Source organism: Aedes albopictus, chromosome 1 (genome assembly GCF_035046485.1).
Source record: "Aedes albopictus strain Foshan chromosome 1, AalbF5, whole genome shotgun sequence".
In the NCBI taxonomy this organism is placed as follows: domain Eukaryota; kingdom Metazoa; phylum Arthropoda; class Insecta; order Diptera; family Culicidae; genus Aedes; species Aedes albopictus.
The window spans coordinates 77,541,173-77,613,261 of NC_085136.1; the positions used below are offsets into that span (position 1 = coordinate 77,541,173).

At 41.2% G+C, this 72,089-nt stretch overlaps 1 protein-coding gene across 1 annotated transcript; it reads right to left on the bottom strand.

Moving 5' to 3' along the window:
- Positions 1–19,233: 19,233 nt before the first annotated feature.
- On the bottom strand, positions 19,234–57,015 carry LOC109422023 (uncharacterized). The gene is made up of 6 exons (XM_062844885.1): positions 56,823–57,015; positions 47,641–47,813; positions 47,463–47,550; positions 37,428–37,580; positions 37,065–37,355; positions 19,234–20,910 (listed from the first exon to the last, which is right to left on the bottom strand). Exons 1-6 carry the CDS (start codon positions 56,940–56,942, stop codon positions 19,432–19,434), a joined length of 2,304 nt encoding a protein of 767 aa, XP_062700869.1. The 5' UTR covers positions 56,943–57,015; the 3' UTR covers positions 19,234–19,431.
- Positions 57,016–72,089: the final 15,074 nt, after the last annotated feature.

The following is a 72,089-nucleotide window of genomic DNA, read 5'->3' on the forward strand; positions in this document are numbered from 1 at the left end:
TTGCATTGATTTAACACTGATTTTGCCTTCAACAGTTCTCTGCTACTTCAGTATAATGATATCGTCCATACATATTGGTTATGTTGATGCATATGCTGCAATATATTGATACTAAAAAGCGCCCATTCGCCAATGCCACTTTATTCGTTATAAACTTCATCCAAATTGTATGTAAATATAGTTGGGTAATATTAAACGATTGCTCAAATCAGATTACTTATGAGGTAAAAAACGATATACAAATGAGATCTCAAAAAGTCACAACAACTGTTGAATTGCGTGTGTTGATTATGCTTGACTTGCTTGCAAGAATTAACCTAAACTTTCCTATTTACAAGACTAAAATAAATACCAATTGCTTTACCCGATTGTTAACTATTGCGGTATATATTTGTTCAACGTTGTTTTCTTTGGATTACAGATAAATAAAACTACCCGGTTTTAAGAAGACTCAACTGAAATCTTTGAGATATTCGCTTTTGTCCAAGCAGGCGGTGACTTTGCTAGCCCTCCACAAGATGGCGGCTTTGGTTTGACAGATTTACACAACAAAAACACTGTGGAGGACCCATTTGTGGGTTTCGTAACAATATAGACTAATAACGGCACATTTGACTAGAACGGAATTTGGTTTTGATTATTCGAGGTTTATCGGAAAATTAAACTCTATACTTAAGCTCATTTTGGGACACGATTGGGATCTCACTCTGCATGTCTCGCCCTTTTTGAGGTGAGAGTCCACTGATGATTACCTACATACATAGGGATTAACTTGATGATGAAATCTATACAACTCGGAGGGTAATCTATTTGCAGCTTTATCTTTGGGTCGAATAGAACGCGCTTTCACTTAATTTCTGGTTGATTTCAGATTACACTGATACTAATACTTTTTAGTAGAAGTAGAATACCTAAGATTACAAATATCGATTGGCTTTTTATAGTCTACGAACCACCAACTGTCCTATCAACAACGTGTTTCACAAATTTTAAGGTTAAGTCACATTTAAGTGTAGTTCTTGTTTAACGGGATGCCGCGAACGATGACATCCCTAAGTGTGGAGCAGAGTTCTGAATGAAGCGACAGATCTCGGGAACACCTGAATCATCGGTTGGGATTCATTCTGAATCCCCGGTCGGGATTCATTCTGAATCCCCGGTCGGGATTCATTCTGTATCCCCTATCGGGATTCATCTGAATCCTTTGACTCAGATGAATATCTGCCTTTTCATTCAATACTCTGCTCGTAGAATAGTATATTACATATGTTACCTTTAGTTTAGTATATTTTTTATAACTTTGGCTCTCATATCTCTTAGATGTAGAAATGCACTTCCTATGCAAAAAATATATGAAAATTGACTTCTTTATCGTATAAAAAACGTCTAAAACAAACATTTCACGTGTTTAAATAGCTCCTAAAACAAATGAGATTCATTTTCTAATAACATACATCAGAGAAACGTGTAAAATGAAAAGGTCAATGAATATAACTCATTCCATCAGAACGACCCAACAACCCAAAACGATAGAGCTAGAAACTCAACATCACTAAGACTAGACTCCTTGAAGAACACCTTCCTAAACGGTCGTCTCCCGGAAGATCATCGAGCTGCACGACGCCCCGCCCACCGTCGCCCCGGTCGCCGCCACCGACCCCGCTTGACTTTGCTGGTAGAAAACGGTGTCCACGTCGTCCACCTCTACGCCGGGGTCATCGCCACCGATCGTAGTACCGTCATAGTCACCTCCACCGTCCATCCTCCGGATCTCATCCAACGTGCTTCCACTACCCGACAGGGAATCCTGCGATTGCCTTGGGGTGATTTGAACGTAGTGCGTTTGCAGTATCAGTTCGCCGCCACCACGGGCAGGTTCGTCGCTTATGCGTGCGTTCAGGTCGTCGTATTCCTGCAGCCGGGCTCGCAGCTCGTCGGCGGTGATTTCCCGGTGGGTGCCTGCGCGATGGTGGAGAGAAAAACAAAAGTATGGAACTGCGGTTTGAGATATTGAGGCTTTGTCCGGAAATCTGGGAAGAACTGGATGATTTCTATAGGATTAGAATAACTGGATGTGCTGAGGAGCAGAATACTTACGAAAAGCAATATCAAATTCTAGAAGCAGGACTGGAACGCATTGAATTCAAACACACGTGCACAGCTATATTTGAACGAAAACATATTTAAACACACATGGAAGCTTTGGGCAGCTAAAATTACGAACGTGTTGCATCATTATGGACAAAAAGACACATAAAAACCAAAAAAATGGGTTCATAAAATGATCCACTCGATAAAAATGAACTCCTAATAGGTAACTATAGGGGCATTATGGCCTCGAACGTCATGATTCTGCCCCGGAAGTTCTGTGGACAAATTAACCTTCACGTACCCAACCCCCGACAACTCATTTTCAAAATGCTGGCATTTCGTCAATTTTCATCCGATTTTTTTGAAGTCGCCCTCTATCGATCATAAATTAGAGCAAGTTTATGATAACGAAGTGGCCATGCAATATCCGGAACCATTCCGGAGATATTCCGCATTGTACTGGGGTCAGGGAGGGTGCCGAAATGACTAAACATGATTATTTCGTGTGTTATTGCGTTTGCTTAGAGGGGGCACTGCAATTATGGTGTAATATATGAACATGGTGCAAAATAGAATCATGGTATTACACGCAATATGAATTCCCAAGAAGGGGTTTCAACATGCAGTGGTGCTTACATCGCCAAGTACTGGAAAAGACTTCGGATGGTGATGAATTCAAGGCAATACGAAACTCTAATATGAACTCATTATCTCGACTCCTATAAAATTTTATAAACGTATCACATACAATGGAAAAAATCGAGAAAATTATCAGTTATACAAAAAAATATCGTTGTGAAAGAATTTCAATCTTGGACAATTAGTGATGTTAGAATCAGAGAAAACTGCATAGATTGAGTCAGAATTCCTAGATAGAAAATTTCGATCGGATTCCTTGTTGCAATCTACAGAGACTCCTCCACGGATTTTTGCATAAATTTCTCCAGGAATTCCACCAAAAACTTTTAAAGAAATTCTTCCAAGATGCCGCCAGGGATTTTTTCCAGGAATTCCTCACGGATTCCTTCATAAAATGCTAAAGGAATATCTTCCTGAACTCTCCCAGGAATTCCGCGAGGAATTTTTCCAGGGAATCCTTTAGGAATTTCTTCAGAACTTTTTTCAGGAAGCCTCATATATTTCTCCAGAAATTCCTCAAATAATTCATCCAGAAATTCCTCCAGCAAATACACCAGGAATTCTTCCTGAGATTTCTTCTAGGAAACATCCTCTAGGAATATCTGCCAGAATTCCCTCAATATTTCCTCCAGGGATTCCTACAGCAATTGCTCCACGGATTCCTCCAGAAAATCCTAAAGGAATTTCTCATCGATGTCGTCTAGGAAATCCTTGAGAAATTCCTCCCAGAATTCTTTCATGGCTTTCTCCAGAAAATTATCCAAAAAATTCTCTAGGAATTTCTTCAGGAATTCCTCCGAAGATTCATCCATGATTTTTTTCAGAAAATCGTTCTAAAATTCCTCTAGCGATTCTTCCAGGAATTTCTCCAGAAAATCATCTAGGAATTTTTGCCAGAATTCCTCCAAAAAATCCTAAAGGAGTGTCTCCCAGAACTCTTCCAAGAATTCATCCAGGAATTCCTCGAGGAATTCTACAAGGAATTTCTACAGGAAATCCTCCACGGATTCCTCTTAGAATTTCTCCAACATATTATCCAAGATTTTTTAAAGAATTCCTGTAGGGATTCATAACTGAATTTCTTCAGATGTTCCTCAAAAAAAATCCTCCGGGGATTAATTAAATAATTTCTTCAGAAACTCATCAGACAATTCCTCCAGGTATTCCTTAAAAAAATCCTCGAGAAGTTCCTTCAGACATTCCTCCAGAATGTCCCTAAAGATGCCTCAACGAATTCCTCCAGAAAGTCCTGAATGAGTTTCTCTCGGAACACTTCCAGGAATCCCTGGAGGAAATTCTCCATGGAATCCTGCACGGATTCCACCAGGAAATTCTCCAGGAATTTCTTCAGGAATTTCTCAAGGGATTTATTAATGAGTTTTTTCAGAAGTTCATCAACAAATTCCTCCAGAAATTCCTTCAGAAATTCTTCAAGATGTTCCTTCAGAAATTTCTCGATGTGTTCCTTCAGACATTACTCCAGAAATTTCTCAAGGAAGCCTCACATATTGCCACATAAATTCCTAAAAAAAAATTCCTCCCGTAAATACTCCAAGAATTCCTCCTGAAATTTTGTCTAGGAAAAATATTTTAAGAATGTCTGCTAGAATTTCTTCAATATTTTTTCACAGATTCCTCCAGAAAATCCTAAAGGAATTTCTCACGGAACTCTTCCAGGAATTCCTCGAGAAATTCCTCCAAGGATTCCTCCAGGAAATTCTCAAGGAATTTCGTCAGGAATTCCTCCAGGGATTCATTCACAAATTTTAACATAATTTCCTTAAAAATTCCTCCAGGATTTTTTTCAGAAATTTCTCGATGAAGAAGTAATAAAATCCTGCAGGAATTCCTCCAGAAATTAATCCACGAATTCCTCCAAGGATTCCTCCAGAAAATCATCTAGGATTTTTTGCCAGAATTTCTCCTGAGAATCCTAAAGGAATGTCTATTGGAACTCTTCCAAGAATTCCTCCAGGAATTACTCGAGGAATTACTCCAGGGAATGCTCCACGGATTCCTCCAAAAGTTTCTCCAGGAATTCTTCCAGAGATTCAATAATGAATTTCTTCAGAAATTCCTCAAGAAATTCCTTCAGGATTTTTTTAGGGAATTTCTTCAGGAATTCCTCCAGGAATTCGTTAATGAACTTCTTCAGAAATTCCATAATTTTTTTTTACAGAAATTCTTGCGGGAATTCCTTCGGAAATTCTTCGAGGAGTTCCTTCAGAATCCTCCTGAAATTTCTCCAGGATGCCTCATATGTTTCTCCAATATTTCCTCAAATAATTCCTCCAATAAATACTTCAGAAATTCTTCAGAAATTACGCAAAAATACTTCCACAAATTCCTCTACGGATTTCTCTAGAAAATTGTCTAGGAGTTTCTGCCAGAATTCCTCCAGAGAATCCTAAAGGAATGTCTTTTTGCACGCTGTTCGAGCCCTATGAAGTTGATCATCAATATTAACTTCTTTTCTCGATCAGCCTAGATAGCTGTGTAGTGTCGGTAGCGATTGTCTGAATTGGGTTGTTTAGTGAATAAAAAAAATGCTATTTTCTATAGCCAAATCGAAAGAGCTCATTTTTCTGAGTATAACGTGATTTTATTGGATTCCAATACCTTTGTTTTGATGGGTAAATTAACAAAACAGTTTTCCAAAATTATGAAATTTTGGATTTCGACAAATTGTTGGGCGGAGAATCCGATTATGAAATAACCCGGATACCCCTAAAGAACCCAATTGGCTAAGAATAACACTACGGACCGCCTGTTCCGGTGGTAAGAATCCACTAACAGGTGACCCCTAATTCATGGTGTGATGCGGCTATATGCTTACCGTGCCTAGGAATGAATGGCTAGGAGGGGTCTAATAAAAACCTAACCGCAAACGGAGCCTGTGGAGTACCAGGTCGCCCTCCACAGTATTTTGCCCTTACTGCGCTAACCGGAGAAATAGCGCGGTGGACCTTGTGTTTCTCCGAGACAATCAGCTGCCCTTCTTCAATCTCATACTTGAGGCTGAATAAGGGCGGGATTATGAAGATGTTATTAATTAGTTTAAATTTTCACCTATATGGTTTCGCATTATGCGTTTTACACAGTGTATTCTGTGCATCCTCGCCTTTGGCACATTCAAATCGATACCGATCTGACTTTATTGTTGCTGTTCTCCTTGTGCTGTAATTGTTAAGAGTTTAATCTTGCCTAGTTTGGGTAGTGGCTACGGTTAGGATAGCTTAGATCAATCTTCAGCACAAAAGAACAGCAACGATCAATCTTTGCAACTTATGCAAAATGGTACAGCTCAAGTGGCGTTAGTCCAAGAACCTTACTTTCATAAGGGGAATTTCTATCTAGGAAACCTTGTGAATCCGGTGTTTGCTACTTTCAGTAACAAGGAAATGGCAAACTAGCGTGTCATGCCTCGACCATGTGTGCTTGTCAACAACGCAATCGTTGCTACACTCATCTCTGAACTAACCACTAGAGATGTATGTGCTATCACAATCGATGTATCTGTTGGAAACCTCAACAGGAAATACGTTTATTGTTCGGTTTATTTACCGCATGACGAACCATACCCTACGGATGCTTTCAAGCAAGTCGTCGCATACTGCACTTCAAAAGGCCTTCCGCCAATTGTTGGCAGTGATGCTAATGCTCACCATATCATCTGGGGCAGCTCAGACATTAATTTGAGAGTCTCTAGTTTGATGGAGTACTTAAGTAGTACAGATCTTGCATTACTTAACATAGGCAACCGCCCAACCTTCATGGTATCTGCTAGAGAGGAAGTGTTAGATATAACGCTCTGCTCTAGCAGAATTAGTCACGAGCTGACCAATTGGCATGTGTCAGATGAAGAATCTTTATCTGACCATCGCTATATCTTTTTTGAACATTTAAATGTTACTTCGCAAACATTGCGTTTCAGAAATCCTCGGTCAACAAACTGGGATCATTTTACTGATTTGGTTGCGGCCAAATTTCATGGATACTCACCATACATTGACACTCCAAGTGATTTAGATGATGCCGTTGATACTACAACGACCTTCATCATGGAAGCTTTTGAAGAAGCATGCCCTCTACGGTCTGTGAAGATCACAAGAGGAACCCCTTGGTGGAACTCTGATCTGGCGAAACTCAGGAAACAATGTAGAAAGAGTTGGAACAGACGACGTTCTGCTGGATCGGAGGCTTTCAGGTCGGCTCGCAAGGCCTATCAGAAAGCTCTTCGGTCAGCTGAACGATCCGGACCTTTGTACAAATGTCTCCAGTTTGAGTGAAGCCAGTCGTTTGAACAAAACCCTTGCAAAATCTAAGGATTTTCAAGTGAACGAACTTCGTTTGCCAAATGGTGATTTCACTTCCTCTGATGAGAAAGATGTGTGGATATTACATCTTCGGATGAACCTGATGTCTTTTCTTGTAGTTATGATTCTTTAGCTTCGGCTCGGAGTATCATAACTTTAGAATCGATTGAATGGGCACCAAATAGCTTTGCGCCTTTCAAATCTCCTGGAGCAGATGGAATATATCCTGTTTTGCATCAGAAGAGATTTGATTATTTCAAACATGTCTTGAAAAAAACTACTTGTTTGCAGTTTTGCTACAGTGTATATTCACAAATCCTGGTGGGATATTACTGTAAAGTTTATTCCGAAACTGGGTCGTGCGTCGTATGAAGAAGCAAAGAGTTTCAGACCTATCAAGAGATCAATTTCTTCTAAAATGCTTAGAACGCATTGTCGATCATCACATGCGTGATGTTCATCTGGCCAATGTGCCTCTTTATGTGAACCAACATGCTTACCAATCTGGAAAGTCCACTGTGACTCTTTTACACAAAGTTGTTTACGATATAGAGAAGGCATTCGCTCAAAAGCAATCCTTCTTGGGTGTTTTTTTAGATATCGAGGGTGCCTTTGACAACGTGTCTTTCGATGCCATATTGGAAGCCGCATGGAGTCATGGTATATCCACGTTTTAGGGTGAGGTTTGAGATTTGTTTTAGTGAGAAAAAAGCCCTTTCAGAGGCATTTCAAGAGGCTTCAGGGACGTTATGAGGGGGATTCAGGGTGCGCCAGGGCCGTACCTGAAACCTACTGAAACACCCTTAAATGCCTCTGGGACCCCCTAAAACGTCCCTAAGATTCCCTGGAGCCCACGTGGAACACCCTGAGACTCACTGAATCATTACTGAGACCTTTGGGACCCCCTCGAAAAGCCTCGAAGACCCTGAAATGTTCTTTAATTCTTCCGAGACCCCCAAAGCGAGACCTCTTGAAATGCCACTGAGGCCCCTTAATTTTCGCGCGACACCATGAAACGCCTCTGAGACTTCCTGGAACACCCCAAGACCTCCTGAAACGCCTGTGATGAATACGGAGCCCCTAAGCCCCTTCGAAACACCCCTGGAACTCCCTGGTACCCCTCTAAAGGCCCCTGAGACATCCTAGAATTCCATTGATACATACTGAGGTTCCTGGAAACGTCCCTAAAACCCTCTGATACCTCCCGCAACGTCCCTGAGCAGACACGAGAAGAACAATAGGAGGTGACATATATTTTTAGGGGATATTATGTGCCCACAGACAAACAGACGTAACACTTCGAACATTTTATCACAGACAAACAGACGTAACACTTAGAACACTTTTCGATTAGAAAAATAGTCACGGTTACATATTCGCCCAATACTAAAAAGACTGAGTTTGGCCAACCATGAACTAGGTGGCGGTAGTGCGCAAACGTCAAACTCGAACAAAACCGATGGAAGCGCCACGGGTGGCCCGTCGGCCAACTATCACATTTAAAAATTGGTCGTTAAATCAGTGTACGATGAGAATGATTAGAGTGTTACGTCTGTTTGTCTGTGATTTTATGAATCAAATCATAGTCACGGAAACATGTTCGCCCAATGCTGAAAGGACTGAGTTTGGCCGACCATCAACTAGGTGGCGGTAGTGGGCAAAGGTCAAACTCGAGCAAAAACGATGCGAACGCCACGGGTGGTTAGTTGGCCAATTATCGAATTTTTAAAAAGACCGTTTAATCAGTACGACGCGAATTAAATATCAGAGTGTTACGTCTGTTTGTCGGTGATGTGCCATTCAAATTGCTACGGAGCTTAGTTTTTTTTTAATCTACTGTCGCTGCTTTCACTATAAAATGTATCATTCTACAACCAAATAGGATGCTGGAACTTCTCAAAATCTCAAGAAGCATTCTAAGATTCGTTTCGTTTGTATTCCTTCAGGAATTCCTCCTAGGGTTCCGTCAGGAATATATCAAATGATTCTTTCAGGATATCCTGCACGAATTCCTTCGAAAATTACTTTGAAGACTCATTTCGGAATCCCTTCCAGTTTTTTTTTCGAAATACCTACAAAAATTCTTTCAGGTATTTAGGTATTCATCCAATGAATAATTCAGCAATTTCTTCAAAGGTTTCTTCATGAATACTCCTCCAAGTGTACTTCCGAGAATTCCTGCTTCAAAAATTTATTCAGAAATATCTTGAAGGATTTTTACAGATTCGTCAAATGCGAAAGGATTCCTCCAAGAATTTTTCCAAAGTTCCCTTTTAGAAATCCTTATTTCAAGGATTGTTTTTTTTTCAGAAATTCTTCCAAGAAGGGTTCTATTGGCAATTTCACGAAGGTGTCAGGTATCAGGTATCAGTAGGTCGGCTCAAGAGGCACGGGGAAATTTGTGCCATCGCCATGAATACGAGCCTATTCATCATTTACCTGAGGGAGAGCGAAGGGAGGAATAAGGGATGGGATAGGGAAAGGGAAGGTAAGGGAATCACGGTGTGTCTGGTAGAACAAATTTATTACAAAAAAATGGGCATCGCTAATTTTTACGCTACGTGAAAGTTGACGCTACCAGCTTTCATTCAAGCCCAACATCGAAATATTTCATCGGGGGAACTTTTTCATACAAAAATTGGGTATGTTTGTTAAGTAGAAATAGGGATTAATTTGGAACCGTGCATTTTGTATGGGGAAAAACAGTATTCTGAAAAAGTTGTTCGGGATCCCTCGGTGGATTTTTTTGAGGGACCCTGCAAATGAAAGCTGAAAGCCTCTATTTTTGAATAGCGAAAAATTTGACGATGCCTATTTGTTTTTTATAAACTTTTCCCATACACACGCCGTGGAATAGGATCGACATAATCGCATAAGCGTACCACAACGGGTTCAAACAGCGCCCTGAAAAGGGCACTGTAAAAAGCGCATAAAGCGTAAAATAAGCTACTTGCCACAACGGGTTCAGAACAACAGAACATCCTGAAGATTCAGGCTTCTTAGGTCAGTTTCACTTAATCAAGTGTTTACCGAGTACTCGGAAACGCAGTTGCGTAAAAACTGGGTAGTTACATATCAAATGATTCAAAGTTTCACAGTCGGATTCTCAGCTAAGAGATACAAATGAAGCAGCCTGTTAAAGCTTGTGATGGACAAAATCATAAGTAGGAAAACCACATTGAGTTATCTCAATTGCGTTTCTGCTACGAGATTCCTCAAAAGTCATGGCAAGACTCCCGTATGGGGGCATCCACAAACAGTCAATTTGCTAATCGCTGCTTGACGTAATGCCGTAAGAGATGTTGGTTTTTGAGCATTTGGTAAATCCAATTGGAAATCATTGGAAGATAAATAGGACAATCCATGCGGCTTCCAATATGGAATCGAAAGGTACGTGTTCAAAACTATCCTGGAAATCCGAGAAAACACCCAAACAAAATTGTTTTTGAATGAATGCTTTTCCGATATCGTAAACAACATTGTGTAGACAAATCACTGTGGACTTTCCATTTTGGTAAGCATGTTGGTTCCCATGGAGAGGCAGGTTTGCTAGAAAAACATCACGGGTGTGATGCTCGACAAAGCGTTCTAATCATTTCAGAAGAAAGAGGTCAAATTGATAGGTCTGATCTTCATACGATGCATTATACAATTACGGAAAAAACTTGACAGTATAATCCCACCAAAATTTGGGAATAACAAGGCTGCAAACAAGCAGTTTTATCAAAACATTTTGGGGCTCGAGGCATGACACGCAAGATTGTCATTTCAATTTTACTGAAAGTAGCAAACATCGGGTCAAACGCAAAATGCGGAACCATATAGGTGTTAATTAAAACATTACATCTACATAGAAATTCTCCCTACGAAAGTAAGGTTCTGGACCAAAGCTGTTCTTTTATGCTGAAGATTGATCTGAGCTGTCATAACCATAGCCACTACCCAAACTAGGCACAATCAAACTCTTACAATCACAACACAAGATAAAAGAGCAGCGATAAAAACCAATTCGGCATCGATTGAAGAACGCCAGAGACGAACATACACAGAGGACACTGTGAAGAACGCATAATGCGAAGAGCCATATAGGTTATAATTAAAGCTAATAAACAACATACTAATAATCCCACCCTTATTGAGCCTCGCAGTTGAGGCTTAAGAAGGATAGCAGATTATCTCGGAGAAACACAAGGTCAACTGCGCCATTGCTCCGGTTAGTGCAGTAAAGGCAGAATACTGTGGAGGGCGCCCTAGTTCTCCACAGGCTCCGTTTGTAGTTAGGTTTTTATTAGACCCCCCTAACCATTTATTCCTTGGCACGGTAAGCAAAAGCCGCATAACACCATGAATTAGGGGTCACCTGTTTAGTGGACTCTTACCACTGGATCAGGCGATCCGTAGTGTTATTCTTAGCCAATTGAGACAACCGCTACCGACACTACACAGCTATTTAGGCTGATCGGGAAAAGAAGTTAATATTGATGGTCAACTTCCAAACGAGCCCGAAAAACCCTAAGCCCCTTCGAAACACCCCTGGAACTCCCTGGTACCCCTCTAAAGGCCCCTGAGACATCCTAGAATTCCATTGATACATACTGAGGTTCCTGGAAACGTCCCTAAAACCCCCTGATACCTCCCGAAACGTCCCTGAGCAGACACGAGAAGAACAATAGGAGGTGACATATATTTTTAGGGGATATTATGTGCCCACAGACAAACAGACGTAACACTTCGAACATTTTATGAATCAAATCATAGTCACGGAAACATGTTCGCCCAATGCTGAAAGGACTGAGTTTGGCCGACCATCAACTAGGTGGCGGTAGTGGGCAAAGGTCAAACTCGAGCAAAAACGATGCGAACGCCACGGGTGGTTAGTTGGCCAATCATCGAATTTTTAAAAAGACCGTTTAATCAGTACGACGCGAATTAAATATCAGAGTGTTACGTCTGTTTGTCGGTGATGTGCCATTCAAATTGCTACGGAGCTTAGTTTTTTTTAATCTACTGTCGCTGCTTTCACTATTATTTTTTTTTCCTTCTAAACCATAGGGGGATAATCTGCTCAACAGACACCCTAACAGAAGGTTAGGGTAGTGTAGGTCTGACAGGCCGTCTTCTACAACAAAAGTAAAATCCAGGACTACTCTCTCCTCGTACCCACTAAACCATTCCTATGGTCGCCAAACCCTACGTCTCTCCGGAACCACCAAGAAGGTATTGCTTCAGAGAGGGGCTAGTGCACATCGCACCCACAAGGTTAGCTGCGTAGCCTGCAGCAACGAACATCGATGACTCGCTTTGGAGAGTCCATCACGGTAGCATGCTGGCGCTTAGCCAGTTTCCCGAGTGGTCCTCGCCACTCCCTTTGTCCTCGGAAGGCGGGCAGAGTCAACCCCGCCCGCGCCCTACTGCTGAGCGGACATCAAGAACTGATGCCCACATGCAACCCGATCTGACCTGCCCGCAAAGGAAGGGTATCACTACCCTTCAGGCCTTATTAGATGCATCCGTAGGTTGCTGACGGCAGGGTCTCCACCTGCCCCGACCCTTGCCGGGAACCCCTTTCCAACCGCGGGCTTGGATCCAACCCAGTAGACCGACGCCACGACAGCATCGCTACCGGGACTTCCTCTCCGCGGCCACTTAATCGTTGTAAGGGTCGATCTCGACCGCAGGGCACCGGTATGACCTACGAAGCCGACTCCGAACCCCTGGACCACCTCTTGTACTGCATCTGGACTAGCCATTCTCCGAGTCCACGCGCCACCTCCTCTGTAGCTTCCAGACGATGTGGGTAATAGCCGTTGAAACGGCGTTCCAGCCAAACTCATCCCTACACGGTGTTCAATAAGTTCGGATACACAGTAAAATTGAATTTATTTCCCATCTGTAATTCAGTTTTGCAAAGTGAATGTATTAATTGAAAGCTCACATAATACTGATCAAATACAGTATATGTTTTGAAATAAACTGTCCTTTATCCTTTCGTAATAATTGCAAATGTGTCTCAAGTTCCTTTTGGGCGGCACGCACGTCTGTCATTGGTATTTCGTCTAGCTTTTATTGAGTAATGGTGTTAAGTTGAATCAAATTAGGTTGTTGTCCTCAGCATTAGTGGTAGCAACTATGGCCATACGAAATAATCTATAAGATTCAGATTGGGTGAAATACGGACTCATTTTATTTTGATCTTTAAAATTGCTAAAATTGCCGCTGTACCTGGTTTAATGATTTTTGTTTTGTCAAAAAGCAAGGCTGCGTTATATCTCAGTTTAATCCATAGTTATCTTTTCCAAAACTTGATTATATCCCTATTGTGGCAAATTTGAACCAAAATTGGCTTTATATAATGTTTTTATGCCTTTTTCATAGATTTAGACACATTTTGACTAAACTTGCAAATTCATCACCATATCATCACTGAAATAGCAGTGTAAAGGTTTTGTCTATTAATTTAGTTATTTTAATATAGTATAGTGAGATGTTAACTCAAAAGTCAACGTTTTAGACTTCTGTAGCTTGAGCAACTTATCGAAAATTATTCCAGCGTGCCGGAGCTAACAAACTTTAGATACATCTAAGGCTTATAAAAAAAAGTAAAAAAAAACTTTATTCAAAACCATATGCTATATTTGATCAGTGTTATATGACCTTTCAATAAATACATTTACTTTGAAAATCTGAATTACAGTTATGAAATTCATTAAAGTTATATGGTGTATCCGAACTTATTGAACACCCTGTACACATCCTCTGGACCAAGTTGTCCGGAGTTGTGTCCTCCCCGCATGTGGCAAGCATGCGGTCACGCATTGTGCGAAAACGCGGGCACACGAACAAAACGTGTTCCGCCGTTTCCTCTGAACCATTGCACACTGGGCATTCGGGAGAATCCGCATGCCCGAAACGGTGTAGATACTGTCGGAAGCAACCATGACCTGTAAGGACCTGTGTCAGGTGGAATGTGACTTCCCCATGGCGCCTATTAATCCAACTATCTACCCTCGGTATCAACCTATAGGTCCACCTTCCTGTGGTGGAACTGTCCCACGCGTGCTGCCATTTGACCATAGAGGCCATCCTGACAGTCCTGCGTATGCCTCTTGTGCCGCGCATTTCGAAGCACTCCATGTCCTCACTGATAAGAATGCTGATAGGCACCATACCAGTAATGACGCAGAGAGCGTCGTGTGACACGGTACGGTACGCGCTCGCAACCCTCAGGCACATAAGCCTGTAAGTACTTTCCAGCTTCCGTCGGTAGCATTTAGTACTTAGCGCGGTGCCCCACGCCGGGCCGCCATACCTAAGTATGGATGTAGCAACACTAGCCAGAAGCTTGCGCTTACTGGCGTACACCGCAGAGCTATTGGACATCATCCGGGACAGTGCCGCAATAGCTGTGGAGGCTCTTTTACAGGCATAATCGACGTGGCTACCGAAGGTAAGCTTATCGTCGATCATCACGCCCAAGTGTTTGACGGAGCGCTTTGACAGGATAGTACAGTCTCCTACACTGATCTCCGTCTGCTGCTCCGACTTCAGGTTGTTAACAACCGTCACCTCTGTCTTGTGGTGAGCCAGCTCCAGTTTCCTGGACCGCATCCACGCCTCCACAACCTTAATCGAGTGGTTGGTAGTCAACTTTACCTCCTCGATCGTTTCACCGTAGACTTCGAGCGTAATATCGTCGGCAAATCCGACAATCACCACTCCCACTGGATACTCTAACCTCAACACCTCGTCGTACATGACATTCCATAACACCGGACCCAGGATGGAACCTTGCGGGACTCCTGAGGTTATGTGAAAGCACTTCCGACCCACCTCCGTGTCGTAGACTAGTACACGATTCTGAAAGTAACTTCCGAGAATCTTGTACAGGTACTCCGGTATCCCCAGACGCAAGAGCGCATCGGCAATAGCAGACCAGCTGGCGCTATTAAACGCATTCCTTACATCCAGAGTCACTACCGCGCAAAAGCGAATTCCCCTCCTCTTAGGCTCGAGTGCTTTCTCGGCGGTTTTTGTAACCGACAAGATAGCGTCTACGGTGGACCTCCCCTTCCGGAAGCCGTACTGGTTACTCGAAAGACCATTTTCGCCCTCGGTGAACCGCAACATTCTATTGAGGATGATCTTTTCGAGCACCTTCCCCGCCGTGTCAATCAAGCATATTGGTCTATATGCCGACGGGTCTCCGGGTGGTTTCCCCGCCTTTGGCAATAGTACCAGGCTCTGCCTCTTCCAAGCTTCTGGGAAAACTCCCTCGTCCAGGCATCCAGGCATAGCAGACCTGAACATCTCGGGAGCCTCTGCAATAGCTACTTTTAAGGCCAAGTTCGGAACTCCGTCCGGACCTGGGGCCTTACCTACGCTAAGGGACTTAGCTATCCCCGCAAGTTCCACATCGGTGACCCTCTCCTCATCGCCAGCCCCAGTCCCCTGCTGTCCTACGAAAGGAGGCCAAGGACTAGGATCATGACGCGGAAAAAGTCCTCCAATGATCCCCTCCAACATCTCTGGAGATTGCTCTGTAGGAGCCATCACACCTCTCGTCTTGGCCATAACGATCCTGTAGGCGTCACCCCACGGGTTCGTATTGGCACTCTGACAGAGACCCTCAAAGCAGGCCTTTTTGCTTGCTCTTATCTCGGTCTTAAGCGCGGCTTTTGCAGCGGCGAACACCACCCGCCGTTCGTTTCGCTCTTCCTCTGATCGTGCTCGCTGCATCCGCCGCCTAGCCCGTAGGCAGGCGCGGCGCAGGTCCGCAATCGCGTCGGTCCACCAGTAAGCCGGTGGCCTCCCATTTCTAGGGTGGACTCGCCTAGGCATGGTCGCATCACACGCACGTGAGCTGCTTTCACTATAAAATGTATCATTCTACAACCAAATAGGATGCTGGAACTTCTCAAAATCTCAAGAAGCATTCTAAGATTCGTTTCGTTTGTATTCCTTCAGGAATTCCTCCTAGGGTTCCGTCAGGAATATATCAAATGATTCTTTCAGGATATCCTGCACGAATTCCTTCGAAAATTACTTTGAAGACTCATTTTGGAATCCCTTCCAGTTTTTTTTTCGAAATACCTACAAAAATTCTTTCAGGTATTTAGGTATTCATCCAATGAATAATTCAGCAATTTCTTCAAAGGTTTCTTCATGAATACTCCTCCAAGTGTACTTCCGAGAATTCCTGCTTCAAAAATTTATTCAGAAATATCTTGAAGGATTTTTACAGATTCGTCAAATGCGAAAGGATTCCTCCAAGAATTTTTCCAAAGTTCCCTTTTAGAAATCCTTATTTCAAGGATTGTTTTTTTTCAGAAATTCTTCCAAGAAGGGTTCTATTGGCAATTTCACGAAGGTATGCTTCAGAAATTCCTCTAAGAATCGTTTTAGTAATTCTTCTGAAAGATTCTTCGAAAATTCCTTCAATTGCTTTAGGTTCCTCCAAAGGTCTTTTTCTCAATCATCAAGGACTGTTCCAGTAATTCCTTCAAGTATTCCTTTAGGAACTCCTCCGAGAATTCCTTCCAAGGTTTTTTTTTTCAAATGTTTATCCAAGGATTCCTTCAAGTATTTCTCAGAGGATTCCTTCTGAAATTGCTCCTTATATTCTCAAGAAATTTTTTAAGGATTTCTGCATACTTTCTCCAAAAACTTCTTCGAGAATTCTTCCAAATATTCATTCCGGAAGTTTTAAGGGATTTTTACAGAAACACATATTATATCAGAAATTTCTCCAAAGATTTCTTCAGGAATTTATCCAATAATTCTATCAAGAACTTCTCCAAAAATTCCCTCAAGAACTAAAATATATATATTTCGGTGATCACGATATTTCAAAAACTAGTTGACCGATTTTCAAACTTTTTTATGTCGTTCGTATTTCAAATTTCTAGGTACTAACGGTTCACTTTTCATAAATAAATGCATAGTTGACTTAAAAAAATCTTTGTTCAAACTTTTTACACCAAAAATACCAGCTTTTCCGATCAACATGGATTTTCAACGTAAAAAAAGGGTTTTTTCGTTAAAGTGAATCGTTCAGTACCACGCGATTTGAAATACGAACAACATAAAAAAAGTTTGAAAATCGGTCCACCAGTTTTTAAGATATCGTGATCACCGTAACAGCAAATAACAAATAACAAACACTATTCCGAGATAATCGCGTTTAAAGTTTCGCGCTTTGCCTTATTAAAGGGTGCGCGCTATAATGCGCTGTAACTTTGGTTTTGGTGCTCCAAACTTTATGAAATTTTGAATGTGTATTGTCTAGCTAGTATACTTCCAGATTGTGCATTAAAACAAGTTCGAAATTTTGATCATCGCAAGGTATGTAACTCTTTAAGATTCTTTGGGACTTATTTCAGGAGCAATTGCTCTCGGGAATCTGTAGTGAGCCCTCTCAAAACTCTGTAGTAGGAGAATCCTTATGACTCTACACATATTCTAGAAGAATCCCTCTAAGAACTATCACATCCTGAGTTCTGAGAGCACTCTGGGGTAATACCTCTCAGAATTTGCAGGATTTCAAGTTTCAGGGACAGTCCCTTTCAAGATTTTGAGGAATCCATTTCAGGAGGAATTGCTCTCAGGAATCCAAGGAACCCTTCATAGGTTTCTCGAGCAGTCCCTGTCGCGATTCTGGGGTGATCTTGCTCAGCATTATTGGAGAGTCCCTCACAAGATTCTGGGAGAATCCATCTTATGATTTAGAAAAAAAAATCCCTTTGAAAACTCTAGAGGAACCACTTCAAGTGTTCTACGAGAATCCCATTCCGGATTCTGAGGGAATCCGTCCCAGAATTCTATGAGAATCATTCTCAGAATTCTAGGAGAATTCCTGTCATGAATTTGTAGGAAACCTTTTTAGGATTCTGGGGAAACCTCCCTACAAGTTTGGGACAATCTTTCAGGGTGATAGAAAAATTCCTCTCAGAATGACACTTTTCATTAATCTGGGAGCATGCCAATCAGGATTCAGAATTCTGCGAGAATCTCTCTCAAGATTCTGGTAGAATTCCTCTCACGACTCTGTTATAATTCCTCTTAAGATCCTAAGAATTTCCTTCAGAATTCTAGTAAATCCCTGTCAATATTTTGGGAGAATTCTATAAGATTCTCTTAGAATTCTATGAGAAAAGGGTCATAACTTTTCTCCGGGTCATAACTTTACTTCCTACGCTTCTGAGGGAAATCCCTCTCAGGATTCTGGAAGAATTCTATGGGCTTCTCTCAGAATTCTATAAGATTTTCTCTCAACATTCTAGGGAGTTCCTCTCAAGATTCTAGGAGAATTCTTCTCCTGGTTGTAGGTATGCGGCTTCTGATAGAATTCTCAAGGTTCTGGAAAAATTTGTCTGAAGATTTTATGGGAAGAGCGCTTTTTTATGGGAATCTCTTTCAGGAATTTGGGGAAATCCTTCTCCCGTTTCAGAGAGAATCGCTCCCAAGATGTTATTATTATTATTCACTCATTACAGGAGTAACTTATACGCAGGGATCGTAAATGCTTTTGTCTTTTCACGCATCTCAAGATTCCGAAGCAGACGGAACAGTGATTCCGAGTAGGTCTACATCAAAAAGGTGCTGATCTAGTGTGACTCAAATCGTTTAAATTCTCGGTCGCTGCGTGGAAGATACTCGTAAAATGTGTACTTTTATTTAAGGATGTAGATGCGAAAGCCAGGGCACACAATAAGAATATTTGTGTTCCATCTCAGATAGCTAATACGCTAATACCATCCGTTATGCATATTCGTTGTATTGCTAGCAATAATACTGGCAAAAACATGAAAAATTATCGTTTTCAGTATTTTTTTAAAGCTACAGTAATAGCTTCGGGCAACGGACAGCATAAAAACGAGGTAAAAATAACTAAGAATTAATAAACCTTCAAACAGTTATAATTGATCTAAATAGGAATGCAACATGTCAAACAAGAAAAAGACAGGTATCTAAGGCGTGTGATATCAAGCGTTATTAAACTCTGATTAAGGGTGCACTGTGCTTTCGGAAGGACGATACTCAAAGCGTACAATAACTGAAACTATTTGGTTTGTTAAATCAAGCTTCAAGACAAAACAGTAGACTCGTTTTCAGAGTTTATACTCTACAAACGCTAATTGAACGAACTAAATTCCGGAACAACTAAGCATACAAATAAAACAAACAACAGTAAATAAAAATAAACCAATTTTAATTTCTTGCATTTGTTTGGTTTTACTTGCAGAAAAACGTTGAAACCACAAACAATAATTCTTAATCGTATAAGTACAATCAGAGCAACTTAAACATTCACACATAACATACATAAATAACGAATCTACAAACAAGCTCCTCGTCATCGCGATCGAGAGGATTGCGCACACACTAACTACGAAATTGCACAGCAATCCCACCGCCGACAGCAGTCCACCAGTTTCCGCTCGCTGCTGCGCCTCTCGGCATCCTCCAGCAGATGCCGCCGGATGGGCTGACCTGCGTCCCCTCCGACAAAGATCACCTCGTCCACCTCCTTGCCCTGAAGCTGACTAGATTTACCCGCCAACCCGCCGTCGTCTAGGGGTTGCAATTCTTCCCCCAAGGTGGTGCTGCTGTTGGCCGCTGCCGCCAGTGCCTTCGTCTCCTGGTAGGTTTTCCGCCGGTCCGAGATCCGTTTGAGCTTTTCCAGGCGCGATTTAAGCTGTCGGGGCGAAACGCCTCCACTTATGGAGGTGTTCTTTTTGGAGGAGGAGTTCGTTATGGAAAGGTTCGGTTGCGCAAGGGGTTCTTTCAGGGGTTTCTGCAGGCTGTCTACAGCGTCGGCGGTGTAGTCTTCCAGGTCACCCCCTTCGGTGAGCTGTGATTCGTCGTCAAAGTCCGGCTTATTGTCGGCGCTTTCCGGAGCAGGCGAGTGAGATTCTACACTTTCGGGAGTGTACGGTTCGAACTGGCGGTTGGCGCCAGCGGCCGTCGAGGTGATTCCTCCGGCTGTGGTGGTATAGGTGTTCAGGTAGTGAGTATCGATCCGATTGACGATGATGTCGTTGGCCAGCATGAGGCGTCGCGAGATCAGCGTCTTCCGATGTTCCATCGGCTGGTGTTTGATGATGTTCCGGCAGTTGGGGCAGATCTGTGGATTATTCACGCCACCACCGCCGCCCCCGGTATCCACCTGGGACTGATCGGGGCAGCTTATCGAGCCGGAACGGCTACGCCTACATTCGCCACCTACCAGGCTAAAGCTACTGCTGTACAATGAACACATGCAAACGTTGGCATTGGTGTCCGTGTCGAACACGCTGATCCGCACCGGGGGAGGTGCTTTGGCCGGATGACCCGTATCCTGAGGATTCTTTTTGGCTGGGGTGTTTTCGACAGATGGCGCACCACCGGCACAGGTACCAAGCGGAAGTTCCAACTCCGAAAGAATCTCATCGAACGTGGACTGAATGCGATCGAAGCAGACGGAACAGTGATGCTGGTTAAGAGTGGCTAGTGGCGAACTAGTAAGGGTGCTCAGAGCAGTGCTTGTTAGGGCTGTGGCAGTGGAAGGAGGACGGTTATTGTCGGGATGTGTCGCCGCCGTCAAGCCGGAAGGGAAACTGAGGAGACTGTTGCTGTTGTTGAGGTGGTGGAGGTTGTTGTGGTTGCTGATTATGCTAGTGGCGTCGTTCACATTGCTATTATTGCTAATAAGTTTGCTAACTAAAATACTACTGCAGCTATTGTTGTTATTGATATGATTAACATTAACGGTACTATTGCTACTACTATTGGAATTGTGTTCAACACGTCTATGCGCATGCGTATCACAGGAACAGTAATTTAAAATACCTTGACTCGTCTTGATTCGCACGTTCAGGAACACCGGCTGAAAAGATAGAAAGAAAAGTTAATATTTTTGCACCGTTATTTTCCACTGCAGACATTGATTTTATCAGTTTTACTCGAAAACCATTCATCTAAATTTTAATCTGAAAGCGATATTTACTTCAATAATCGTATCCAGGAGAAAATAATATTTAAATGATTTTAAGTTTTATCGAATAGCCAGCTATTGTACGTTCCATTTATTTTAAAAGCTATTGCTGTAACCAACCAAAACAATATTCACAATTCAACATGATAGCTATCATGACTGGACTGGATATAATTGCATTTGGGACAGGTGATTGAAATATGGAAGCATCACTACGACGAACACCAGAATATCTGAGAAACTGAGAAACATTCAGTCACTTAGCGGACACTCAGTTCATTTTCAAATATAAAAAGCGAACTCACCAAGTAATCTTATTCGGCTGGTTTTCTGTGTTTGCCTTCGGTGTCAGTATCCGATAGGTTTAGAATGCCATCCAAAGCATATTGAATGTTCACTCGTTCACTTCACTCGCTGAGTCTTCAGTCGTCCAACGAAGGATAAACCGAAAAACCCGACGAACCGAAAAAACAATCTCGCGGATGCAGCAGCAACTGACTCCTGCATTCACTTCTTGGAAAATGCCACCGAGACTGAAGCATTTTCAATGTCTCTAGTTGGGGAAGAGCGAATCTGAAAATATTATTCTCCGTGCAGTTGAAACCCGGAATTTTCGACTAGCGAAGTTTGATTTTTCTCCAAATCCGTGCGTCGGACCTAACTTCGGAAGTGATGCGCTGTATAGCGGACCAGGTTTACTATACAGCGCACCACTTCCGAAGTTAGGTCCGACGCACGGATTTGGAGAAAACCCCAATTTCGCTAGTCGAAAATTGCGATTTTCAACTGAATTAAGAATATTAGCTGGACACGTCAACCGAACATGTGAAGATTTTCAATTCCAAAACCTTACCGTTCGAATGCCTCATATTCTTGAGTAGAAGTAGAAACCTCAACATTCGACGATATTCGAGCAAGATTTCTTTCGATCCTGGAACACGAAAAACTTGAAGCACCAGTGACTCTCCAGTCGTAAATTGACGAGTATCGACGCCTCATCAACCTGATTCCTTACAAGCGAGAAATCCATCGAGAGATTCAACAGTTGAAATTCAAGCAAAAAGTAGCCCCCTAAGACTGTGCAACCGCTCTGAGATACAGCTGGCATCTCAAGCCCAGAAGTAAGATGCCACGAGTACCTATATGTGAAATCCTCCAACAAATCAAGAAATACATTGTTAATCCATGGCCAGCTAATCGAAAGCAAGTTGCCGGAGCTGCTCTTCTGTATCACAATCGACGTGAATCCCTCTCCTCAGTATTATAAACGAGTGCGTGATGTTCAAGGAAAGGATGATCGTTACAGAAGACTTTCGACGCCGCTTGCTGCTTCAATTCCACCGTGGACATCCCGGAATAGTTCGTATAAAGATAATCACACGAAACTACGTATACTGGCCTGGAGTCGATGCTGTAGTCACTGCGCTACTGCTGCTAAGGCTTCCACCAAAGCGAAAACAGAACCACGACACCAGGTTTATTACTTTCTAGAGTTTATTGCGTTGATCCCTTTGCCAGATGGCCCGAATCCACGACTGTAAAAGCGACTATCAAGCACCTCGAACAGATATCAGAAGGCCGGCTCCAGAGGCACGTTATCCTCCATTTGGAACATTTGTGAATTTCGGAAGCTTCGCGAATCCTTCAGAATTCATCACATCCGCACGGCACCAACACCCGCAATCAAACGGATTGGCTGAAAGTTTTGTGGAAACCTTCAAAAGAAGCGCGTAGAAGATTTTCTCAGGAGGAGAGTCCCTAGAAGATTCACTTTAGACGTTCCTAACCGGATACCGGTTCTCTCTAACAGATCAGGACGAACAGTCACCCGCTGAAAGGGAAGGTCAATGCTGGGGTAAATGCGAACAGTAGCCAGACATGGGAAAAAAACCGAACCGGTGCGCAAATGTGACGGTTTGGTACACCAATTCTGAACACGTGTTTATAGGCGATGAACACCGGTACAGGTTTGGATTTCGTGCACACGGTGCACGAAACCTAAACCAAAACCGAGTATCGGTTTCGAAAACACAACCGCGGCTTGGTTTACCATTAACCCGTGTGCACGAGTTTTGGTTCTGGTTTATGAAATCTTAACCGCGGTTTTGGTTGACATTTATGGAACCGGACAAAGATTTCTGTGCACACAAGTTCTGGTTAAATAAGTTAGTCAAATATTGTCGGGCAGTGGTGCCGGAACAAGCCATTACATATTCCAAAATGATAATTTTTGGTGCAAGGAAGATGATGCTAGGCCAACAAAAGGCCCATTGTAAATCCAAGATGGCGACTAGTTTTAGTCTTTGAAACCATGAAATATGGGTAGTTTTAGTATGGGGAAGATGTCTGGAGGCCAAAAATGACCATTTCAAAATCCAAGATGGTGGACAAAAATTCAAGATAACGGGGTTTTTATGGAGTTTAGTCTTTGAAACCATGAAATATGGGTATTTTTAGTATTTAGTAGGCCATATACTACGTAGACTTAATTTTGGCAATCTCAGACACCCCCCTCCCCCCTCGTAGACTTTTGTCTATACAAAATTTTCGAAATTTGTAAGGACCGTAGACTTTGGCTTAGGCTTCCCCATATAAAAAAAAAACCATATTGCATGGTTTTACAGGTTAAAATCCCTTAAAACAGCATTCATCTTGAGTGTTGGTCCGCCATCTTGGATCTTCAAGTCACCATTTTCGAGCTCCAGACAACTTCCCCATATCAAAAACACCCATATTGCATGGTTTTACAGGTTAAAATCCCTTAAAACAGCAGCCATCTTGAATTTTGTTCCGCCATCTTGGATTTCGAGATCACCATTTTCGAGCTCCAGACAACTTCCCCATATCAAAAATAATAACATATGCTTAATTTTGGTACCACTGGTTGATCCTGGCACATCATATAATTTGATCCCGAAACCCCAACCGCGACTCAACCGAGATTGGTGCACCAGAAGTCTCGGTTTGGTTTTGGTTTTCGTGTACCGGTTTACGAAAATCGAAACTGAACCGTGTGCTGTGTAAACGAAACGCGGTTGGGTTCAGATGCACGAAAAATACACAACCAATACCGAAACCAAACACGGTGTGCAAAAGTACAGAACATGTGTTGAGATTTAGTGAACCGCACCGGTATTTTCCCATGTCTGATCGAAGCCTCTAGAACGCCAAAAACAGTCCAAGCAAGTCGAACGAAAGCATGCTGCTACCAACTTTCATGATTCTACAAGATGCTTCAAAAACAAGGTGACACGGTGTATGCCCTAGTTCACCGAGGTAATTGGTGATTTTACCTGGTTGGTAAAATCAGTGAGCGTAGGGTAAGAAATCAAGCTTTGAACTAGTCAAATTGTAATCTTAATTTGAACCATTTCAAAATTCATTAAAACGACGTACTATTCAGGCAAATATTGTCCCGAAAAAGATGTTAAACAGCTTTCCGTAATATAACCTGATAACATGGGCTTTAAAAGCATTGAAAAAAGCGTTTTTGTCATGAAAAACAGGCAATTGAAAAATACTGTGATTTCACCCATTTCCCCCAAGAGAAAGCACATTTTCGGTGCACTCGTACAGCTCATGCATTGTATCACACGCAATATGTGAACACGTCAAATGAAAGCTTATTTATCGTAGAATCGACCAACCGAATAATATTCCGCATTATTTGTCATAAAATTATCAAATTTAAGTGATTTTTACTTGGAGAATGTTATCTTAAGTTGAACCATTTGTAATCTAAATTTGAACTAGTAAACGGGGCTGAGCTTCTAGTGTTGGCCTGTAGATTGCGCTAGTGATTGCTTTGTTTACGCTTGGGGGATGAAAAAATCCAAATTTAGTTTCCAAATTCCTAAAGAATTTCGAACATTCTGAGTTGAGATTCCACTGCCTAATGAAAAATAGGTATGAGAATTATAGCAGATTCATGTGATTTTTCATTGTTTAGCATGGAATTGGCTGTTTTGTGAGTTGCTCCAGCTGCTGCCGCCAGTAGTTCAAATTAAGATTTTCCTCATCTGTAGAGCCTTTTAACCACTGCGACAATTATTTAGGAATATTGTGGTATGACCCATATTTAATTTGGTGCTAGTCAAATATCCTGTCACAATTGAGCTGTGATGGACAATGGTTGATGTAACACTTGATCCCAACTAGGCACAACTCGTTTTATGAAGTTTATTACCCTGTTGGGATTACTTCGCCAAATTACCAAGGGCTCTAGAAACCCTTTACCAAAATCCGCCAATCTCTGATTGGATAGTACTCCACAGTTGCAGAGTAAATGTTCAGCAGTTTCGTTTTCCGTTTGACAGAAACGACACTCGGAGGATTGGATTTTTCCAATCTTACTTAGATGATATTTACTCGGGCAGTGACCAGTCATCAGACCAGTAATTACCCTGAGATCTTTTTTGTTTAGATTTTTTTTTTTATTCCTGTTCGGGATTGTCACTGCGACCAGTTTTTAGATCTATTGTGACATTACCCGTATCCTTAGTGTAGTGCATGTCGCATTACTCAATTGCCATTGAGGGGCAATAAAGTATCGATTTTGATACAGTTTTTGTTTTGTTTTCTTAGAAAACAAAACAAGAGTACTGATATTGGCCATGCATCGGAAACCTAGCATCACCCTTGTTTTACTGCTAAATTCTCTCCAGTAAGAAGTTTAGAACCCGGGTTTTAACATTAGCAGCAATACCATTCCAATAATGGAACATATGTTCAGTAATAAGGATTCTAGTATGTTCCTTGCATACCAGCACTTACCTGTCTTTGAAGAGTTAGTACATACATGGATCCCTAACCCGATTTGATGTCCTTTGCATCAAGTTTAGCCTCGAACGGCGAGGTTTTTAACTATCCGCAAAGTAAAGTTGGTTAACTTAGTTTTATTCAGAGACCGTTAGCCACCACGATACCAGTGACAAGGACTAAATACTATGATTCCTTGAATTGCCAGAACGCATATTCCAAAATTGGAAAAGTAGGACGACACTAGGTTTCGGTAGATTTTACTCCGTAACGCAACACGAAAAGGTGATCTACCCACGTTACGGGCTCCGTTAACGATCGAGCATCTTTGAAACCCCCTCAATCATTCATCCATCAGCACGGGTCGCCTGACACCTTGGATTGGGGTTCCCTGTTTGGTGGACTTTTACCCCCGGAACAGGGGGTCCGTAGTGCAATTCTATTCTGTTTAGATTTAATAAGGACCTGGCTTTTTCTGCACTGGGTTTTATAAACCTTTTCGCTTGCTTGGATGTATCCGTGGCATTCCAATTAGATTCTACCGTGGACATTTCCCAAGTTTTTAGTTTCATCCGAAGAGCACACTCAGGAACTCCACAGAAAGGTTCAGGGCCTACAAAGCTTGATGCTGCACCCTGTCTGGCTAAATTGTCGGCGTTTTCATTTCCCAGAATTCCACAATGACCGGGCACCCAGTATAAAGTTACCTCGTTCCTACTGGCCAATTGCTTCAGAGAAATAATGCATTCCCACACTAGCTTTGATTGACAAGTAAAAGCCTTTAGCGCATTTAGAGCCGCCTGACTGTCCGAAAATATACAAATCTTAGCAAACCTATAATTTCTTTTCAGACAAATGTTGGCACACTCTGCTTGAAATACAGTGGGACTGCATCCCATTGGTATAGCCTTACTGATACCAGGGCCGAAAACACCGGCTCCTGTATTTTCACGCATCTTGGACCCATCAGTATAATATACAATAGAACCTGGACGTAAACTTGGCCCACCAGCATCCCAAACATAGCGATATGGTTTCACCACTTTGAAGGGAACATCACAGTTGGTCTTTGTTATCATCCAATCGTCTACTGTTTTTATGTCCATGTTTAATTTGAAGTCTTTGATGGTCCTCAAATGTCCCACAAGATCCCCATCTAGTACATTATTGTAACGGATAAACTGCAGGGCACTTTTTGCCGCTTGTAGTTTAACAAATTGATGCAAAGGCAGTATATTGAGAAGGGCATCCAAAGCAACTGATGGAGTGCTTTTCATTGCTCCTGTAATCGATATACAAGCAAGTCTTTGTAGCTTACCTAGCTTCCCTTGAGAGGTTACCTCGTTTGTTTTGGGCCACCAAACAAGTGAAGCATGAGTAATCTTAGGCCGAACTATCGCAACATAAATCCAGTGAATGATGTTTGGTCTAAGACCCCAGGTTTTTCCTAGGGCTTTGCTGCAGACCCAAAGGGCATTCGTACCCTTAGTTAAAACATTGTTTAAATGTGAATTCCAATTCAGTCTTTTGTCCAAAGTTACCCCAAGATGTTTAACTTCTTCCGAGAACTGAATTTGAACTCCATTTAAAGAAGGCTCAATAAGATTTAGTTTCAACCTTCGAGTAAAAGGTACTATTACAGTTTTTGAAAGGTTTACGTTCAATCCCTCCTCTCGGCACCATTTGGGGGTAACATTCAACGCAGATTGTAGCCGGCTGGATATCGTGTCGTCATATTTTCCACGTACCAGAATAGCTACATCATCTGCGTATCCAATAACCTCAAAACCTTGATTAATAAGCTTTTTAAGGAGTTCGTCCACTACCAAAGACCACAATAAGGGCGATAGTACTCCTCCTTGAGGACAGCCCTTCACAGATCTGACTGATAGTTGCGCACCTCCAAGAACGGAAGAGATTTCTCGATCTTTAAGCATCGATATTATCCATTCGATAATGCATTTATCCAAGCCCCTTGCTTCCATTGCTGAACGCATTGAGCTGTATGATGCGTTATCGAATGCTCCTTCAATGTCGAGAAAAGCAACCACGGCTATTTCCTTGGCTTGAAGCGATTTCTCAACTTTGCTGACTAGCGACTGTAGCGCTGTTATTGTAGATTTACCTGTTTGATAAGCAAATTGAAACTTGCTAAGAGGCATTTCTACTAAGCTGGTAGACTTGATAAAGTCATCCACTATTTTCTCCATGACCTTTAACAGAACACAGGAAAGGCGTAAAGGTCTGAAGGCTTTAGATGTTGTTTTATCCCTTTTGCCAGCTTTTGGGATAAAAACAACACGAACCTTACGCCATGCCTTAGGTATGTAAGCTAAAGTGATACTGGCTCTAAATATTTCGGTTAGGAGCGGACCAATCGCTCCTTTCCCTTGTTGAAGTAACGCTGGAAAGATTCCATCTATCCCAGCAGATTTGAAAGGTTGAAAAGAACTCAGTGCCCATTCGACCCTCGATGGCGTGAAGATTTCACAGGCTTTCTGATAGGCATTTGTCGACCATACATGGTTTACCTTGTCTAAGTCCTGATCTTCAGCCGAGTAAGGAATCGACCCCGGAAAATGAGTCTTTATCATCTCTTTCAAAGCTTCAGAAGAATCGACAGTAAAACTGCCATCTTCCTTTTTGATGCTTTCCAAGCTTATTAGAATGGTCTTTTGAAAGGACTTTGTGGAGCCTTGCAGCTGCAGGAGCGTTATTGATGTCTTCACACACCCGTCTCCAATCCTTTCGTTTGGCTAGCCTCAGTTCTCTGTTATATTCTGTTAGGGCTTTTTTGTATTGAACCCAATCAGAAGAAGTAGCCTTTGCTCTATTGAACAATCTTCTAGATTCTTTCCTCAGTTTTGCTAGCTTGTCATTCCACCAAGGGACATCCCTGTTGGATGACCTCTGTTGGATTGTGCAGCTAGCATGATATGATGAGATCATTTTATCAATAACCTCATCAGAGGCACTTTCCAATTGTGAAACAGATATGATCTGCTCCCATTTATATGCATTTTCATGCGTTAAGTAAAAGCGATAGAAGTCCCAGTTTGTTTTTCTTGGGTTTCTAAAACTTTCAATTAAATTTGATCCGGCTTTATAATCAAACCTGATATGTTTGTGATCTGACAATGATTCCTCATCAGAAACATGCCAGTTCACAATTTATTCCGACAGCAGGTCACTGCAGATCGTAAGATCTAGAACCTCCTGTCGAATTGTGTTAATAAAAGTGGGAGAATCTCCCTTATTGCATATGTCTATGCTATTAGACGAAATGTAGTTCAAAAGATCCTCACCCCTCTTATTAATATCGGTACTGCCCCAAATGGTATGATGGGCATTCGCATCGCATCCAATCAAAAATTGAGCGTTTATTCTCTTACAATAATTAATGAAACTTACAACACTAGATGGAGGCACATCATCAACGTCTCCTGAGAAATATGCTGAAGCAATGCATACCTCAGTTTTTCCCCGGATTATCGGGACCTCCAACTTGATAGCTACAATAACAAATTACACAATAACAAAAATTAAGATTAAAATTGGTTCAAATTATGATTACGATGGTTCAAATTAAGATTAAAATCATTGTTGATGAAAAATCATATATTTCAATTAAATTCGGTGCAAATACAAACTTTTTACCATTTAACAGAAAGCTTATACCCGTGGCTTTCATGTACATACGATTTTACCGTAGTAAATTATTTCCATGTGGGAGAAAAAATCACTTAAAATTTGTACTGCTTCAGAAAGCCGCAATTTGGTTCAAATTTTGATTACCTAGGGTAATTCATGTATTTTGGACAGGCTGAGGACAACGTTGGAAAAATCGTCCCCTTGCTTCCTTAGAAAGCAATTGATTATTTTGCAAAGTTATCAATACGCTTATAATATGATTGTTCTTTGCGTTCCTGGTGACAAAAACCTTAACGAAAGCATTTTAAGCTGAGAAAATCACATTTTCCAATCGCCTGTTAGAATTGCATTTTGGACACCGAATATATGTTTTGGACACCCTTAGGTATATATAATTTGGACAGGGCTATTATCTCAATGCTTAGCCATGAATACTGCTGAATAATGGAAGTAGCATAAATTAACAAATATGTTCTTGCAAATAATCAAATTTTGCCGCTTAACAGCCATCTATTTTGATAACTATTACAATTTTTTGTTAAAATCGAGGAAATATCGCCAGACCCACAGAATACGCCTCCAAGTATGCAATCGCACAGCATCCCCATGTAGTTCGTCAGATGACCAAAATATATTAACAGTAGAAAACATGCAATGTATTTTGGACACCACCTATTTTAAGCGTTCTAGATGAATGTTAAGAAATTGGCTGCCTAATACTTCTTTATTGAACATTTTTCATTGCAATAAGGCATTTCAATTTCTTACAATTATTATTTCAATGTTACCAAAAGGCATTATTAATAGATGTATTATGCTTAAATTATGAGATTGCACCATTTGTGTGCTTAAGATTTGCTCAAAAGCCTATTTTAAAAAAATATTTTCCTTAAAATTTTTGCTGCTGTGTTCCTATTGTTGCGGTAGTGTTCCTAATGTTGCGGTATCCCATATGATTTCAATGGGATACCGCAACAAAAGGAACCAAAATTAAATTTTACCTCCATAATAGGAACAGTGTGCCTAATGTTGTGGTAAGCGATTTATGATCGAAAACAGAGAGAAACGATAGTTTTATATTTTTCCAAGCAAATTTGGATAGAAAACTACCAATTAACGTTTTGCAACCCTTCATAAGATGATACGATCATTGTTTTTAAAATGAATTTACCTTAATACCACAACGATGGGCACACTTACCCTACTCATAAAAAAGACACCGGGCAAAAGCTTTTTAAGAATTTGCCTGTACCAGTTATCGCACTACCTAAGGAAAACTATTTCTATAAAAATAAGAAGAAGACCGACGAATGTCATCGATGCGTCAAATGATTGATTAGTTTTTATATTTTACTAACTTGATGATTTTGTGGCTATATCGGTCTCTTTCTACTCATAGTATAAGGGAGTAGAGATCAAAGTGGATAATGAAATGATAGATATGATAGAATTCGCTAGGTAGCGAACAAGTGTGAAAATTTATAGAAGGTGAAATTAGGCAAGTAGGCCATGTATTGAACGAATACATCGAATGCGTGAAACTTCTGCCGTGCAACCTGTGCTTTTAAACAGATCGGCTTGGTTGGTAGTTCATACCACCTTACCAAGACTGGCAAAAGTTTCAGGCACCCGACTGCCTATGTATTGTCCTGTTTTCATCACAAATTCTATCGATCGGTAGCTTTTTCGGAATTCGCACTCCGTTCATAGAGGTATGTCTATATCGCGGCGTGTTCTTCCTATTAGCTTTTTCGATCTTATAGGATAGAACACTTTTCTTTTTAAGCCAAACTTTTTATATCATATTCTTGTTTATCGACCGTATTCTATTATTAACTTGATGATTTTGTGGCTATATCGGTCTCTTTCTACTCATAGTATAAGGGAGTAGAGATCAAAGTGGATAATGAAATGATAGATATGATAGAACTCGCTAGGTAGCGAACAAGTGTGAAAATTTATAGAAGGTGAAATTAGGCAAGTAGGCCATGTATTGAACGAATACATCGAATGCGTGAAACTTCTGCCGTGCGACCTGTGCTTTTAAACACCTTCACCTTTCACCTTCTATAAATTTTCACACTTGTTCGCTACCTAGCGAATTCTATCATATCTATCATTTCATTATCCACTTTGATCTCTACTCCCTTATACTATGAGTAGAAAGAGACCGATATAGCCACAAAATCATCAAGTTAATAATAGAATACGGTCGATAAACAAGAATATTTTATATTTTACAGGAAAAATATAGAAACGGAGCCAAAACTACTTTTAGTATTTATTACGGCGTGTGCCAATGATAGGAACCCTGTTCCAGTTATGGACACATTTGTTAATTTGGGTTCCACTTCGCACTATTTACATGCATTCCTTATGGGATTTGCCATAACTGGTACACTATGGCGAAATAGGGTGCAAGGAAGCCGAAAAGTTAAGGAAAATGATTTATTTCTATCATAATTTGAACAAATTGTCAATTTTTAATGATTGTAATCATCTTTTGTGAACGTGATCAGTTGTTCACGATTTTTTTTCGGGTTGATTTGCATCTATAAAGGTTGAAAATCAACTATGGCCAATTAGAGGTACTATAGCCATAACTGGTACACTGAGCCTACGTCTGTTTGACTGTGAATTAACTACGAAATCGAGTTGAAGTTGAAGAACAACCGTTACATCAAGATTCACCTCTCACGACTTTACTCAATGAATTTGGTCTGTGGCAAATGCCGACTACACAACCAAGAAATATAGATAAAATATCCGCTGTAGAAGTTCGAATTTGATGAAGTTCCTTCCATAGAAGTAATCACGTTCAAATGTATGCGTGCCTTTCAGAATCATCACGACGATCGAATCAGGCAGGGAAGTGGAATCATCTCAGCACTCAGCAGGGCTTCTATTTGGGGCAGTTTTCTGGTATAACTCAGTCAGTTTTAAATTAATGGACACAATTTTTGGAAAGCGATCAGATACTCATAGTATCTAGCTGTGTACAAAATTCCAAGTCAATTGTTTTGAAATTGACTGCGTTATAGCGAAAAAGTGCTCAAAATATCAGCCACTGCCCAAGTGGTTCGCTACACCACCACCTCTACTGGTGCTTTGTTGGTGAAATCGTAGAAACGTCAGACTCCCGCTTGCTAATTGGTTGGCGACGACTCTGGCAATGGAATCACTCGCCACGGATTCCTTGGTGTCGAAAAATCGTAAAAAATCCCTTACGTAATTAATGGGCAGCCCCTTAATAAATACACTAATCTAACACATTACGGTCGGCATCCACGTACCAATGTGTGAACCCATTGCCAACACTCCGACATCTGCATTTGTGCAGACGCAGAGGTATATACGGTCTGCTGTGGATACAAACGATTGCAATTATCACTTGCTTACACTTCCCCACATTGACCTGCAACCTGACGTGGCAGGCGCCATTGTCGTCTACAAATAGAAAATCACCAGCACTCACACACTGAAAATACCCGCTTAGTCCCCGCCAGATAAATATCTAATTGTTTCCTTGTGTGAGTGTAGCTGGTCTGGCGATACTGGAGTAGCAGCATCCACGGGCGGTCAATCAAGCTTAAACTTTGATTGGTAAAATGTAATTATTAGTAAAAAAAAATACTGTGCCCAATATCTCGACTCAGTAAAGCGATATAAAGATGGCGTCTACGAGAAATTCGTTCTAGTGTATAACAGGCATGTGCCGAGAAGTTTTTCAGTTAAAAACGACCACTTTTGATGTAATGTATATCACGAATATGTTCGTCTGCAAATAAGGCCTCCCATAAGGATTTTCACCATTCATTATTCAGCAAATCTTCCCGATAATTATCCATGAATGTCTCCTAGGATTCCTACCAAATTTCATCTTGTGATTCCTCCAGAGAATCCTGTAGGGGTTCATCCTAGGCTTTCTCCTGATATTCCACTCAGGATTTCTCATGGGATCTTTTCAAGTATTCATCTCTCAGGGGTTCCTCCATAATTCTTTCGGGGATGCCTCTTGACATTCCGTTAGTTATTTTTCCCGGATTTTTTCCGGAATCCTGCCAGGGATTTTACCCAAGATTCCTTCATTGCTTTCTCACGGGATTCCTTAAGGGGATTCTCTTAAAATGTATCCAGGGTTTGCATCTGGGATTCCTTGCGGAATTGCTTCTAATATTACTCTTGGGATGTCTTTGATTTCTCCCGGTTTTTTTCAATGATTTTACTTGGCATTTTTACAGAGATTCCTTCATAAATCTCTCCCTCTTTCACAGATTATTCCCGAGACTACATTAGATATTTGTCCATGATTTTTCCTGGGTTTTCTTTCGGAATTGCTTCCGGGATTTTTCATAGATTATTCCAAGACTGCATTAGGGATTCCTTCAGGATTCTTCATTGGCTTTCTCCTGGGATTCCTTTAAATATTACTCCAAGACTTCCATCAGGAATTCCTTCTGGCTTACTCTCGGGATGCCTTTACGGATTTCTTCCGAGATTCTTAAGGATTTTCTTCCAGAATTCCTCCATTGATACCTCTCTAATTGAGGATTTCACCCTAAATTCGTTTTGGGATTCAGGGAATATTCCGGGGATTCCTTCCGTCATTTCTTCATTGATGTCTACCTGGATTCGTTTGGGGATTCTTTTACAGATTTCTTTCGGCATTTTTCCCGAGATTCCTTCAACGATATCGCCTTGGTCCTGGGATCCTTTCTTGATTGCATTCATTGATTCTTCCCGGGCTTTCTTCCGTCTGTAATTGTTCAGGATTCATGCAGGCAGGGGCATTTTCCGACATTCCATCAGGATTTCCTCCTGGGATTCCTTCATCGATTAATCCCAGAATTGTCTTAGGATTTTTTCCGGGAATCCTACCGAAATTCTTTCACGGATTCTTCCCAAAACTGCATCAGGGTCCGAGAATTCCTTCAGAATTCTCCTTATTTTTCTCAAGCGATTCCTTTAGTTTTTTGGACGGTCTTCCTTCATTGATTCCTCCAGTCAAGAACTGTTTTCTTCAACGTTTCCTTTAGAGATTCCTCTCGAGATTCATTCAGGCATTCTTTCAAGTATTTGTTCCCGGGATTCCTTTTGAGATTCCATCTCTCCCGGGGACTTTCAGGCATTCTTTCAGGTATTCCTCCCGAAATTTATAATGGAATTATAAATTATTCTCCTGGGGTTCCTTCATTGATTCCTCACGGGATTTCTACCGGAATCTTTCCACGTTTTGCTTTTACACTACTGCATCAGGGATTTCTCCAAGATTCTTTTTGGGGTTTCTCCCAGAATTGCTTCAGGGTTTTTTTGCGCTTATATTAAGAATTCCTGCAAAATTCCTTTGTTGATAACTCCCAAAAAATCTGCATTTATTTTTTCGTGATTTCTTATAGGGGTGAATTCTTCCCACGATTCATATCTAGGAATTGTTTCCATTAGAGATTTCTGGATATTTCCAGGGATATTTCATTCAGGGGTCCTTCATTGATTTCACATATGATTTATTTGGGGATTTATACCGGGATTCATGAAGAAATTTCTCCTGATATTCCCTCAAGGATTTCTCCAGGGATTCCACCCGGTATTCCTTCCTGGATTTACTCCTTCGGGATTCCTTCTGGGATTTCTGCTGTGATCCTTCTGAGATTCCTTCAAATATTCCTTGCGGAATCCTTCCAGGGGTTTCTTGGGACTCCTTCAGGGATTACTTTAATGATTCCTTCAGGGATTTCTCCACGGATACTTCGAGGTTTTTTTCGAAGATCCCTCTCGTAATTCCTTCAGGGATTCCCTTAGAATATTCAAAAGGGAATCTTTTGAGATTATTTCAGGGAACACAACCAGATTTTTTTAGGCATTGCTTCAGGAAATTCAGGGGATTGCTTCTGGGATTTCCCCGGGGTTCCTTTATGGATTCCGCCATTCTTTCATGTATTCCTCCCAATGTTTATTTAGGTGTTTCTTCATAGATTTCTCCCACGACTTCTTTATGATTATTCACGAACTTCCTAAACGGATTTTGCTTAGGATCCTTTCAAGAATTTTTCCCGAGATTCATTAAGGGAATCCTAAGATTCTATCGATACTTCCTCTAGGAATCCTTTCAATAATCGGTAAAGTCTTCAAACATTTTCAGGGATTACTTCAGGATTCTTTCATAGATTGCTCTCCTGATTCCCTCCGGGATTACTCCTGGGATTCCTGTTAGATTCTTTCAGGGATTTTTCCGGGAACTCCTTCCGAGATTCCTCCCAGGGTTTCCTATAGGCATTCCATTTGAAATTTCTCCAGGGATTCATTCCGGAATTCATCCCTCGGATTTCTTCCAGGCCTTCTCCTGATACTGGATTCCTTTCGATAATATTTAAAGAATGGGATTCCTGCGAGGACTAATTCATGAGGATAGGGGGAGGATGCGGTTGTGGTTTGGTTGATATTATTCGATAGCGTACACACTCAGTTTTTATTTCGCTGTTCGGTAATTTTTTCACCGGAAAAATTCGGTAGAGCGAAAAAAATACCGTTGTTCGGTAAAAATCAACTATTTTACAAAAGTTCGGTAATTTGATTACCGAACAGTTTGTAATTTGATACCTACCTGTCAAATAAATTACCGTACGTACTGCAAAAACTAAAAAAAATGCAGTATACTGTACGAAAAACTACCGAACAGTTCGTATATTGCACTCTACATTACCGAACAATCAGTAAAGTGGTAAGAAACGTTTACGAAACGTCATGTTGTGGCAAATGGAATTTGTGATTCCATATTTTAAAGCTCAGATATTGTTTTATAAAGTTCTAGTTCCTTGAGGATAGTGTAACTATCGGGCAAAGCATCATATTTGCTGAATCGGTGTAAGTATCCATCCAAATATTGAATCTGGTCATTTTCTATTAAAATTATCATCACAATATTCCAGCCGCTAGCAGCTTCTCCAACTCCAAAACGATGAAAATTCACGTCGCATTAATACTATGTACCAGATCAAGCGGAAATTAGAGCAAAAAATGGTGAGGCTTGTTTATCCCGAGATACACAACTTTTTCTACAATTACCGTAAATAAAAACAAATAAACTCTGCCCTGCATCTTTCATTTTCATAGATACCGAAAAACTGTAAAAATATCCAATAGGAATTGAAAAACTACCGAACTCTACGGTAATTTAGTAATAAGCACTACCGGAGAAATTCGGTAATTTTTGACAGCTTTTCGAAAATTCTATTTACCGGACGTTCGGTACCGGTTTGGATTACCGAACTGATTACCGAACATTCAGCTGTTGAGAATTCGGTAAAAAATTACCGGATACTGTAAAAAAATCTAAGTGTGTAACGAACCCTGTATCAAATGCTACAAGAAGCAGGGAAATGTAATGGACTCATCCTAACAAAAAGGTTGACTAACTGGGAATCGAACCCAGATCATGTTTCCTTATAACAAGCAGTTACATATTGTGTATACATCAATTGTATCGTAGATATTACTTGGCATAATAAACTGAGGGTTTGACTATAGAAAATGATCGCAGTGTATTTTCTTGCGTTCGGATAACCAAGATCTGTTGGAATCTATAAAATGGTTTTCGAGTGAACTATTTACATGTCAAACCAAATCCTACCAACACCTACCTTATGATCTCCCATGCAAACCACCTCGCCCATGATACCGTAGGTACCCTTGGCGGCCGCCATCGTCGCCGTCGTCGCATTGCCGGTTTTTCCGTTCTCCCGCTCGTCGTCGATAAGTTTGCGCGCCGCCGGGCTGATCAGTATCCGGTCGCACCAGGCCGGACACCGGGTACTCATGTAGCTGCCCGGCTGCCCGGGATCCTCCTCGTACGGGTACGAAGGCGGGAATGTAATCGGATACTCGTGCAGTATGCTGCGGAGCGAATCGAGCTCCCGATCGAACTGACGCAGCTGTACGGGAGAGACAGAGGATGGATTAGTTACGGAGATCAATTATTAACATGTGCCGTTCAGAACACCTACCCAGCTTTCTTTGAATGTGCTCTGGTCGTAGTGGGTGAACTCCTTCTTGCCCAGCGTAAGTACGTTGGCACCGTCCGAGTCCCGGTACTGAACCTTGGAGTTGTCGCTCTTTGGGTGCGGAATCCGATGCATCGTCAGATCCTCGGTCAGCTTCTACGGGGATGCGTCAGAGGGAAAGAGAATAAGAGAATGCGAAATAATTAAGTTGCAGGTCGGTTGGTTGGGTGGTTGGCAGATTGTGACGAGGACGTGATGCAATGCATGAGTGACGATGGACGACGACGACGTCCATCCGATTGACGTCAAGCGCGCCGCTATCGATATCGAGAACTATTACGCATTTCTGACGGACTGACAATGCAGGCCAACTGCACGACACCGCATGCGAACGTCCGTTGTTTGGTTGCATAATCTTTTGTTTGTTCCAGTTGGAAGCGAAAAAGTAGTTCAAGTTATGGAGAAGTTTAATGTGAAACCATTGCAACGAATGCAGGAGGCACAACTCGATAAGGCTTCTTTGTTAAAGGCAGTTCTTATGATGAAAAATCACAGGTAACAGATTCACTTTTAAACTCAATTTAGTATAGATTTAGCACAGGCCCTAAGACTCTGTTTCAATTGGGATATTCAAATTGTTTTCAACTAAAATTTACCATTAAGAAAATTATTTTTTCAGAAAATTTTTCCTCAGGAGTTTTTCCTTTGATTTTACAGCAGCAGCAACTCCTCCAGAAGTTTTTCCAACAAATTTTCATTATTTCAAGAATTACTCCAGTATTTGATGCAAGAAGTCCTCCAAAAATGTTTCCAAGAGTTCTTTCAGGAGATTCCTGTTCCTATGGAAAATGTTGGAGGAAATTCCAACAAAAAAAAACTCTTGGAAGAATTCTTAGCGGAAGTGTTGAAGAATCTCATGAAACTGCTGGAGCAAATTCTAGAAAAACTCTTGGAGGAATTCATAGCGGAACTACTGAAGAACCTTCTTGAAAGAAAATCCTAGAAGAACTCTTGGAGTACTTTTCTAGAAAACTTTAGCTGAAGCATTGAAGAAGAAATTTCATGAGGATTTCCTTTAGGTACTTCTGAAGAAATACAGGGAGAAAATTTCAGAGGTATATTGATAGGAACTCTAGAAGAATCCAAAATTTGCCAACGGATAAGCGTTAGAAAGCGGAATTAAAAGGTGCAAAACTGATTACACTCATTCAAAGAGAGTATGCCGCTTAGAGCGTTCGAAAAATCAGTACAGAAGAATCCGTAAGGTACACCGGGGCAAGTTGAAACGGGTGGGGCAAGATGAAACAGCAGGTTAACATGATGTTTTCTAATGATGATAAACTGTTTGATCGCCATAACACGTAGTTTTTGATTCAAACAATCTTTTAACGAAGGATAAATTACCAAATTGTATTGAAATCTGTTTCAAAACTTCGTGTTTCATCTTGCCCCACCCGTTTCAACTTGCCCCGGTGTACCTTAGTTAACTCTCGGACCTTCCCGGACCCCGATGGACTTTCTCTAGAGGAATCCCTGATGGAATACCCTCTCCGGGGAACCTCATAAGAAACTCGTTCTGCAGACGAATACCTTATGGAACTCCTGGAAGAATAACTGATGAAATTATTGGAGAAACCCCTGATGGGACCTGGAAAACACTTAGAATATAAGAGGGGTGTCAGCAGCAACTCTGGGGGAATGCGTAATGGATCACCCTCTGGGAGAATTTTTTTGATGGATCTGCCTCTGGAGGACTAAACCGATGGAACTCTCTTTAGAGCAATACTTAATGGTACTCGCCCTGGGGGAATCTCTGAGTACTTCTTGTGAGAGAAAATCCTTCAGGAGAAATAACTGATCGAAGCTCTAGCCGAATAACTGATGAAACTCTTGGAAGAATTCCTGAAAAAAAAAACTCTTGAAGACTGAATCACTGAAGTGTTAGTTGAAGATCCCCAGAAAGAATCTCTAAAGAAACACCTCCTGGAGCAAGATCTAAACCATCTCCTAGAAAATTCTTTGCTAAACCTAAAACATCAGCAAAGATTTTAGTTTTGTCATAAGCATTGTCTCCTAATATGAAACATAATATGTATCTGTAATATTGATAGCACTTGATTTTTGTTTTCCTAACTGAGTAGTTTCAAGTTTTTGTTTTTGTCTTCTCACCGGTTCACAAACATACGAATAGACAAGAAAATATCCTGCAGATAATCAGAAAACGACCAAAACAGCTTCAAAAGACGATCGGAAGATGACCATCAGAAGATTACCAGAAGATGATCAGAAGATAATCGTAAGAGAACCAGATGATTAGCAAACGATGAGAAGATGGCCAGTGGACGACCAGGAAATGATCAGAAGGTTATCACAATTTAGTCAAATATCAGTCGGAAAACGACCAGAAGACCACCATCAGAAGATTACCAAGAACACGACCCGAAAATGTCTACAAGCCGTTCAAACGATAGCCAGAAGACGATCAAAAAATGATCAAAAGGTGACCAAAAGACGGCCATAAAATGACTAGGAGACGACTAGAAAACGACCACAAGATGAGCAGAAGAGGATCGAAAAGCGATTATAAGACGATCACAAGATGGCCAGAAGACCACCAGAAGAAAGACTAAAAACAGAAAGTGACAAAGTGACAAAGAAAACAATCAGAAGATACCCAGAAGATGATCAAAAGACGACCAGAAGATGACCGGAAGGCAACTAGAAGACAACCAGATAACGATTAAGATCCCCGAAGACGACCAAATGACGACCAGGGGACAACCAGAAGATGATCAGGAAGTTACTATAAGACGACCAAGGAAAAATGACCAGAAAACGAACAGAAGATGGTCAAAAGACGATCGGAAGATGACCAACAGATAACCAGAGGATGACCAAAAGATCCCAGTCAACCAGTCATCTTATAAGATGTTGTATAAGATGTTAAAGTGGAGGCGATATGCGTACATTTTACATGCGCCTAAATGGAGGCATGCACGCATATGGCCTCCACTTTATCATCTTATGCAACATCTTATACGATGACTGGTTGTCTGGGATAACCAGAAGATAATTTGACCAGTTATAAGTAAACGATCAGAAGATGAACACAAGGTCATCAGAAAGCGATTAGAAGATAACTAAGTACTAGAAAACAATCAGAAATTGATCAGAAGATGATCAAAGGACGATCACAAGATGAGTAGGAGCTCATCAGAAACAGAGCAGATGACGATCAGTAGATGTTCAGAAACCGACCATAAAATAACCAGAAAAACACCAGAAGACTATCAAAAGATGACAAAAAGACGAACACAAGATGACTAAAATAGACCAGAAAATTACCAAAATACGATTAGATGATCAGAAGACGACTAGAGGATAAGCAAAGAATGATCAGAAGATGAGTAGAAAACGATCTAAAATAGTCAGAAAACGATAAGAAGTTAACTACAAAATCACCAAAATACAACCAGTAGACAATCAGAAGAAGATCAGAAAACGATTAGAAAATCATCAGAAGATGATCAGAAGAGGGTCAGAAGATGACGAAAAGACGTTCAGAAGATGATGATCAGAAGACTATCAGAAGACGACTAGAGGATTAGCAAAAAATGATCAAAAATGGCCAGAATACGATAAGAGAATGATCACAAAATCGCCAAAACACGAGCAGAAAGCAATCAGAAGAAGATCAGAAAACAGTCGAAAAATCATCAGAAAAAGATCAGAAGGTGACCAAAAGACGTTCAGAAGATGGTCAAAAATTATCATACTACCACATAATGACCCGAAGGCTATCAGAAGACAACCAGAAGTTGATCAGAAGATGGCCAGAAAACCGAAAGATCACTTAAAAATGACCAGCAAACGACTAAAGGTCAACCAAATGATTATCACAAGATAAACAGAAGGCGATACGATCATAAGATGATCAGAAAATGGCCAGAATACAGCAACAAAGAAGACGGCCAGAAGACAATCGGAACATGACGGACATGGCCAGAAAATGACCAGAAGACGACTAGAAGACCATCAATTGATGACCAGAAGACGACCTTCAACCGACCAAGAAGGCCAGAAGATAATCAGAGGACGTCAAGAAGACGGCCAGAAAACGATCAGAAGACGACCATAAGATGATCACAACGAGACCAGCAAGGCGCAAGGAAGACAACCCTAAATTCTCCGGAATTTTGGATCTTTGGATCTTCTTATCTTTAAATTTTCGGATCTTCGGGGTCTTCCTATATTTAGATTTGGATCTTCGTAATTTCAGATCTTCCGATCAGTGGATTTTCAAATTCCCAAATCTTCCAAACATTGGATCTTAAAATCATCAGAACTTGGATCTTCAAATCTTCGGATGTTGGAATTGTCTGATCTTCCGAACTTCGAAACACCGAAACTTCGGGTTTAGGTATATCCAAATATACGGAACTTTGAGTGTCTGATCTCCAGGTCTTCGAATTTTCAGGTATGAAAATTTTGAGATATGAGATTTTCGAAATTTCAGATCTACGGATCTTCAAATCTTCGGATTTTGGAGTTTTTGGAACTTCAGATTTTCGAAACACCGGAACATCAGATTCTCTTATTTTAAAATATTCGAAGCCTATCAAGCCATTTCAGTCAAACTTCTGTGGTCTGATTCTCGTGATACACAAATCCAAACTTAAGTTTAGAATATCTAAGATTCGCTAGCGCCACCTATCAAATATATGTATTCAGAATCGACTTTTTCATTCTCGGATAGCTTTCGATACTCTGATCAACTTTGCCGAAGACAAAATTTTTCTATGAGGTCCGATTCTCGCGGTACAGACGTACAGACAGTGGTTCGCAATTCTGCCACTAGGCGACACTAATGAGCAAGGAAAATGGGCATTTTTAACTAGTTCTAGCTCGTGATCTTGATGAGATAGAAAGTTCAAGTGATTCAGGTCTAAGTCATTTTGATCCGAGTGATACAGTTCTCATTTTGATTCAAGTGATACAGGTTTGATTCACTTCATATTCAATAGGTTCAGGTCTAATTAACTTCATGTTCTTGTGATTCAGGTTTGACTCATTTTATTCCGAGTGATTCAGGTCTGCTTCACTTGATATTCGAGAGGTTCTGATTCATTTCATGTTCAAATGATTCAGGGTCAGGGCTCATTCACTTTATAATCAAGTAGTTCATGTCTGAGTCATTCTAATCCAAGTGATTCAGGGCTGATTCACTTCATATCCAAGTGATTTAGGTTTGATTCACTTGATATTCAAGTGTTTCAGGTCTGATTCACTTCATGCTCAAGTGATTCATGTCTGATTCACTTGATATTCATGTGATTCAGCTCTGAGTCATATTAATCCGAGTAATTCACTTCACATTGGAGTGATTCAGGTCTGATTGACTTCATATTCAAGTGATTCAGGTCTGATTCACTTCATAATCAAGTGATTCAGAAATGATTTACTTTATATTCAAGTGAATCAGGTCTGATTCACTTCATATTCAAGTGATTCAGATCTGATTCACTTCACATTCAAGTGATTCAGATTCAATTCACTACTCATTTCATTAGATCTGAACCATATTAGTCCAAGCGATTCAGGTCTTATTCACTTCATATTCAAGTGATTCAGGTCTAATTGACTTGATATTCAAGTGATTCTTGGCTGATTGACTTGGTGATTCAGTGATTCAGGAATCAGACCTGATTTCAGGAATATACAAGTGATAAAGGTCTAATTCACGTCGTAATCAAGTGATTCGGGTCTGATTCACTTCATAATCAAGTGATTCAGGTCTTATTCACTTCATAATCAAGTAATTCAGGTCTGATTCACTTCATGTTCAAGTGATTGAGTTCTGAGTCATTTCAATCCAAGTGATTCAGGTTTGATTCACTTGATATTCAAGTGATTCAGGTCTGAGTCACTTCAATCTAAGTGGTTCAGGGCTAATTCACTTCATATTCAAGTGATTCAGGTCTAATTCACTTCATATTCAAGTGAATCAGGTCTGATTCACTTCATAAACTGCTTGTCATTATGATCTTCCGAACAACTTTGTCGAAGACTTGAGCTTTCTATCTCATCAGGATCACAAGATAGAACTAGTAAAAATGCTCATTTTGCCATGCTCACTAGCGTGACCTAGCGGCAGAATTGCGAACCAATCTGCTTGTCATTGTGATGCCAACGACCTTCTCTCGTTTGTCGGGTGAAGATCACTGCGTCCAGATTTTAGAACTATAGTGATATACCCTTTTTGCTGTGAGGTACGCAAGTTATCTCAGTAACATGTTTGTCACCGAGATACCTTAGTATCGACTGAACTCAAGACCATCTATTATAGATGAATAGAGATCCTGAGTTACAGTATGTGATTCCCCCATTCTGGCGAGACAAGCTTTATAAAGCCAACCACGTCCTTGGGGGATAAGATCCACATGTTAGCAGGCCTTAAGAAGGGCTTGCTGAGAACTTTGAACCTACGTTGGGTGAGTACACTGCAATAGCAGAGGATGTGTTCTGAAGTTTCTCTCTCCTCGTCACAGAAGCGACAATTTGAGGTTAGGATTGCTCCGATCTTTTGTAGATGGTATCTGCAGGGGCAGTGCACAGTTATTAGACCGGTGAATATGTTGAGATCCCTTTTGTTGGGTTTTCTGGGGGTTTATCGTTACGAGCCTTTTGGAAGAACGACCTTCTGAACAACTTGACGGATGACTGTACCTCTGCTACATATTATCAGGCTTTAGCTGTTTTGAGGTGATGCTAAACATTTTGGGGGATGATGCGATATTCAACTGAGTGTTGAAATACTTTTTTAAGTGAGTCCGTACTCATGACGGGTAGTGTATTCAGAATCAACTATGTCAGTATCAGATAGCTGTGGATGCCCTGATCATCTGCCCTGATTCTCGTGATACAGAAGTTTAAAATTTCCAAGACTCACTAGCGCAATCTAGCGGATAAACCTACAATCAACTAGTTCATTGTCGGATAGCTCTTGATGTTCTGCCGAAGACTCCAAACTAAACCAAGAAAAGGGTTCAACATAAGAGATCGCTGGTCGAAATTGTTCAAAAATGCCCGTAGTATCGAATGGAGCTGGTATCAAAAATGTCTTGTACCGACTTTTCGAACCCTGAGGATAGTTAAGGTTCAACTCACAATTTATAAGTATTGGTGAAAGCGCCTACTGACTTTACAGAGAGTAAACAAACACTCCTGCACGCGGATGTGCAGATGAGGCAGGTTCGTTAGTGCATTTCATTTGTCTCTTTCCCATCTTCAACTTGTTTATCACCGCTGTGCATATGACGCAAGAAATATGCACGCATAGGCAATGGGAGAATAAAAGAAACAGCAAATCAAGGAAAGCCACACCATGTATGTGCACTACATGGAAGTAAATACCGCGCCGGTTGGAAAGTGAAAATCAATTTTGTGCAGTTTTCGCGATTGTCTAGAGGCAAATGCCGCATTGCGGTAAAGTCTCTTAAAAAAAAAAAAAACTGCTTGTCATTATGATGTCCATGACCTTCCGAACAACTTTGTCGAAGACCTGAGCTTTCTATCTCATCAGGATCACAAGATAGAACTAATAAAAATGTTCATTTTGCCATGCTCACTAGCGTTACCTGGCGGCAAAATTGCGAACCAATCTGCCAACAACCTTCTCTTGTTTGTTTGGTGAAGATCACTGCGTCCAGATTTTAGAACTATAGTGATATACCCTTTTTGCTGTGAGGTACGCAAGTTACCTCAGTAACATGTTTGTCACTGAGATACCTTAGTATCGACTGAACTCAAGACCATCTATTATGGATGAATAGAGATCCTGAGTTACAGTATGTGATTCCCCCATTCTGGCGAGACAAGCTTTATAAAGCCTACCACGTCCTTGGGGGATAAGATCCATATGTCAGCAGGCCCTAAGAAGGGCTTGCTGAGAACTTAGAACCTACGTTGGGTGAGTGCACTGCAATAGCAGAGGAAGTGTTCTGATGTTTCTCTCTCTCGTTGTCACAGAAGCGATGATTTGAGGTTTGGATTGCTCCGATCTTTTGTAGATGGTTTCTGCAGGGGCATGTCCAGTTATTAGACCGGTGTAGATGTTGAGATCCCTTTTGTTGAGACGTAATAGTTGTTGAGTATTCTGAGGGTTTATCGTTACGAGCCTTTTGGAAGAACGACCTTCCGAAAAACTTGACTGATGACTGTACCTCTGCACTGCATATTATCAGGATTTAGCTGTTTTGAGGTGATGCTAAACATTTTTAGGGGTGATGCAATATTCAACTGAGTGTTGAAATACTTTTTCAAGTGAGTCCGTACTTATGACGGGTAGTGTATTCAGCATCAGCTATGTCAGTATCAGATAGCTGTGGATGCCCTGATCATCTGCCCTGATTCTCGTGATACAGAAGTTTAAAATTTCTAAGACTCACTAGCGCAATCTAGCGGATAAACCTAGAATCAACTAGTTCATTGTCGGATAGCTCTTGATGTTCTGACCAACTTTGCCGAAGACTCCAAACTAAACCAACAAAAGGGTTCAACATAAGAGATCGCTGGTCGTAATTGTTCAAAAATGCCCGTAGTATCGAATGGAGCTGGTATCAAAAATGTCTTGTACCGACTTTTCGAACCCTGAGGATAGTTAAGGTTCAACTCACAATTTATAAGTATTGGTGAAAGCGCCTACTGACTTTACAGAGAGTAAACAAACACTCCTGCACGCGGATGTGCAGATGAGGCAGGTTCGTTAGTGCATTTCATTTGTCTCTTTCCCATCTTCAACTTGTTTATCACCGCTGTGCATATGACGCAAGAAATATGCACGCATAGGCAATGGGAGAATAAAAGAAACAGCAAATCAAGGAAAGCCACACCATGTATGTGCACTACATGGAAGTAAATACCGCGCCGGTTGGAAAGTGAAAATCAATTTTGTGCAGTTTTCGCGATTGTGTGGCTATCGCCGCGGAGTTTTTCTTGATGTAGTGAATATTATTCCATTTCTGAAGCCGGTGAAACATTTTACGCTTCGATTATGGAAGCAATAACGTTTCGAGAGGCAATTAAAAAGTGAGACTGTTCCCGGTAAGATAGTGCTAGTGAAATGGTGCGAGCTGGTGTGCGTTGGGGGGGAATTTTGAAAAGATAGCGCACAATTTATAAAATAGCAGTTTTGCAGTGAAATATTGTGAAAATGTTGTGTTTCTTGGTCTCAATGAAAAGGTAAGTGTCCTGACCAAGCGTTGAAGCAAATTTTAAAATACCTCGATATCAGATAGTGGTGAAAATTCGAGTATTTCTACATATTCAATTGAAAACTTACACATGTGAGAAAATTTTGCAAGCATGTGTTAGAAAATCCAAACTCATTTCCCCCTTAACACAATTATGCATGAAAATGAAACCACGAGTGGATTGATGTTTCTGCGACTCACTGTATACATGCTGTACCTGCAACAAACACTCGTTCGTAAAAATGTGAGCCACTAGATTTCTCATTTTCGTCGTAGACAAATTCAAAGCACATATGGCACCATGTGTCTCGTTAAGAATCTTCTTTTATTTCCAGCATTAAAACCAGTTTCAACCATCAGTTTGACGTCACTCACTACTGGATAGGCACATTCCACTTGTTCTATAGAACTGATAACTCCAAACTGCTGACGGATGCTCTCCGGTCGTCGGTCAAACGTCAGAACATTCCAACTGAGAGGAGGAGAGCGCGTGCAGAATATGGGGTGCGGTGGCACGGCGGCAGCAGAGTCACGTACGTATTAAGATTACGGAATTGCTACGACACGAATGAAATGTGAATTCTTTGGATCGGTAAAAGCATACATTATTCAAAAATTTAAAATGCGGGAGACACATGTATTTGCGTGGTTTCGTAGTTCCAACGCCAATTGGCGCATAGGAATGTTCAATTCGGAGGGAAGATTTGAATAATAACGGTTGCGTTGCGACATGTGCTGGGATATACGAGCATTATAATTGAATAATAGGTATAAGTAGGATACTTACTTTGACGACTCCTTCGGTATCACACCGGAAGTTGAAATCACCAAAGACAAAGTATGGCACGGCTTGGTTGACTGAATCCTGGTGAAATCTGAGACAGAGTGGGTACATTTGAAATGATATAATAGTTAGCGCGACACCATAAAACTCAAGTAAAACGTAATAAAAACTAGATATTCACCTTTCCAGTGTGTGGATCAACGCCCGCCGTCGGCTCTTGCAGTACACGGAGGGGTATTCCTCGCACGCAGCCAAGTTGGAAGCATCGTGGAACAAGTGGATGTTGACCAGATCAAAGACGCTCCCGTTCAGGGACCAGCGTGTCCGCATGAAGCCTTTGCGTGACCATTTGCACTGAAAATAAATTAATGTTTCAATTTGAATTAATATGTGATAGCTGACTTTTGGCGTGGCGTATGTACACATGCGACCAAGTTGACTCAACAAGCCAATCTGGTGAAGTAAAAATGGAACGGCGATGAAGAACAATTCGGCTAGCTGCTGCTTTGGTGCGATTGCCATCGTCGTACGCATAACGAGAAAACGTTTTCAACTCGTAAGTGGAGTGGAATTGAAACGTGAAATTTTACGTAATTATTCAATTTCCAGTTATCCAATTATTTATAGTCTACATCTTTTTGGAATATCTGCAATTATTGGCTATTTTCCGCCTGATATGACGGGAATTAGCGCATACGATGAAGTAAATACTCATAGCGGCGGAATTACGCACTCAATTTACTACCATTTGATAGCCATAGACCGGCTGACCAACTTTGCTAAAGACACGAACTTTCTAGATGGTCAGAATCATGAGATAACCCATGTCAAAGTACTTCGTTTTAAACGCACACTGGCGCCACCTTGCGGCGGAATTACGCACTTTGATTACACTATTTGATAACCATAGACCGTTTGATCATCTTTGCCGAAGACACGAACTTTCTAGGTGGTCAGAATCATGAGAGAATCCATGTCAAAGTACCTCGTTTTAAATGCACACTGGCGCCTCATAGCGGCGGAATTACGCACTAAACATACTACCATTTGATAGACATAGACCGGCTGACCAACTTTGCCAAAGACACGAACTTTCTAGGTGGTCAGAATCATGAGATAAACCATGTCAAAGTACTTCGTTTTAAATGCACACTGGCGCCTCATAGCGGCGGAATTACGCACTAAACTTACCATCATTTGATAGCCATAAGTCTTCTGATCAACTTTGCTGAAGGTCTAAACTATGCAGGGGATACGGTTTTTGAGATACAGTTCAGAAAGTGATGAAGTCTTCAGGTGATGCCAAACTTTCTGGGGGTGCTGCAATATTCAACTGGGGTGTAGCAATACTAGGCGATGCGATTCCATATTTATGGCGGGTAGTGTATCTACCCTGCAATGAAATGTATCGGAATGCAGCCGTGGCTTACTGTAATAAATAAATATTTGTTGAAGTTGTTTCGAAGACTCCTTCAGATATTGCCTCGGCGATACTCCCGGGATTTTGTCCAGGAATTCTTTGACGGATAACTCCAGGAATTCTCTTGGGGATTCTTCCAGGAATTCTTTCGGTGATTCCTTTAGGAATCTCCTAGAGGATTCCTCCAGAAGTTCTTTCGGAGATTTATCCAGGAATTCCTCTAGAGATTCTCCAGAAATTTGTACGGGGATTCTTCTAGGAATCCTTTGGGGTTTTCTCCAAGATTTCCGTCAATGGTTACTTCTATTGTTCCATTTAGATTACTCCGGGAGACCCTACGTGGATTCCTCTTGGAGTTCGTTCGAGGATTATTGCAGAAATTACTTCGAGGACACTTCTATAAATTACTTCACAGATTCCTCCAAGTTTTAAAAGCTTCCTCCAGAACTTTCTTCGGGGATTGCTTTCGATTTTTTTAAGGGATTTCTGCATAAATTCATTCTGCGTTTTCCCAGAATTTCCTTTGTAGATTCCATCTAGAATTTCGTCTTTCGGGTATTCCTCTGGGAATTCTTTCGGGGACTCCGCCGGGAATTATTTCTGGGATCTCTCCAGAAATTCTTTCAATAATTTCTTTGGAACTTTTCCAGGGATTTCTCCAGAAATTCCTTCGAGGATTCCGAGAAATTATTCTTGAAACTCCTTTGTGGAGTTCTCCAGGAATGATTTCGAGAATTCCTCTAGAACAGAAATACCTTTCCAGGATTTTTCCAGGATTTCCTTCGAGAAATTTTCCAAGAATTCATTCGGTAATTCTTTAAGGAATTGTTTAAGGGATTCCACCAAGAGTTTTTTCAGGAATCCTTTAGAAACTTTTCCACGAATTACTTAGGTGATTTCTTTGGGGATTCTTCCACGAATTTCTTCGGGGGTTTCTCAGGGATCCTTCGGGGGAAGTTTCGTCAAGGATCCTTCGGAGATTCCTCTAAATTTGTTTGTGGATTATTTCCTCTAGAAATTCATATCTTCAAGGATTTCTCGAGGACTTCTCTTGGAGATTTTTCCAAGAGTTCTTTCGATCATTGCTTCATGCATTCCACAGGAGACTCCACTACAAATTCCTTCAGGATTTTTTCCAAGAATTCCTTGAGAAATTTTTCTCCAAATTCCTTTGGGAATTGCTTTAATTATTCGAACACGAATTTCTTCGGGAATTTTTCTAGGAATGACTTCGGGAATTTAAAAAAAATACACGGTAACACTTCGGGAATACCCTCGGGGAGTCTTCCAGGCATTCCTTCGGAAATTCAAAAGGGAAATCCCTAGGGGTTACTTCAGATTTTTTCGGGAGTTCTTCTTGTAATTTATGAAGGAATATTTTCGGGGATTCCCCCTGTATTTTTTCGGGCATTCTTCCAGGAACTCTTTCGGGGATTCATCTAGGTATGTCTTTGGGGATTACACTAGAAATTGTTGCGAGGATTCTTCCAGTAATGCCGCCAAGAATTTTTCCAGGACTTTCTTCGGAGATTTTTCCAGGAATTATTTCGGGAACTTCTTTAGGAATTCCTTAGGGAATGCTATCAAGAATTCTTTCTTTTCCAATGAATTTCTTTGAAAATTCCTCCTAGAATACCTTGGTGGATTATTCCAGAAATTGCTTCAATGTGTCCATCAGGAATTTATTCGAAAATTTCGCTAGATATTGTTTTGGGGACATTCGTCGAAATTCTCTAGGGGATTCCTTCTGGAATTAGTTCAGAGATATTGTCAAGTAAGTCTTTTGGGGATTTCTCCAAAAACTCATTCAATATTTCTTTCGGAGATTCCTTCGGGATGTTTTCCGGAGATTACTCTAGGAATTTGTTGGGGGATTCTTCGAGGAACTTCTTCGGCGGTCCATCTAAGATTTCCATCGCGAATTCCTTCAGGGATTTCTTCAGAAATACCTCAAAAAATTCATTCGAAGAAGGAAATAAATTCTTCTAGGAATTATCCCTAGGTTTCCTTCACAAATCTTTCAAGGATTTCTTCGGAGATTTTAACAGGAATTCTTTCAGTGATTCCTCTAGGAATTCCTTAGGGCGATCCCATAGGAATTCCTTCAGGATTTTCTACAGATTTTTTTTTATAAATCGCTCCAGGAATTCTTTCGCGGATTCCACCAAGATGTGCTTATAGGATTCCTTCAGGAATGATTCCTCCAACGATTTCTTATTCCCCTTATGACGCCACCAGGGATTTCTCTGGTAATTCCTCCAGGGGGTTATTCCCGGAATTCCTCTAGGGATGACTCCAGGAATTCTTCTAGAAATTCTTTAAGGATTCCTTCGGAAGTTCCTCCAAGGACTCCTCCAGATTTTTTTCAAGGATTTTTTCAGGAATTCCTCAAAGGATTCCTACAGTGATCATCCAGCAATTCTTCCTGGGATTCTTTCAGATTTTTTTCCAAGGAAGCTATTCAGGAATTCCTCCAGGAAGTTCTCCAGGGATTCATCCAGGAATTCCTCTAGAAATTACATGTTAAATGTTAATAATTCATAAACTAGTCCAAATTTAATAAAACTTCTATACTTCTTAAAAATGGGACCCATATAGGGCGGTAAACGCACGGGTATTCAGCATGACCATGCTGAGGGTGACGGGTTCGATTCCCGGTCGGTCCAGGATCTTTTCGTAAAGGAAATTTCCTTGACTTCCTTGGGCATAGAGTATCTTCGTGCCTGCCACACGATATACGCATGCAAAATGGTCATTGGCAGAGGAAGCTCTCAGTTAATAACTGTGGAAGTGCTCATAGAAGCTGAGAAGCAGGCTTTGTCCCAATGAGGACGTTACGCCAAGAAGAGAGAGAGACTTCTTAAAAATTATACAGAAATATCCTTAAGCTTGCGCAAGATTTTCATCCAAGTGATACCACCAAATCGCCGAATTCTTTCAAGGACTGTTTAACAAAACTCTTTTGAATAGAATACAGAAATCGGTTAAGGAATATTTATATTTTTTATCTTAAGGGTTAGTTGCAAGAAATTGCTTTGACATTTCCACCTACAATGGCTTCCAAATACTCTGAAAAATTAGGAAAAAAATAGGAGTTCAATCAGTAATTCCACAGACTATGTGATTGTTAAATTCCATACACAGTTTCGAATATGAACTTGAATGTTTGTACTTTGTGCTGATGGTTTAATATGGTTGAGATTTTGAAATTCTACCCATGATTCTTCCTTCAAATCCTTCCGGAATTGCTTCATCAAATTCATTTCCTATTTCTAGCAGGGCTTTTCCTTTTAATTTTCAAAGGTTTCTCTCTTCTGGCTTTCTCTAGTTTTTCCTAGTATAACCAGAGGTATTTATGTATTTGCTCACATAAATAGCACCTTCCGAGATTTTTCACGATTTCTAGTTTATCGAGGTTTTTACGGGGTCTCTGCAAGACTATGTACTTTCTTTCAGAGTTTCTCGCTGGATTTCTCTCAGAGATCTTTCCAAAATTTTCCAAAGTTCTTCCAGGAATTTCTCTTAGTGGCTTTGAAATAGTTTTCTAGCAGTTTTTGCAAAATTTCTTCCAGAGACAGTTTTCAGATGTTTCTCGTGGATGTCATTGCGGGATGTTGCGCGCAGTTTCTCCCTGGATTCCTTTTAGAGGTTTAGAGAGTTTCCTTAATATTCCCTACTGGGATTATTCCCAGAACTTTTTTTTTTCGAGATGTCCCAATTTCTCTCAGGATTTTTTTCGAAGTTCCTCTCAAGATTTCTCTAATAAGTTTTTGTAGAATTTGACCGGGATTGTTTCAGATATGCTCCGATGATTTATTAAAAGAAATCTCGAAAGTTATCCCAGGGGACATTCCGAGAAAAACTCTTTGAAAAAATCCTGCAAGAATTTTGAAACAAATCCAAAAAAACACCCAGCATCTCAGGAAAATTTTTATTAGAGATTCCGGGAAGAGCTCTGGGAATAACTCCGAAAAAATCTATAAGAAAATAATCTCAGGATGATCACTGCAAGAAATAAGATAATCAACTACAAGGAAAAGCCTTGAAAAATATCCGAATAAAAAATCACGGAACGAATTCCATGAGAAATAACAGCAGTAGCTCCTGCAGAAATCCCAGAAGGCTCTCCAAAAATCATAGGAGAAAGTCCAGGAAAAATTCTGAATAACTCTGGGAGACATCCCAGGATCAACACCGGAAAAAATCTTCTGGAAGAAGTCCCGGGAGACACTTATAGGGAAATCTCAAAAGAAATCCCGCGAGAATCTTTGGGAAATATACCAGCTGAAACTTCTGTAGAAATCCAGAGAGAAACTGTAGGAGAAAACTGTCGGAAATTTCTTGAAGAGATCATAGGAGAAACTTTGGAAGAAATCCCGGAAGGAATTCCTGAAGAAAATTAATGAAAAACTCCTTAAACCATTAGAGGAGCTTTAGTAGATATCCCAGGAATAACTCTTTCAAGTGGAATATCCTGAGAGAAACTCTTGTAGAGATCTCGAGATAAATCCTGGTAGAAACCCACGGGAACTCTAAGAGCAATACTGCAGAAACCTCTGAAGAAATTTTGTATGATCCCTGTTCCAAAATTGCAGAAGAAATCGTTCGAAATTCTGGAATTCTGGATGATTCTCAAGGAAGAATCCTGGAAAGTAATGTTACAATCTTGGAAAAATGCTGGAAGGAATCCGGAAGAATTGAGTATTCACAATATTCCCTGAGTATTCCAGGTTTTACCCTTTTAAACAAAATTTCATGAAAATTCCCAGTTTTCCACGTTTTTCCAGATAGTAGACAACCTGTTACTCCTAGGATCCTCCAGAAATTCCCTTAGAAATTCCTCCGAGAATTTCTTCCAGAAAATAATTTAGAAGATTCTTCAACAAATGAACGTTGGTTTAGATCGTATCAGAGCTAGTTTCAGGATGTTCAGGGGTATTGCAGATATTTTCAGGGATTCTTAGGAAAATTCAGGAGGTGTCGGTTCCAAAGGCGTTTCAAGATTCAATGTTTCTCAGGGGTGTTTCAAGCAGTCTTAGGGGCGTTTTTGACGATGTCAGGAAGATTCAGAGGATTCTCAGGAGAAAAGTGTTTCAGGGGGTGTCAGGGGATTTCTGGGGTGTTACAGTGAGATTTTATGGGATTTCAGGTAGTTCCCTGGGGTCTCAGGGGGGCTCAGGGAGTCTGAGCAACCCTGGGGGTATCAGGGTTACTCAGAGGGCTCAGGGGGTCTCAGGTGCGTCTTAGGTGGTATCAGAAGGATACAGGTGATTCTCAGAGGGGTTTCAGGAGTGTTTATTAAGGCACAAAAACATACGCATCACTTGGAACAAATTGTCACGGTGAGTAATCGTCAAATAGGGACGAAAACGATGCGAGCACCTTGGGCAGGTGATTTTCAAACTACAGAATATTTGAATTATCCTTAAAAAGCGAAACAATGGGAAGTCAGTAGAGTGAGACGTCTGTTTGTCTGTGTCTAGGGTGTTACAAGACAATTTTATGGGATTTTGGAGAGTTTCAGAGAGCCTCAAGGGTTATCAGGGTATCCACAAAGGGCACATGGGAATTTCGGGGGTCCTAGAGACGTTTAACCCTCGACCAGTCGCGTCTTCGACCACCCTCAACGACACCACGGTCACGATGTGTACCGCAAGCGTGGATTTTTCTTGGTGCGTGTACTCAGTATACGACGCGACCGCTCCCGGGTTAAGGGAACTCCAGGGGATTTCAGAAGACTATTGGAGGTTTCAGGGCATTTCAGGTAGTCTCATGAGGTTTCAGAGGGTTCCATTGGGTCTCAGGAGCGACCAAGACCAAGAGAGTCTCAGCTGGATTCAGGGGCGTTGCGGGGGAATTCTGGAAATCGCCGGCAAATTTAGGATGATTTAGAAGGTTTCATACGTGTTTTAGCATTTTAAGGGATTTCAGGTACGGCCCCGGGGGTCACTGAATCGCTTTGAATCGCTCGGTAAACATCTAAAACCACCTCTAAAAAAGCCTCAAACTTTATAAATAAATCTAAAATCCCTGAAATCTCCCTGGCGTACCTTAAACTCGCTGAAATTTTAATTTAGGCATGCTCTCTTGAATCACCCTTAAACATCCCTGAAACATCCTCATTCCAAGCTCGCCATACTTACCTTTGGCAACATCTCAAACATTCTGGGGCGAAACCTTTTTTCGAGAACTAAATATTCCGGCATTTAAAATACTAGCTCAATTCGGGCAAGAACTCCCGAAGTTTTTATTAGAGAAATCACAAAAGGGACACCTCGGGGCATTTTTGGGAAGTGATTTAGAGTAGAACACTGGCAATAATTCTGGGAAAAAATCTCTGAGGTAAATCCCGAGATGATCACAGAAAGAATTCTCAAAAACAGCTACGAAGAAAAGCCAGAAAAAAAAAACAGAAATAAATCGCGAAAAGATCTCCATGAGAAATATTGAAAGTTGTAGAAATCTCAAAAGGAACTCTGAATGAACCCCGGAAGAAATTTTGGTAGAAAGTCCAGGATAAATTCTGAAAAACTCTGAGCAACACTGGGAAGAATCTATTAAGATAAATTCCGGGAGAAACTACGAAGGGAATCTCAAGTGGAACTTCAAGAGAAATCCAGGACAAACTCTAGACACGAAACCTGACGATAATTTCATGAAGACAGTACAGAAGGAATTCCGGGAGAAATCCCATAATGGATCCTAGGAGCCATTCCGCAAAAAACTTTCGGAAGAAATTGCGGAATGAATTCCTCGGAAAACCCATGAAAACTCCTGAAAAATCCTCGGAGGGACTTAATTTCTGTAGAAATTCTGCTGAGAGAAATCCCGGGAGGAATTCAGAAGGAAATAATTCAAGAAGAATCCCGAAAGAAACACTAGGGAAAATCTCGCGACATCACCTGAGATATATCCTGGAAGAAACTCCTGTAGAAATTCAGGGATAACCCCTTAGAAAACTTACGAAGATTTCTTGAAGAAAATGCGTGCTTCCCGAACAATCATTCAGAGAAATCTGCAATTTCTACACGGAATCACATGCTTCCAGGAACAATCTGCAGTATTACGCGTGAATGATTTGTTTTGGCAGTTCTACCCAGGTTTTCTCAAACCACAAATTCACAAACAAAACGTCATAGAAAACCTGAGTATGTAGAAACCTTGGTTGTCATTTATTAGGCGAAAAAGATGGTAGTCTATAGGCTACTATGAGGGTTCAGCTCAGTTCGTTATTTGCATTATACACGGTGCCTATAGCTAATACATATTACATATCTCGCGTTTTATTTCTGTCACGCAGGTGAAAAATAAAGCCTGCAAAAAATCTTAACAGCAAATGAAATGTAATATGTTATTAATAAGTATTAATAATAGCTTAAATTTATTTTACCAAATTAGGATGATAGTGTGTTGTAATACACAGAACACCTAGATTAAGTTGAAGAATGTAAAAATTGATTGAGATACTAATAAAGATTAAAAAAAACATATCTCGCGTTTAGTGTCATAAGACGTATCTGGATTGGTAGATTTCACTTCATCGATTTTCTCTTTGCTGAATAATTTTCGGTTGTCTTTGTATTCTAGATGCTACTCCTAGTCGTCCTTTACCGAAACATATCTAGCGATCATTCAATCGAATTTTTCGGAATAACCCAGAGCATTTTGCTAGTTTTACGGCTCTTTCAGTCGTTATTAAGTAGCTAAAACGCCTTTTGCATCTACTGTCTCACGTTGCAGTGTGTATTTCATCTTCTTTGGGGAATTCTACAAACATTGTTTAGTTTAGTTACGAACTGTAAAAAAAATAACAGGTATTTTTAGATAATATGGATTCAATCCTCGTCTTGGTGGAATTTACGATAAATACTATTTTGATCCCAACTCGAAGGTTTGTAGTTACAAAAACATCTTAGATAAATATTAAACTGATGATAACTTACCTCTGGGAAGAACTGCTGCGGGAATTTAGCCTTTTCCTTCGATGCCACCGATTCAATGTTGCCGGTGTGGATGTTTTTGCCCTCTACCGTTTCCCACTCGTGCGTCAGGAAGTTCCACATCTGCAGGTTGTCGATGGTCCGGATGGCGAAATACAGATTGCCGAGTGCCTGTTTAATTGTAAGGAAAGAGAAGATGTAGTAAAAAGGAATTAGATTTTTTTACCTAAGTAATATCTACTTCAACTTCAAAAGTGAGGCCCTCATTTTAGATAATTCAATTCCAACCAATCTTCGGATCTCTCATACCACTCACTATACTTTACTCATAATGAATTCAGAATTTGGTTTTACTTTTGAAAATCTTAAATATTTTAACGTTTTTTTTCGTAGTGTTGTGACCAGTATACAACAAATGTCTCTAAACGTTAATGTTACGATTGAGAAGTTTATTTTTATTAAAACAATGTCAACTAGGGAAATATTGAGACAACTTCTGAGAAGTTAAAAAAATTAAATAACTGATATTTCAAAAATAGCTAGAAAAAAATTGTTAAAGAAGTAGCAAAAAATAGAGAACTGATATGACGGGAATGGTCTATCCTCTGCCATAAATAACTCCCAGAAAGTGTCTTCCATCTCGCCATTATCTACCTCCGGCTGCGCTGCTGCTGCTGTTCCAGAGTGATCCAGGCTCGAATTAATGAGCAAACCGCACAATAATACATCTGCCTTCATTTCGAAATCTCTTTGATACATGCCAGCTACACCTGCACCTGCGAGGAGGAATAATGAACAACGCAAATGGCCGGGACACACTTTGTTCTGTGGTTCTGTGTTTGGAGAAGAATAATCCACCTCCGAGATTCGAGACCGTCACAGTCAGCCAGTGTTTGGATAGATCAGATTGCTTGGCCTGTTTGCCGGCCGGCAGCAGCGGACATTCATTGTCGTCATAGCCATAGCCGGGTGGCTGACTGGCTGTGGCGTCAACGTCTTCTATACACGCTTAAACTGCTCTGCACATCGCATGAGTAACAGTTACTCACTGTGGAGCATCGCTGCAAATCCGGGAGAATGTGTGAAAATTATGTGTACGTCTTACTCACGCCGTGAGCTGATGGCCAGTTACTCATTTTTGAGCTCCTGGCTTGTGTTGACAAACGCTCCAAAAAGCGAGCGTTTGTCAAAGTTTTCAACAAAAAAATAAAAACAAGTAACTTCTTTTTGATGATCACAAGGAAAATCTTCAAAAGTAAGGAATCAATTAAAAATCAATTCAAATAAGTTGTTGAATTATTTTTTTTATTCAATTTAGGCGACTAACTAAAGACTTTGGATAAACTGCATCGCTGGAACACGATACCGGATGCGGAACCGCCATGAATTTGACGACATATTCGTCCAAGGAATTTATAGTTTTTTTTACTCAAATTTTGATAATAGTAATAAATTAATTATTAATTAAATGAAACTACTGTTTTTTATTCAAAAACCCTAAAAAAATAATTAACTTAGTCAATTGAGTAACTATCACACATTTTCAGAGCAAGCGAAGCATTCGCATTTATGTGTAACAGTTACTCATTCTTCCGGAATGTTTGCGAAACGCTTCAATGTGTGAAGCTTACTCATGCTGCTTTGGCTTTGAAGCATTTGCTCAAAAATGAGTAAGGCCCCACTTGCTCACTTTAGGAGTGCCATGGGATGAATACAAATTTGAGTAGATCTTGCTCATTATTGAGTGGACCGACTTCTGCGTGTATGTATCCAATCCATCCTCACGGTTCATGGCTCGTCTCATCGTCGTCGTCGTCGTTTGCAGCACACTTGAATGTAGCGGAAAATTATGCGAGAAAGCGAAGCCGGAGATGTTTGCGGAATGAATATAGGATACTATTTTTTTTTCTTTGCGATTTGTTTTGAAGCTATATCAACTCTTCAAAAATGTAAATCATCTCGCAAGCGCCTCTTCTGCCACCACAGTACACGTACATCAACGCTCGAGCATTTTTATGGTGTTTTGAGTTCGGGAGGGTCGTAAATCTTATGGGCGGTAGGGAAAAAAGTAAAGATATGGAATAGACCTTGGACGTTTTTAAAAGTTTACAAGTGATACACGTTTTGTTTGGGAATGGGATCTCAGAGAAATTACGGAAGAAATTCCAGCTGGAAGTTCAGCATGGCTGCCTGGAAGAATAATTGACAAAATCCCGGGTGGAATCATAGGAGAAATCCCTTGAGTAATATAAAAAAAAAAACAAGATGAATCTTGGAAGGGAGAATCCTGGCATGAATACCTGAAAGACTTCTGAAGGAATCTTTGAAGGAATACAAGGGGGAACCCCTGAAGCAATCCTAGCAGGAACCCCTAAAGGAATCCTTTACAAAATCCCGCAAAGGATCTTTGAAGGAATTTCAGCAGTAATCCCTGAAGGAATACCGACTTTTGTCAGTTCAAAATTTTCTATAGTAATTCCGACAGAAATCCCTAAAGGAATCCTGGGAGGATTTCCTAAAGGGGTCCTGGGAGAATTTCCTAAAGGAATTCTGGGAGTCATATCTGGTAGAATCCTGAAAGAAATCTCAGCTGGAAGCTCGACTGAAAGAATCATAGAAGAAATCGTGAGAGAAATCCTCCTCCGAGAGAAAGAAAAAAATCTGAAAAGAATCTTTCAATGAATATCAAAAGGGTTCCCGGCACGTATACTTGAGTGAATTACACTAGAGTTCCCTGAATATAATAGAAATGCCGGATAGAGTTTTTGAAAGAATCCTTTCAAAATTTTCTACATCAGAGATTACTCCATTCCTGAAGGAATCCCGTAGAGAATACTTGATGGAATCCTTAGAGTAATCATGGCAGGAATCGCGGATGGAAGCTCAGCAGGAGTTCCGGAAAGAACCATAGAAGAAATCCCGGAAAATTATTAACGAAATCCACGAAAAAATGTCGGAAGAATTTTTGAAGGAATCCCACCGGAAATTCCGGCACGAATACCTAAAAAGTCTAAGGTTGCCTGAATAATGCTCGGCAGAAATCTATATTCTTTCATAATTCCTCTTCGGGAGGAATCCCTAATGCAGGGCTGTTACAAAATTTCCAAAATATCATCCGCGAAATTCGCGACTTCGAAAATAAAATCCGCGACTCGAGAAACAAATCCGCGACACGAACATATATATTCAAATTTCATATTGAACAAGATTTTGTACTGAATAATGACATGTTTCTAAGAATAGTTTTATATATCCTATGAAGTTTTCAACGATTTTTCATTAGGGCCACATTTTTCGTCAACCTTTGTTTGTGTTATTCCAGAAAACGTATTGAGATTCCCGAAGCTTCAGGAACAATTATCTCTGGACCCGATACCAGATTTTAAAATTATTTTGTGATAAAGCATTTTTCTGTGAAGTATCTCAGTAACATGTTTGTTGCTGAGATACCTTAGTATCGATTGAACTCAAGACCAGCTTATTGATGAATTACAGTCTGGTGAGACTAGCTTTATAAAGCCAACCACGTCCTTAGGGAATAAGACTCATATGACAACAAGCCCTAAGAAGGGTTTGTCAAGAGCCTTGAACCTACGATAGGTGAGTACACTACAATAGCAGAGGATATGTTCTGATGTTTCTGTATTCTCGTCACAGAAGCGACAATTAGGATTAGGTACTTCGATCTTTTGTAGTTGGCATCTGCAGGGGCAGTGTCCTGTTATTAGATCAGTGTAGATGTTGAGACCAAATAATTGTTGGATTTTCTTGGGGTTTATCATGACGAGCCGCTTGGATTGGCTTTTAGGGGGAAGTGATTCGAGTGACTATAAATTCGCTCAGTTGCATTTTACAGAGCAGCAGAAATCGAAGCAGATCCCGCTGAATAGCTCAGGGCCAAGGAACAATCATACTTTGCAAATTATAAGAAAAATAATATGTACAATCAACGAGTTTCATTTTCAGATTAGTTTCATTTTGTGAGGCAGATTCAAGTAAACTGCAAGGCGGTCATCTTTGTATTCAAGTGATCTTATTCTTCATAGTTTGAATAAGGGCAACGTTTTTTAACCTTGGTTCACGAGATCTAAATAACGACGATGCTGGACAAGAAGAACTATTTCCTACAAAAAGAGTATTATGAGCCGAGCTATTTTAGTCACAGGAGAAAATATAATTTTAAAGTTGTGGTAACCTTTGAAGCAGACCATCAGAGTTTTCCTATTTTATTAACTACTAGGTACGCTTATCGAAGTGAAAAAAAATAAAAAGTGAGTTTTAGAAATAATTTGTTGATAAGATTCTTCCAACATTAAAAAATAAGTTAATGCTGCATCCCAGAATGAATAGTAATTTATGTAATGAGTTGCAAAAAGTCATTTTTTTAGCACGATTAATACGAAGAGTGCTGAAAATACATACAGCATTTTATGCATCTATTTTTCAATATGCAAGTCATTTCAGTTGCATAATGAAACAGTGCGGAAAAGTTGGCCGTTATGATACAAAAATGATTTATATAAAATAGAAATTATGATACTGAATTGCATAAATTAGTTCATGTTTGTGTATTATATAACCCTCATATAAAGTTGAAGACACGGAAATGAGTAATAGTTTGAAAATTAAATATGACAAAAGCACTGTTATTTAATTTACAAAGTTAAACTATGAATATTCTATAAACTGACATGAAGTGAAATGAAGCATTTATAAGTAAATCTTTGCTCGTCCCTGTTTTTACGAAATTTTCGGTAAAATCTATTTTTTTCAAAATTGTTTGGAATGTTTACTTCTGATCACCCATAGAGGAGCAGAGAACCGAATTAAGATCTCAATCCTGGATATAAGCCTGTAGGCACAGGACAAAAACTAAAATCAATGTTTCGATATCTCAGCAAAGAATTTCAACCAATTTGGGAAATACCATCAGATTCTAGAGAAATTGTAGAGACACCATTAATCTTTTCATATGGTTTTTCTTACGAAGATATGAGATCGATTCAACAATAGTGCATCACCTTTGCTTCGCAAACATTCGTGATATCTGCTGTCAATCCATTTAAAAAACCTTTTGACTTGTTGGAGAAATTTGCATAAATTTGCGACTTTCAATATATTTTGTAGTTTTGAAAAGTTTCTTAAAACAGAAACTATGTACTTTGAAGCTGCAAAAGATAACGTTTGACAGAAGCTTCGATGGAAATAAGTTTAAGAGAAATTAAAAATGGTTTTAAAGTAAATTACAACTGCCATACAGATAGACATCCGCGAAATGCGCGACTTAAATCAGACAAATCCGCGAAAACCGCGACAAAATTTCAAGGATCCGCGGAATCCGCGTCGTGGCACATAAATCCGCAACAAATCCGCGAAAATCGCGATTTTCGCGAAAACCGCGAAATTCGCGACTGTTGTAACAGCCCTGCTAATGGAATTCCAGAAATAATCTTTGAAATAATCTTTGATGGAATGTCGAATAGAATAACTAAAAGAATCCTTTCAGGAATTTCCTAAAGCAAACCCTGCAGAAATCCCTGAAGAGATCTCAGGAGAAATCCCCACAACAATTCCGGAAGGAACATCTGAAAGAATCCCGGGTGGAGTCCTGGGAAGATTCCCGTACCATCTCGTACCATACCCTAACACTCTACTCTATCATCTACCCAGCCTTCACCCTTTTCCTGATCAAGCCCGATCGGTAGATACTCATATTGCACTACTCAAATTACCATTCCGTGGCTGCCATCTTGGATTATGATATTTACTTTTGAGTTCTACTCATCGAGCCCGATCAATAGGTATCCATATTGCATGGTATCATAGCTCAAAGCACCATTCCGTTGCTGCCATCGTGGATTTCAAAATGGCATCAAATACCGATTTTTAACTTCTACTCGTCGAGCCCGATCGATAGATATCTACATTACATGGTCTCATAGGTCAAACCTCCATTCTGTGGTCGCTATCTTGGGTTATGGTCCGCTACCTTGAATTATAGTCCGCCATCTTAGATTTCAAAATGGCGTCAAAAGTCGATTTTTCCTTCTACTCATCGATCTCGATCGATAGATATTCATATTGCATGGCTACATAGCTCAAACTACCATTCTGTGGCCGCTGATATTTATTTTTGAATTCTACTCGTCGAGCCCGATGGATTGATAACCATATTGCATGGTATCATAGTTCAAAACACCATTCCGTGGCCGCCATCTTAGATTTCAAAAAGGCTTTAAATATCGATTTTTGACTTTCACCCATCAAGTTCGATCGATAGATATCCATATTGTATCCCCGAAGCTTTCTAAAACGCCTGCGTGATGCCCACCGAAACTTTCTTAAATACCCGCGGAAACTCCCCTAAAACCTATTCCGAAAATCAATGTCCCCGACTTGCGCTCCAGGTACCCCCCTGAAACCCCTTTGGATCCCCTGAACGCCTCTAAGACCTCCTAAAACGCATTTGGGACCCCCTGAGATTCCATAAATCGCCATAAAAGCCCCTAGAACCCTCCTAAAATGCCCCTCAGACCTGAAGTTACCCTCCTGAAACCCCCTAAATCCCTTAAAACGCCCATGAAACCCTATTGGAACCCCTTGAAACCCCATAAAACACTCTAAGACTTCCTGGTACACCCTGGTTCCCCCTATAATGCCCCTAAACGGTCCCTGAGACCCGTTGGAACTTCCCTGGAACTCCCTGAGGTCTCCTGGAATCCCCCTGAGACTCCTTTAAACGCCCCTTAGACCCTCTGGAGCACTCCTGGGACCTCCTAGAACCCCTGAAGCCCCCTGAGAGAGCCTGAAACCCCCTTAAACGCTCCTGAGATCTCCTGGTACCCCTCTAATTAATCATTATTCATGATTTAATTTGACCCTATTAGCTTTTCGAGAGATATTTTTTGCACTAATTTAAACTTTTTTTATTCTGTAGAACCGTGCTGAGAGTGTATGTTTAGGTAAACTTCAAAAGATACTTTTCTCCCCTCCAAGGAGTAATCATCACATGGATCCTGGTAAACAATGCCAGCAGATTTTCGAAAAAATACCTGGAAGTATCCTGGAAAATTGCCAGAGGGAATCTGGCGAAAAATCTTGAATGGAATCCCTGAAAGAATCTCGGAAGCAATCCCGGTAGAAATACCTAAAGGAATTCTGGAAGTAATCCTGGAATCCTTGGAATCTCGAAAGGAAAATAAAATGATGAAAACCCGAGAAAAATCCAGAGAAGTATCCTGAAAGTAACTTCTGAAGAAAGGCTGGAAGGAATCACTGGTAAGTTCTGAAGAGGAGTTTCTTGAAGGAATCTTAGCAGAAATCCCTGAACAGGAACCCCGCGAGTAATCAGTGAAGGAATCCGAGGTGGAGTCCCTGAAGTAATTTCGGAAACAATCACAGCTGATATAGCTGAAAACATCTGGAAGAATCCATGAAGGAGTCCCTCAAATAAACTAAGGAGGAATCCAAGAAGGAGTTCTGGGCAGAATCCTTCAAGGAATTCTGAAAGAATCCAGACTCAGAAAAACATCGATAAAAAAAAACTAGGAGCAATACCAGAAGGAATCAAGAGAGGAATCCTTCCAAAATTCTGGAAGAAATCCCTGAACATTCCGTAGCGCTCGGTCATACTCTCCCCCTCCCCCTACAGCGTTACGTAATTTGTGGACGGTGCCTAAGTTTGGTTAGTGTGAAACGTTGCAGGGAAATGATAACTCAGTGGATTTTCAAATTATCACACAAGCCGAAACATTATTGAGAAAACCAAAACTAGAACTAAGAGGGTGTCCCATACACTTTCATTATGCATCCAAGATCCAATTGTAGAGCACTGGCATAAAGCAAACTGATAGCATGACTGACAGTATTGTTTTTAATTTCAGGGGCGCATTGGGGATGTTCAGACGGTTTCAGACGGTCTCTGGCGTGCGATGTTGCCCCATGGTGTTTTAGAGGGTTTTATGATCGTTTTAAGCGGTTTCCGAAAGTTCTAGACAATAATGCGGTTTCAGGGACATTCCAATGGTGTTTCAGTAGGTTTAGAAGGGCCCCATAGTCGTTTCAGAGGTATTCCAGGGATTATCAGAATTGAGCAAGGGGACGTTCCTTAGGATTTTATGGGGGTTCCATGGCGTACCAGGGGTTCAAGAGGCATCTCAGGGCGTTCCAAAGATGTTCCAGGGGGTTTCAGGATTTTCCAGCGAGTTTCAAAAGATTTCAGGAGCTTGCCAGGGGTTTTCAAGGAGATTCAGGTGCGTTTTAGGGAGTTTCAGGGGTTTTCCGGGCGTCCAAGGGGCGTTAAAGGGTATTCCAGAGGGTTACAAAAGCGTTCCAGGGGTTTTCAAGGGGTTTCAAAGAGTTTTAAGAAAGTTCCAGGGATGTTCTAGGGGGATTCAGGGAGTTCAGGGAAGTGTTTCAGCGGGTTTCGAGGAGATTCAGAGGCGTTCAAGAGTGTTTCAGGGAGTTTCAAGTGCGTTTAATGGGGATTCAAGGGGTTTCCGTGGTGCCCCAGGAGCCTAGATGCGTCTCAGATGTGTTTCAGGGGGATTCATGGGGTTACAAGGACGTTCCAGGGTGTTACAGCGGGTTTCAGAGGTTTTCATGAGCGTTGTACGGGTTTGTTAGGGATTTCAGGAACGTTTTCTGAAGCTTCAGAGGTGTTACAGGGACTTCTGGGGGTATCAGTGGCATTCTAAGGGGTGTTACAGGAGGTTTTAAGGGATTTTAAGGGTGTTTCATGGGGCTCCAGGGTGCCCCAACGTATTTCCGGGGGTTTCAGGACCGTTCCAGAGGTGTACGTTTAGAGCTGAACGGGACGGAATAAAACGCGGCGGTACATTCGAACTATAAAATGGACTGTATTTCACTAATTTTACATTGGATTGTAAGAAAACGTTTTTTTTACCGTTCGTGCGGCGACTGTGCTTTTTCTGTCTTGTTCATGGATTTCTCTTATTGTAGGAAGTTGGCCGACGCTGGCGGCGCGTGCCAACGGCGGCGACGTCCGTGTGCTAGGTGTATGTTCAAAATTTGAGCAAAATCGAGTAAGCCTAAGGGGGCGCTCAAAACGCTTGAAGTTTGTATGGGAAAACTTGGCCAAATGTATTCAGAAATTTTACCTAGGGTATAACTTTTTTCACAGACGTTGGATCAATTTGCAGTCTTCGACAAAGTTGTTTGGCATACAGTCACCTACAATAATATCAAAGGGTTTGATTATTGAACGCCTACAGCGCCACCTAGCGGCAAAATTCGAAAACTTAAAATTTCTGCATACATGTATCTTCTATGTGGGTAAAGCTTCTTGATGTCAGATTTCCGGATTAAACATTCCTTCGTCGATCGTATTGCGCCACCTTACACAACATTGAAAGCTCCGTCAAATTTAATAAGATTACATTGCGGTTTAAAATTATTTTCCTTATCCTGCTCCTCCCCACCTCACCTCATTCCTTGTTCCGTTCTAACCCAACCGAAATATATTCAAGGTGAAAGCCGTTTACAGCGAAACAACACATGAAAAATTCATCTTCCTCTCGGTGTGCACGTAAAAGCGAAAAAATACTTTACATCCGCCAACCAATCCGTTTCAACAAATCCGTTCGCCCATAAACACGTACAGAAAGGGTGGATGCCACCAACACGCCACCTCGCCGCCCCATTCACCGTCGTCTGTTGAATTAGTAGCGATTACACATCCTGCCCTGGCTCAGCTCTGCTGCTGCTGTGACGGTGAGTGAGTGGAATGTTCCGCCTTCCGTGGCGGACCCTTCGTCGTTCCACCAAAGTAGAGCGGCCCTACCCATAGCAGCTCCCATCACTGCGCTGACTGAGCTGAGACTGGTCCCACATGTGTAGGGTTTAAAAGTGGAACATATTTAAAATTCATCCGAGATTACTTCCCCTCTGGGCTGGCACACTAGAGGCACTTGGCGGAGCAATAATGCACTTGCACCGCCCGCCCGGCTGTATACGAAGTGGAAGGTACTTTGTTTAGGAGCGAAAGAGGGGGAGAGAGAGTGAACGCAACATTACTCACGAGCAAAATTGTTCAAATGTAAAACCGGGAAAACAAGTGTGCCCTTTCAGCCAGGCCAGGCTAACCCAAGCCATGTGTGTTTTCCGAGACGGGGTTTGTGTATGCAATGCGTGTTTGCTAGGCAAATTAGAACCGAAAACAATGCTTCCTTTGAGTAACAGAAGGTTGCTGGAGATGCCGGGCGATTGCCAGCGTTGGAAATCTATGGGAACCCAAACGGCGCGGTGTGGCTAATCTACGATTAACTGAAAGACACTAAATACAAAGTGGAGCAGCTTACTTACAGAGGCGTTCCAAGGAATTTCGGCGGCGTTCCGAAGGCTTTCAAGGAATTCCAGGAAGTTACAAGAGCATTCCAGGGGTTTTCAAAGGGTTGCAAGAGTGTTTCAGGAGTTTTAAGAGCGTTCCAGAGATTTCAGCGGTATTCAAGGAGCCTCAAAAGGGTCTCCAGGGGGTTTTAGGGTTGTTCGAGGGAGTTTCATAGGCGTTCCAATGCTTTGCAAGAAATTTCAGGGGTCCCTGGGTTTTTAGGGGCGTTCAACAGGTTTCAAGGCTGTTTTATGGGGTTTTAGAGGTGCGACTTGGGACTTCTGGGGTTTTCTATGAATTTCACGGGCGTTCCAGGAGTGTTCATGAGGATTCAGGAATGTTCCGGGGAGCTTCAAAGAGTGTTCAAGGAGTTTCTGGAGCGTACTAGTGGGGTTTCAGGGGGTCTCAAAGGGTTGCAAGAGTGTGCCAGGGGGTTCTAGAAGTTTTAGGAGTGTTCCAGAGATTACAGGTTTTCAAAGAGTCTCCAAAAGGGGCTCCAGGGGTTTCAGGGTTGTTCCAAGGAGTTTCAGAAGTGTTCCAAGAAATTTTAGGGGCGTCCTGGATTTTCATGGGCGTTCTAGGGGCTTTCAATACGTTTCAGGGCTGTTTTATGGGTTTTAAGGGGTGCGACAGGGAGCTCTGTGGTTTTATATGGATTTCACGGGCGTTCTAGGGGAGTTAATATGGATTTCGGGAAAGTTCCGGGGAGCTTCAAAGGCTGTTCAGGGGTGTACAAGGAGTTTCAGGATCGTACAAGAGAGATTTCAAGGGCGTTCTAGGGCTTTTCAAGGGGTTTCAGAAGCATGCTAGGGATTTAGGTGCATTACAGAGGCGTTCCAGGGAATTTCAGCGGCATTCCGAAGGCTTGCAAGGAATTCCAGGGAGTTTCAAGAGCAATCCAGGAGTTTTCAAACAATTCCAAGAGTGTTCCAGGGGCCCTCGGAGTTCCAGGAGTTTTAAGAGCGTTCCAGAGATTTCAGCGATTTTCAAGGAGCCTCAAAGGGTCTCCAGGGTATTTCAGGGTTATTCGAGGAAGTTTCAGAGGCGTTCCAAGGGTTTGCAAGAAATTTCACGAGTCCCTGGGTTTTCAGGGGCGTTCTAGGGGCTTTCAATACGTTTCAGGGCTGTTTTATGGGGTTTAAGGGGTGCGACATGGGGCCTTTGAGGTTTTCTATGGATTTCACGAACGTTCCAGGGGTGTTCATGTGGATTCCGGGAGTATTCCGGGGAGCTTCAAAGGCTGTTCAGGGGTGTTGCAGGAGTTTCAGGAGCGTACTAGTGAGGTTTCAGGGGCTTTCTAGGGGATTCAGGAGCATGCTAGGGATTTAGGAGCGTTGCAGAAGCGTACCAGGGGATTTAAGCGGCGTTTCGAAGGCTTTCGTGGAATTCCAGGGAGTTTCAAGAGCATTCCAAAGGTTTTGAAAGGGTTGCAGGAGTGTTCCAGGGGGCTTTAATGGCGTTCCAGGAGTTTTAAGAGCGTTCCAGAGATTTCAGCGGTTCAGCGGATCCTCAAAGTGTCTCCAGGGGGCTATAAGGTTGTTCGAGGGAGTTTCAGAGTCGTTCGAAGGGTTTTCCAGAAATTCTAGGGGTCCGTGGGTTTTTAGGGGCGTTCCAGAGGTTTTCAACCGGTTTCAAGGCTGTTTTATGGGGTTTTAGGGGTGCGGCATGGGGCCTCTGGGGTTTTCTATGGATTTCACGGGCGTTCCAGGAGTGTTCATGAGGATTTCAGGAATGTTCCGGGGAGCTTCAAAGGGCGTTCAAGGAGTTTCTGGAGCGCACTAATGAAGTTCCAGTAGTTTTCAGTGGGTTGCAAGAGTGCACCAGGGGGTTTCAATGGCGTTCCAGGAGTTTTAGGAGCTTTCCAGAGATTTCAGCGGTTTTCAAGGAGTCTCCAAAGAGGGCTCCAGAAGGTTTCATGGTTGTTCCATGGAATTTCAGAAGCGTTCCAAGAAATTTTAGGGGCGTTCTAGGGGCTTTCAATACGTTTCAGGGCTGTTTTTTGGGTTTTTAGGGGTGTGACAGGGGGCTCCGTGGTTTTCTATGGATTTCACGGGCGTCCCAGGGGAGCTCATATGGAATTCGGGAATGTTCCTGGGAGCTTCAAAGGCTGTTCAGGGCTGTTCAAGGAGTGTCGGGATCGTACAAGTGATGTTTCAGGGGCGTTCTAGGGATTTAGGGGCATTACAGAGGCGTTCCAGCTGATTTCAGCGACGTTCCGAAGGCTTTCATGGAATTCCAGGGAGTGTCAAGAGCATTCCAGGGGTTTTGGAAGTGTTGCAAGAGTGTTACAGGGGGCTTCAATGGCGTTCCAGGTGTTTTAACCTTCTTCGGGCATTAGAAAAAAGTTACGAATAATGCATTGGGGTCATTATGACCCAGAAAATCAAACTCTTATAGAATGATGATTTTTTCACCAATTCAAATGACCAAAGTCTTATTTGATAGATAATTTCATCAAGAATGTGTTGATATGTTGAAATAGTGGTTCCAGGAACATTGGCCACCGGGAATCTGCTACACAGGGCACCATGTCGGACATGTGGGATAGCACTACATTTTGCCAGTAGTTGTGGAATATCTCGCGTTCTGGACCACTTAGAAGGATACTGTCTTCGGCAAAGTTGCTCAGAAGACTAAAAGCTTTCACATAGGAAACAATTTAGTTCGAGAATCACTCACTGCGTGGCGCTAGTGTTCCTATGAGCTTCCAGTTAAGTCAGAACGTCGTATATCTCGCGTTCTGGACCACCTAGAAGGATACTATCTTCGGCAAAGTTGCTCAGAAGACTAAGAGCTTTCACATAGGAAACAATTTAGTTCGAGAATCACTCACTGCGTGGCGCTAGTGTTCTTAAGAGTTTCCAGTTCAGTCTGAACGTCGTATATCTCGTGTTCTGGACCACTTAGAAGGATACTGCCTTCGGCAAAGTTGCTCAGAAGACTATAAGCTTTCACATAGGAAACAATTTAGTTCGAGAATTACTCACTGCGTGGCGCTAGTGTTCCTGTGAGCTTCCAGTTTAGTCAGAACGTCGTATATCTCGTATTCTGGACCACCTAGAAGGATACTGTCTTCGGCAAAGTTGCTCAGAAGACTAAGAGCTTTCACATAGGAAACAATTTAGTTCGAGAATCACTCACTGCGTGGCGCTAGTGTTCCTATGTGCTTCCAGTTCAGTCTGAACGTCGTATATCTCGTGTTCTGGACCACTTAGAAGGATACTGCCTTCGGTTGCTCAGAAAACTAAGAGCTTTCACATAGGAAACAATTTAGTTCGAGAATCACTCACTGCGTGGCGCTAGTGTTCTTAGGAGCTTCCAGTTCAATCTGAACGTCGTATATCTCGTGTTCTGGACCACCTAGAAGGATACTGTCTTTGGCAAAGTTGCTCAGAAGACTAAGCGCTTTCACATAGGAAACAATTTAGTTCAAGAATCACTCACTGTGTGGCGCTAGTGTTCTTAGTAGCATCCAGTTCAGTCTGAACGTCGTATATCTCGTGTTAAGGACCACTTAGAAGGATACTGTCTTCGGCAAAGTTACTAAGGAGACAATTAGCTTTCACATAGGAAACAATTTAGTTCGAGAATTACTCCCAGCTTCCAGTTCAGTCTGAACGTCGTATACCTCGTGTTCTGGACCACCTAGAAGGATACTGTCTTGCGGAAAATCACTCAGCAGACTGAGAGCTTTCAAATAGAATACAATTTAGTTCTAGTGCTCTTAGGAGCTTCAAGTTTAGTCTGAACGTCGTATATCTTGAGAAAAGTTATTCAGAAGACTGAAAGCTTTCACATAGAATACAATTTTGTTCGAGAATCACTCGCTATGTGGCGCTAGTGCTTTTGGGAGATTCCAGTTCAGTTTGGACGTCGTATATCTCGCGATCTGAACCACTTAGAAGGGAATACTGTCTTGGGAAAAATTGATCAGAAGACTAAGAGCTTCCGCATATAAAACAATTTAGTTCAAAAATCGCTCACTATGTGGCGCTAGTAGTCTGTGGCGTCGTGAATCTCGCGTTTTGGACCACTTAGAAGGATACGGCATGGTTGCACATAAGATTGAAGGCTTTCACATAGAGAATGGTTTAGTTCGAAAATTACTCACTTCGTGACACTAGCACTTTTCTAAGCTTTTAGTTTGTTCTAAACTTTCTAAACCACCTAGGTGGATACTGTCTTCAGCAAAGTTACTCAGAACACTGAAAGCTTTCACATGGAAAACAAACTGAATTTCCTGACTTCACCCACTTAGAAGGATACTGTCTTTGACAAAGTTGCGTTTTCACATAAGGCACAATTTAGTTCAAGCTACTCACTACGTGACGCTAGTGTTCTTGGGGTATCCAGTTATGTCTAAACGTCGTATATCTCGCAATCTAGACCACTTTGAAGGATAAGTTTTTGCCCATAAGACTAAAAACTTTCATATTGAAATCATTTCAGTTCGAGATCCTCTCACTACGTGGAATTTTTTGGCTTAAACTTAGTATATATCACGCTCTGGACCACTTCGAAGGACACTCTCTTTGACAGAATTTCCCAGAAGACTTAGAGCTTTCATCTGAAAAACAATTCAGTTTGAAATTTTCCCACTGTGTGGTCTTAGTAGTTTCCAATATAGTCTAGTCGTCATTTATCCCGCATTTTGGACCACTTGAAAGAATGCCGTTTTAAAAACGTTGCTGAGACGACTTCCTTCAAGACAACAATTAAGTTCGAGATTTAATCACTATATTGATTAAGTTCTATAATAAGCTACGAGTTTGGTCTAGGCATCCTACATTTCACGTTTTGAACCATTTAAAAAAAATACAGGTTTCAGAAGATTTGCTCAGAAGAATAAAAGCTTTTTAATTTGTATAGAAGGTTTTCAAGAAATCTCTTTGGGGATCTACTATTAAAATTTCCTAGACAAT

What these genes read in the sequence shown, in the direction of transcription:
- LOC109422023 (XM_062844885.1), bottom strand. Translation starts at nt 56,942, where the DNA reads ATGTGGAACTTCCTGACGCACGAGTGGGAAACGGTAGAGGGCAAAAAC. An exon ending in CGCAGCAGTTCTTCCCAGAG is followed by an intron (nt 47,814 to 56,822) that starts GTAAGTTATCAT and finishes ATTTATTTTCAG; the next exon opens with TGCAAATGGTCACGCAAAGG. An exon ending in GCACATTCAAAGAAAGCTGG is followed by an intron (nt 37,356 to 37,427) that starts GTAGGTGTTCTG and finishes TCTCCCGTACAG; the next exon opens with CTGCGTCAGTTCGATCGGGA.